Here is a 71,085-nt window from a genome sequence, read left to right as displayed (position 1 = left end):
AAATATCTTCACGGCTGAAGTCCCAACAGGGCAGCCAAAGCGGTCGAGAAATATGTGAAAGATCTCTGCAAATATTACCTGCAATGGGGCATTAAAATTAATGAGACACCTTTCGGGAGAAATCTAGATATTTACGTTCTAGAGGAATCCACAGGAAAGCTAAACGCTTAAAAATGAAGATCGGAAACACTATAGTGACCAATTCCTAGACCATAAAGTACTTAGGAGCTAAGCTTCACGAACTCCTTAAGTTCAAGCCACATCTTGAGCTCGCTATCAGTAAGGCACGCGGTGCACTCAGTAGGATCTACTTTCTTCTTCGAAAGAAGGTAGGACTGACTCTGTACAGGACCCTGATCAGACCCATTATCTGCTATGGAGCGCCCACGTGGATCACTTGCTCCACTCGAACCATGTCCAAATGTGAGGCATTCGAACGCCGAATTTTAAGGCATTGCACTGGTCTTTCCTCTAATTGGAAGACCAAAAAGGTTGGAAGAAACGCCGAAGTGTATCGGCGCGCCAAAAACAACCTCTTCGAGTATTCGTTCTCAACTTGGTGGAACGGTTCTACGAAAGAACGGAGAATCACCCAAATCCACTAATCCGGCAATTCTACCAACAGGGTAGCACCTACCCATTGGCCAACTTGCTAAGGCCCTGCCAAACAGTGAGTCAATCCCTTAGACCTACCATCCTTTGCCTCTATGATTCCCCCTGCCTGGTAGGGGTACACCGAGGCTAAGCACAAATGTGCTATTGTAAATAGTAGGCTTAAGTATTTATTGTTAGATTAAGTTTACATTTAGTTTAGCTCAAAGGTGAGCTGGTGTTGTTGGGGCTCTCTACAGAAGGGAGCAAAGTAGAATTACAAAAGAGACTTCGCCAAGTTTTGGAGTCGCGAGGTGATAACGTTGAGGAACGTGAATTCCAGCATGATCCTGCATCGACTATCGAGAGTCCGGAGGAAGTGGCTGGAACTTGCGTGATAAATGACAACGATATGGAAGTTTTGACATCAAGATAAAGAATTCAAGCAAGGTTGAAAGAACTATTTAATGAAAAGGAGGTTAACGAAGAACAAAAGGAAAGCCCTTAGGAAGTAGTGTGCCGAAAGAATGAAAAGTCGCAGTATGAAGGTACTCCAGAAGTAGCAGAACAGATAGCAGAAATTACAAAGCGATTGGGAGATTCCCCTGAAGAACCTCAGCGAAGAAAGGGGGGAACTGTAGTGCGTCAGGATGAAAAACCGATTTATCAGCAACTGAGTATACAGAAGGAAGTGCCAAGTATTCAGGGTGAGAAGGGCAATGAGATTCCAAAGCCGATGGAAGAGATGGTGAAAGAAGTTGAAAAATGGCAGGAGGAAGTTGACAATTTGCAGTCTAGTCAGGATATTCGAAAACCACAAGAAGTGATCAATCATGAGGTGACTAACGAGGAGGACCGAAACTGCCGAGAAGCAGTAGACCATGGATAGGTCATAAGTGAAGGTGTAAAATGGCAGGAGGAGTCCATGCGAGAAGGTATGAAACAGGAGGAAGAAATCTGTAAGCAAGGTGAGCATACCTGAGAGGACAGTGCAATGCCGGAGGAGATGACTATTCGAGAAGTGATACGTTGGCAGATGGAAAGTGTTAAGTGGCGACAACCGATTGAGAAGAACTTGAGGCCTTTAAGAATAGAGGTAGCAACAGGCATATGCTGGACGGCAAGGAATCTAGCAACAGTTTACAACTCGTTTATTGACTTGAAGACAATGGTTCGCCGAGTTGTAAAATTTATGAGCACAACATTTATGCGCATTTTTAGAAGCGAGTGCCATGATTGGAGTAGAGGAAAATACGTAACACGGAATTATAAGAAGCGTCGCAAGAAGTGGAAGGAATCTGAAGGGATGGACAAATGGACTCGGAAGAGGCAAGAGTTTTGGGATAATTACTCTGAAGACAGCGAAGTGAAAAATAGAAGAAAATTGAAGAGTAAGGAGAAGTTTGTGTGCTACGGCAGAGAAAGAGCTGACTTTCGAGCAAGTATGACAATGCTCTGGAAAAATGGTAAAAGAAAAAAAAAAGAATTAATTTGGAGGTGTAGAACCAAAAAAGCAAGCTGGGATGATTTAACGGTCAAAAATTGCATAGCTAAGATTTATGTGGCACAACGGCAGAATCTTCTCCAAGTGAGAAGATACTTGTTCAATGTTTCGGAAAATGAAGGTCGTAGAGTTGTACAAATGTTGATCGTTGTGTTACGAGTAACGACATGAGGCATCGTTTTGGAGCACCATGAAGAAGTAAGTGGTGAGAATTTGGATGTCACTGAAACTATAACGAATGGAAAACGGCGGTTTTATTGGACTAGATGCTTAGGATCAGATTGCGTGAGATCATGTGAAATGCATGACTTTGCAAAGAGGCCGCAGAGATGAAGAAGGAAGTACATGGACCTATGTGAGATTGGAACTACATTCGGAAAGGGATTTATGGTTAAGGGTCAATTGGTATTGCTCCAGAGTCTACAGCCCAAGAAGGAAGATAAACGAAAGTCGCAATCGATATAAGAAGGACTTTGTGGGGAAATTAAGGAATTTAATGATGTTGCTAGCTGAATTAGACATGGCCACCTAACTTTCCAGACCTTAATCCCCTGGATTACTCCTTCTCAGCCTAGTCCAATTAAATCTAAAAAGGTGAAAGTTCCTGCAATCACAGGGTATAATATCGACCTACCTAAATTTTTGAAAACCCCCCAGCAAAAAGGTCTTAAAGTGTCCTTAAAAAGACACAAGGGTTAATAAGACTCTAATCTCCGTGGAGTCAGTTGATGATCACACCAAAATATTCACGTTCATTAGAGAGCGAGGACTCAACGTCATCACTTGAACTCCTCCAATTCTAAAAACAATGCTAATGATTATCAGAGGTCTTCACAGGGAAACAGACCCTGAAGATATCATGTCTAAACTAAATGCGAAGCACCCGCAATTAAAATTACGTTCGATTGCAACCTTTTTGACCAGATTGGACAAGACTCTTTACAGGGAGACCTCAGCGCTTTCAACCAAATCTCGATCCGAACTTTTCGTAGCCACTTTTCAGCCCTCCCAAGAAATTGAGAAAGTGATATCCATTCTTCATGAAGAAGTAACCTTCGATAAGGTCGGAACATATGAATAAACAGGCACATTGTCCAATAGTGCACAGATGTCTAAAGTGCACAAAGAGTCATTCGCGTGGGGAATGTCCAAGGCTCACGACAAGCTGGACATCCAGCTAATTATTGCGAATGCTCAGCCTATAAAGAAATGGTAGCTAGAAAAGAAGCTGAAAAAAAACCTGGAAAACTAAAGAACTTTCTCTTTTGGCACAGCTATCTCAACAAGAAGAGCTAACTGTTTCGTCCAGGGCAGAGGTAACTCATCAGACGCTGCCTCACCTCCGCCCTGGGGGCAGCACGACCAAAAGTGGCAACAGGTGGAAAACGCTCCTTTATTCAATCGAAAAAAAATAGGAGGAATTATATTCAAGTTTAAATCGCCAACAGTTTGAGCCTAAGACAGGCTAAAGCTGGATTATTGTTTGGAAGATGAAGCTACCACAAAGTTTAGCCGCTAAGAAAGCAGTTCCTACAACCACAACCGAACCTATCCCTATTCCAACCTCTACAGCTTTTAAACAGATAGTTAAAGCCCTTGCTTCAGCCCAAACAAACGTACAGCGGCAATTCGCTGCCATTAAACTCATCGTGAATTTATGGACTTAAATGTCTTAACATTCAACTCTTCATCGCTGGTCTTAAATGCTGAAAGTGCTACAGCCCAAGTGTTGGTCGATTCAAAACAGGCTTCTATTGGGTTCCGGAGACACACCTAAAGAGTAAGCATAATGTGAAATTCACCGGATATAGCATTATCCGAAATGACACCAACACCGCCCCATTGGTCAGAAAAGACTGTGAATTTTGAGAAGTCGACATCGGCAGCTTGTTAACCTCTTCCGCTGCAGTAGCACTAGTTAAAACTACCGATAATAAACAAATATTGATAGTCTCTGTCTACATAAAATGCAACTCTCCAACTGAGCAACTAGGGCCTGACTTAGACCGCATGGCCGATCTACAGTTAAAATCCAAATACCTTATTTTCGCTGGCAACTTCAATTCAAGGTAAATCTACTGGGGCAATACGTCAGATAATGTAACCCTGTTCAAATGGATACATAACCATTATCCATTAAACCAGCTCAAGATAGTCATACCCAATACTACCACAAGATCCACTAGTCATCCCATTCTTGACTATTTCCTGCTGTCTGAGGAAACCAGACATTCTCTCTACCTTAAAGGTACAACCCCATATACGCGCACCGTCGCTCAAATGTGAATTACTACACACAAAATGATATAAAGATAAAAATAGGGACCAACCGTGTCGTCCAGGGCAGAGGCAATCCATCAGACGCTGCCGCACCTCTGCCCTGGGAGCAGCATGACCGTAAGAGGCAACAGATGGAAAACGCTCCTTTATATATTTGCAAAAACACGGCAAGGGTGCGAATTTTATCCAAGTGAGCCGAAGCTAGGCTAAAGCTAAATTATTGTTTAGGATAGTGAGGGATCCTAAGTCCACATTCACTTGATGTTGGACTGATGAGTTGCCTCTGCCCTGGACGGAACCGTTACTCCCTACTTTTAAATGCTTGGGTGCCATACCCCAATATAGTTATGTAGGTTGAATCTTCCGAGCCTAAATGCTTGGCACTTAGTGCTGGTATTAGGTAAAATCCGACATCTGCTGATATTGTGACAATTCGGAGTTAATACATGTTAAAATGATCAAAAAAACTTAGGGGTCCATTCAGAGCTATGTGTGTTGCGCACTCGTGATTAACCAAGTATTCCTACAGTTTAAATGTTGGTTAAAATTAGTTATCTCTATCTTAAATAATATAATTCTGTATCATTTCATGTCGGACCTCCTGTTCTTGTCTAATTCACCAACCACTGTTCCAAACAAGTAACATTATAAAGTCACCCGGAAAGTAAAAACTCGCAAATTTTCCTATCCTTACATTTAGTTCTGTTCGAAATTAAAATGTATCGTAATGACTTCAATTTCATTACTCGAGAGCTTTTCCACAAGTGAAGTCGACAGTCTAGCTTAGTCGCAAATCGGTTAACCGGTCTCGGTCCAGTTAAACCTGGCCTTTAACTCCGATATGTTCATGCTGCCTCAGCGGCAACAACAACACCCTATACCTCGCCCAGAAACAAAAAAGCGGTTAGAGCATGCACCCAACAACAACGCGAAAACAACAACAACGTTCTAACATCATGGGATGGAAATGGGTAAATTGAAAGTAGTAAATTGGGGAAGGCTGAGAAGTGTTAGGATGGGTGGAAACGAAGGAATATTGCATATTCTTAAATGCATGCCACCGTCAGAGTGTCCCCGGACAAGGCAAAGAAAATGTTGTCAATGCCGCAAGTCCGCGGCCGCTACACCTCAATAGGACAGTCAGAATATTATATATAGATAAGCAGGAGTGCTTTTCCAGGTCGCTTCTTATATTTTCATCCTTAGAAAATCGATTTCATTTCGACCGGTAAATTCGCATTTAATTACGGCGATCGACACAAACGTGACATATGGCACCTTACCTGTTTAACACTAAAATTTCCGAAAGACTCGAAATATCGAAAAATCACTTTGCCTAAATATTCTACACTATATCTCGATATAATTAATGACAAGAAATCTAATTCTTGGAACCGACACAAGCGATGCCCCCCTCAAATCGGAAGTGGCTTGTTTCGATAGAAATAATAATAATAATCGTCGGCGCAACAATCCAATTGGACCAGGGCCTTGAGGTTTGTTAGAGCACTTCATTCAAGACCGTAACGGTACACTACAAGATTACAGTACGCTATAGGAGGCAATGTGCGTGTAACGTATTTCGGAAACCTCTTCTTCAGTATGCCTTCTTCTTTCCAAATTCATGTCAGAAAGAGGATTGCAGGTAACCTCAATAGATGCCACTCGACACTAGCTCACCAGCAAGAATAAGAAGTAAATTGTTTTCCCGGCAATGTCAATTGTTACTTGTCAAAGAAAATTCCTAATTAAAGGCCAAGGATTCAAATATGGACTGGATAGCTTTGTTAAAATCGGAACTCGATATAGAACTTAAGTTAGACGAGGAAGTTGTAAACGAGCTCATGGCAGAAGGTCATATTGGGAACACTTCTGTAGGTTCCTTGCACATTGACCAGAAGGCGAAGTGTGGCCGTGTCCTGATATCGACTGCTGGAAGTTGCAGCGTAGAGTGCAGTATCTGCTTTGGCCGTTTCGATTGTACAGAATCATTTAGCCAACATTTAAAGATTGCCCATTCGGACTATGGTGTACGGAACGGTGGCTGGGGTAAAGTAACCATCGCAGAGGAGTCAATTGGCAAAACTGAAGAAATTGGAGCTGAAGGTAAATATCTGTGGCAGATGATTTGAGGTATAAAGTCAAATTATGGTGTTAGCTAGTTAAAACAAAACCTACAGAAATTATTCGAAAGTATTAAAATTCAAATAACAAGAGACCTTAACACCTTGAATCTATCATCAGTGATTGTGCCTGTTTCATGGGAATTGGTCGTCAAAAATTCAGTTTTATTCAGATTCAATCTGAGACCGTGTTACATGAGGCCATCATTCCATTTCTGGACAAGTTGTTCGAGATAATATTTGCTATTGGACGCTAGGAAAACATCTGCAAAAAGCAGTGTATTGGGCGCTGGACGTTAGATGTCCCGTGTACCAGTGTCGATAACAAGCAGAAAAAGGAGTGGTGAGAGGGGGTTTCTTTGACGAACACTAATAGAGACACGAAGCGGTTTTGATACACCCGCCACACTTCAAATTTTACTTTTCGGATCGCGGTAGAGCAATTGAACTCAGCGCACGAGGTCTTGTGGCACTAAGTGTTGCCCTAGAGCATACCAGATGAGTTCGTGTCGCTCACGGTCAAACGTTCTCTCCAGATCTGGAAATGCAATGTAAAGAGGAAGATTCTTTTCACAGTAGTTCTCCATAAGTAACCGCGCAGTGTGTATTGCGTTAGTAGTTCACCGTTCTTGACAAATCCGGCTTGATTCAATCCCTTCAAAAATCTTCATGGTATGGGTTCAAATGGTGTTCTACCTTCCTAAACAACCCGATTGAAGAATTCACTGTGTCGAGACCGAATCCCAGCTCCTTGCTTTCCAGAACTTGGATGCGATGTCGTCAGGTCCTGTGGCTTTCGCCGGCGGCGCGAACAGGCTCCACTGCTCCAAATGTCGGCAGTGCTTGTTAAGGATCTCCCAATTTTTCTTTTTTAAGAACCCAAGTCTCCGAAGAAAACATGTGGACTGGCAAAATCAGAGGTTTCCGTCGTCCCAGCTGCTATCATTTTTTTCGTCCTTAGGAGAAATTACCAAAAGCTTCTAAGTTGTAAGCTCCTATTTTTAGATTCTGTGTGTGTGTCTTTTTTGGCTTTGAGAAATCCAACATAGATTTTGTGTTTAGGACTATCACCGTTCTGGTATTGCTTGTGTTGCTGTTCAGTTCTTAGCTGTTCCCTCCAAATGAGGTGCTATTGGTTTGCCTGTTTTAATTGCAGTAGCTTCTTCTAGAACTGCTGCACTTTTGCTTCTATTAGCTGCTAGTGGCTCCGTTTCAACATTGCAATTACCAGGTTTCATGCTGCATTTGATTGCACCATATACCACACGAGATTTTCCACCGTTGAACGGGTATTTGGCTGTTTCTAGGTTTCTTCTTGAGCCCTCAAACCTTGGGCGTGGTTTCTTGTCTGCTACTACTCCAGAGTACAAAAGCACATTGCCATTAGTGTGACAAGAGGAAGAAGAGTACTTCCTAGAGTTTCGCCATCTTACTTTGTTTAGGCTTAGAATGTGCAGTTTATATCCATTAAATTCCCGCACGAGTTGGAGATAGCCTTTTCGGGTCATACCAGTCCTAAGTCGTTTTCGATAGCCAAATGTCATGTCCATGAAGTCTGTCCCTATCCGAGACACTGTTGCCGTTAATCTATAAATTTGTATCCCATTTAGTCGCTTCATACGACGAGCAGGGAAGACTTCGAGTGGGCACGGGATGAAGATGAAAATGTTAGTACTCCTTGCAAGTAATGTCTATGTAGGCTTGTGTGTGTGCATGTGGTAGAAGAGAGGCATAGCCTCTGAGCACTCAGAGTGGTCCATTGTACTGGGCCGCCCGTCTAACGTAAAACCCCAAATGCGTTTATATATGGCAGGATTTCTGCTGGTGGGTGTGCAGATCAGTACCTCTTCTTTTTCTTTAGTCTTTGTCCCGTTCACAAGCGGGATCGACTCGTTGTGATCGTTTGCGCCACTTTGTTCTATCCTTTGCTTGATCTGGATGCAGTCCCGAGACACCAAAACTTGTGACCCGTCCATGCCTAGGAGGTCCTCATTCCCCAGTAGAAGACCAAACTACTGGTAGAATACTGAACTGGCCAGCCTTCGATCAGCCTGTCAACGAGCCAGAAGAGCGGCTCAGAGAGCGGTAGGCAGAAGCATCCTCTGCAAGTGTGGCCCTGGCAAGGATGATGCCGAACTTGGGGGGCCCACGACATGCTTCCAGGTTGCTTATAGCTATGGTAGTGAGTTTGGTCCTGCTCTATGCAGCTCCAGTTTGGGAAAATGCATTACAGATTACATTTAATGCTAACAAACTAAGTTCAGTATACAGAAGAACAGCCCTAAGGGTATGCTGAGCATTGAGGACTGTCTCAGAGGATGCAGCATTCGTTTTCTCTGGAATGATGCCCATTGACATTTTGGCAGATGAGATGACGAATATATACAATGCAAAGTCTATTTCTCCTTCTCGTAGACGAAGAACGACGAAAGGGAGAGATCTCTAAATAGATGGCAAGAGCGTTGGGAACGCTCGGGAAAGAGTCGGTGTACACAGACATTCTCATTCCTTCCACCAAGGAGTGGTTTTAATCAGTTTCTCACGCGGCGTGGAGGATCTCGCCAGTACCTGTTAAGGTTTAAACTAGATACCTCACCCGATCGTCCAAACTGCAATAGACTCCCAGAGGACCCAGAGTATGTATTCTTTAACTGTCCAAGGTTTGTGGAGGAAAGGAAGAACCTAGAGGAGACTCTAAGAGAGGTACTCGTTACAGAAAATCTCAACTGCGAAAGGCAGAGGAGACTAGAAAAGCGCGGTTACGTATGCCGCGTAGAAACGAAAAGGGACCAAGCTCAAATGAGCTGACTCCGCCCCGTGATGTAATAACGTATGGTGGTTCCACGGGGTTTAGGATAAGTTGGGGGTGCTTTTAGTGAGTAAGAATCCTACACGCTGGCGTGTCCAGGCCAGTGTCTTTTGAAAATTTTCACCTCCTCAAAAAAAGCTAATGAATTATGGCCCACAATACTCCTGCAAGTCGTCCTGTCGACAGGAAATGCTTGGTGCGAAGAGCAATATTAAGGTTCTGTGACAGTTCTCATAAGAAACATGTCCCTAGTTTTTGTTAGCAGCTTCAGCCAAATCTTCTGGCAATCCAATTGCTCGTTCTAGTCCCTGCATGGGGTCACTTAATCATCTTTTGCTAAAGCGCCTGGAATTTCAATTCGCTCTATACAAGAGTAACCAGGTAGCCATAGTAGTTTTACCGCTTTGAATCTAAAAATAGAGTTTAATCGATTTCTAAATTCGTGAATGATTCTATCTATATCTTATAGTCCTTCCTAAAAGTTCCACCAAGGTGGAAAAATTGTTGCCCATGTCCTTGTTTAACCTGTTTACGGGGGGAATTTTCGAGATGTGAAGACTCTCGTAAGAATCTAGTCCCCTAACGTCATCCACCTCCTTCAAGATTGGCGTTGTCCAACGACATATGGTGTCCCTGCTCTATTATATGTCTGGCAACCGCGGACCTTATGTGTGGGTTATCCTTATTTTTAGCGGATTCATCCTCCTTTAATTTTTCTAACACTCTGGTGTGATCTAACCGTTTTGTTTGCCCTATGTAAATCTTGTCCCAGTCTGGGCAGGAGATCTTATAAATGCCACTTTTTTCCGCACACTCTTTTTTGTCCTTGACCGATTGTAACCGGGTCCTAAGTAGGTACCGTCTGCTGGTCGAGATGGCCCGGAATCCACGTTCATGTAGCCGCCTTTTGATGTTCTGCGTCCGACCCGAGGAGGTCAGTGTTATCTATTGCCTAGGTTCTGTGGTCACCTCCTGGAAGAGTATTGAAAGTTGCTCTCTTGAAACCTGGGGTAGTTTCTTTTTGATCAGATTTTCGATGAGGTTCTTGTATCCGTTTTTCTTGGCTGTTTCCAGGAAGTAATTCATTTCTTTATTTCTTCTCTCCTCATTGAACGGTGTTGCATGCCGCCATCTTATAGTGGAAATCGTAGTTTGAGGTGTATGTGATGGTTCGTTGTATCTGGGTCGGTATCCTGTAGATGTCGAATTCAAAATCCCCTCTTTCCAGGATTATTTTTAAGAATAGCAACGGTATCTCCCCTTCCTTTTCGATCTCCACGGTGAAATTGATGTTCTTATGTGCACGGTTGAGTTCCTGCTTCTTCCCTTTTGATAATCTGATCCAGAATCTCGGGAGTGCCCCAGCTTCCTCGAGTTCATCCTCCAGGTTCTCCATAAATACCTCACATAGTAGCAGTGTGAGCCCATTGCTGCCCCGGGAGTTGTTTTATAAAATTTGAATGTGAAATACGATTCACTCATGCCCGTGAAGGCACAATTTAGCTTTCTTCCTCCATTCCAATGAGTTTTCGTGTTTCGTGTTTTGTGATCCATTCCTCGAACAAGTGTACAGCTTCCTTCATCGGCACGCTTGGGAACAGCGCTTTTACGTCGAAGGATACTAATATTTCATCACTTTGTATTCCCCCGGCCTTGTTGAGTCTGGCAATGATTTCTCTGCTCTTTGCCACTGCTTGTTTTCCTATTTTTATGCCTAACCTTTTGACTTCTTCCAAGAGCCACTTCGCAATACTTTGGCGCAGTGAATTCGTTAGTGTGATTATTTCTCGGACCTCGTTGCCTTCTTTATGTATTTTGAGGAGGCAGTCGATTCTGGGCCGGGATGGTTTAGGCATCCCAAATCGGCTGCTTTCTTAATAATGGGCCTGCATTGAGCCAGTGCCTTTTTCACTCTTTTAACGGAGCCTGGCAGGGGGTCTTTTCTGATGACGTGAAACTTACCTTCTTCTAGTTTTTGGCGTACTAAGTCGACGTGTGTTCCTTTGTCTATGATGACCACTGCGTTTCCTTTGTTTGCTGGTAAGTAGAAAACGGGTCTTTTAATCCTTGCTTTTAGGATCGCAAGGTTACCTGTCATCATCAACTCACAGCCATTTCTGCGTTAGCATAGCGTAGATTGACCTATATGTTAAAAATATTATCGTTTTTGGAGATGCTCACGTTCAGAGGTCCCTCCAATGTCAACGAACACCCCATCGCATACATGCCTTTCAGAGTTGTGTCCCCTATTTTTGAAACCAAGGAAGGAAGAGTTCCTTCACAGGACTTATCCCGATCGTAATTATGCTGGGTTAACTAGGAGCGAACTTAGTGCCTTCTCAAGAGTGTGTTGCTCAACGAGTCTTTGCAGTCATTTCAGCGAAAATTATGTTAGCTGATCTGTGGGCTTGAATAGCCACTTTCCTCGTGCTTCGGTCTGAAGATTAACTTAACCTTCTGCCAAGAGGTGGACACAGCCCAAAGTAAGATATATTAGAAAATTATTATGTTAAAGTCGTTCTAAGAGATTTATACCCTCCTTTAGCACCGCTGGACAAATGTCATCCATGCCAGCCGCTTCGAAGTACCTCAAGGGCAGTATAGTAGCTCCCGTTTTTCACTGACAACCACGGGTTTGGCAGTGCTAAAATTTTGCTTGCAATACTTTCATGTTCAAACGTTTGCAGATAATTCCAGCCTCTTCTTGGAGATTCTTATTATTTCTGTCTCTGTATTAAGTAGGGTTTGTATTAACTAAGATCGCCTAATGCTGCCTTTCATCATCATCAACGGCGCAATAACCGGTATCCGGTCTAGGCCTGCCTTAATAAGGAACTCCAGACATCCCGGTTTTGGGCCGAAGTCCACCAATTCGATATTCCTAAAAGCTGTCTGGCGTTCTGGCCTACGCCATCGTTCCATCTCAGGCGGGATCTGCCTCATCTTCGTTTTCTACCATAGATATTGCCCTTAAAGCCTTTTCAGGCTCGATCATACGGATTAGGTGAACCGGCCACCGTAACCTATTGAGCCGGATTTTATCCACAACCGGAGGGTCATGGTATCGCTCATACATTTTATCGTTATGTTGGCTACGGAATCGTCCATCCTCATGTACGGGGCCAAAAATTCTTCGGAGGATTCTTCTCTCGAACGCGGCCAAGCTGCCTTTAGCTAGAGAAATAACCGAACATTTTTTTCTCCCAATATTATTACTTTTTAACAATGAATGCCTAAGTAGAGCAATGGCGTTGTGAACAATGATTTTTCCAATTTTTTCGATAGCCGGGGACGTCAACAAGCAGGGCACATCCGATTTGCATCATGACAGCCAGGAAGGTGTTTCGACCGAAGTTGAATTAAAAGATGAACTTGAAGTTGGGGACTACAGAGTCCAAGATCCAGTTACTAACACATTTAGTGATTCAATTGCAACACTTCCTACAGCATGCGATGCGGCAAATGTGGAGATTGTGGACGACGACGACGACAGTAGCAGCGATTACGATGGTGAACAAGCAAAAACAAATCAAACGGATTCAGCCGATTCAGATAGCTTTTCCGACAATAGTTCGCAGACAAGTGACGACAATCGGAAAAAGAGTTACAGAGGGAAACTTCGAAAGACGAAGAAGAACGACAACAGTCGAAGCCGTGGCAATTTTGTCTATTCGGAAAACCCTAATTTAGATTTCGCGAAAAACTTCTGTGTTACATGTAACCGTCAATTTTCGTCTAAGAGGAACCTGAAGTACCATGAAGATCAACATTATGCGAAGATTGCTGAAAAGATGAGCACCGAAGACGATCCAACAAGCATTAAGTGCCGATTTTGTCATAAGCAATTTGAGGAATCAACAGAACGTTACGAGCACGAGAAGAGCCATGCTGGAGAAAAAAAACCATATAAATGCCGGGTATGTCAGAAGGCTTTCATGATTAGGTTGAGATGCAAAATTCACGAATTGGTTCATCGGGAAGGGGGATGGAAACCGAGGGAACAAGATAGATTAGTGTTTTCTGAAAATCCCCAATTCGATGATGAGAATCTTTTCTGCATAACATGCAATCGCGGATATCCAACTATTGGGAGCCTTAGAAGTCACAAAAGAAGACATAGAAAAAAGGTTCAGGAAAAACTGGGCAAAGTAATATTTGATTGTGAATTTTGCGATAAGCAATTTAGATCTGAATACGATTTACGACGTCACATTATACCGCATCATGGAGATTACATTCCAAGTTATCTGGTCGACGATCCAACGTACCTTCAATGTCGCTATTGTCATATGGAATTTGGAAGACCAACAAAACGTCTTCGACATGAGAAAATTCATAAAAAACAAGGAGATAAAATTGCAAGGCCTCTGCTAGTCAATTCGCTGGGCCCTAAGTTTGCACAATTCCAAAAATCAAAAAATCAATCTTGTGAACAAGCGGATCATGGCCCTAATAATCGCGCTCAGAACTCTTATATGCGCTTAGTCCCCTGTGATTGTACAAAGACGCATTGATTATTACCTGGGGAACTCACGCTTTGACACCTGGAAACGGATGCGGAAAGTGGGAGGAATCATACGGCAGTTGCTTGACGTTATGACCTCATATTTACGGTTTAGGAATTACCAGTTGAGGTTAATGGTTGGTAGCAGAATTTCAATAAAAAGATGTATATAAACTCAATGTGTTTATTTGTATGCAATATTGGTATAGATTCTCATTGCCGTATTCACAGTGTGAGTAGACTCCCCTTCTACGGGATGACTTCTCTATCTAACCCTCTAACAATTAGATAATTAGGGAGTAGATTACTTCGGTAATTAGTTCAAGCAGTCCCTGACTTTTTTACTCCAGGTAAGTGTCTGGAGGTGTTTAACACCGCCATAGGCACTTCCCTCCCAGTGGTTAAGAGCAAGGAACTTAAATGATTCAGCGGACCGTATCTTATCGCCAGCTGTGTGTTTGTGGTGTTGTTATTGTTGAACTGGTAGCAATCAGGAAATCTTGCCACTGCAGGTTGTTGAACGGGAATTTATTCGATTTTCGGAATGTGATCGATGTCGTTGGCCATCGCGTCAGAAGATTCGAGTCTCCATGAGCCAAGTAAACGTGTGAATAGGATATTTGCCTGGGCTTGATTTCTGTACCTTCCCTAGCGCTTGTAGGCAATCTAGCCCATCCAAACACGTGCCAAATCGTCGCAAACGTGTGGATAGAGTATTTGGCTTGGTATGCGTAGGCTCGCTAGCGCTTCCCACCGTTCCAATCAGGTGTCGTTTTTTGCCACAAATTAAAGGAAAATTGTCGTTAGCGCTTACGTCGCATCCGCAGTCTGTCTCTGGCGGCGAACGAAGGTGGATGTTTATAAGTGAAATGTTTCCGGTCTAGTGAGGATGCACTAAACTTCCTAAAAAGTGTGGGCGTGATGAAGGAGCGGTGTTAAATGAAGCTTGTGAGCGAACCTTGTCGACTTGGAATGCTCATTTTACATTGATGTTGCAAGCGAGTTGTAGTTTACATCGTACGTTCATAGAGGTTGCGGCAAGCGGTAAACGGATAGAGCCGGCTTAATAGTCACAGACGTGCAAGCAAGTTATTGTTGATGTAGCGAGGTTGCACGTCTGTTGGCAAGTGGCGGTTGCAGCGAAATTGCAAGTCTGTGGAGAAGTTGCAGTTGATCGATCAGGTTACAGAAACCGCAACTTGCCCGCACACGTGCAATTTCACTGAAACCAAGAACTTGATTGCAGGTCTCTGGCCAGTATAACGCACTTGCAAACGATGATAATATTTGATACGCAAAATCAAGGCAAACGTTTATGAAGGTTTGTAGTTTGCGGCAAGCAGTAAACGGGTGCATCCGGCTTAACAGACGCACTAAACATTGTCTAGCCAACATAAGATAGCAGCTCTTGGTCACGCGATCGGTGCGGAGTTTGTGGTTGCTGATGCTCTTGGCTTTGCCTGGCTGCTTTGGAATATATCTTTCTATATGTTCCTTGGAGCGCGAGTGAATGCTTAGATTGACGCCTCTGCTTTTAGAAAATCACATTTTCGTATTTAGTTGGAACATAGGTAGGCGTCGCGAGGAGGATGAAACGGCGTCATTCGCATTTTCCGAAAACCAATTAAATGGTTTAGGATAAGCCGGATCCTAAGTCCACATATACATGATGGTGGACCGGACCAAATGGGGAGTAACTTACTACCACGTTTTTTACTCCACGGATCCCTAGTTTGGGGCAAGCATTCAAAAATCAAAAAACGGCTGACGATTTCGTCCAGAGCAGAGGCAACTCTTCAGACCCTGCCTCACTTCTGTCCTGAGAGCAGCGTGACCGAAAGTGGCAACAGGTGGAATAACGCTCCCTTATATCAACGCAAAAACACGACAAGGTTGCGAATTATATTGAACTGAACCGCGAGTTTTTTTAGTCTAAGCTTGGTAGCTGGGTAGTTGTTTAGGATAAGTGGGATCCTAAGCCCACATCCACATGATGGTAGACTGCTCCTAAGGCAGAGGTTGCCTCTGCCCTGGACGAAACCATCAGTCATTTTTGGTTTTTTGATTTTTAAATGCTTGGGTGCTATGCCCCAAAATAGGAATCCGTGGACCAAAAAACGTGGGAATAAGTTGCTCCCCATTTGGTCCGGTCCACCATCATGTGGATATGAACTTAGGATCTCGCTTATCCTACCGATCTGGATCGATAAAGCTGACGAAGATGTTGCGTTGGACTAGTGGCGTGACACGTTTTGATCACATCCGAAATGAGGATATCCGCGATCGATATGGAGGTGCACTGATCGTGGAAAAATTGCGAGGCAAGCATCTTCGATGGTATGGTCACGTAATTGGCAAAAGGAAATTTACTATTACGCTGGTCAGGGAAGCGGAAGATACCAGTATATATCGCATCACAAAGGAACCTGCATGTGTTCACAAACCTTTTCAATGGTCTGATGAACGACGTCAACGGTCGAAGTTCCGCGTCTTATGGATGAAATGAAGAGTCACAGCAATATGTACGTACGGACTCTTCCTCTAAACAGAAGAGAAATCAATCCACTCAAACGGAGTAAAGCCATTCTTTATCGTTGCACCTGCAGTTTCTGCTATTTACACTCATAGGGAAACCCTTGGAATGCGAGACCTTTTCCCAGAGGTTGGACAAAGGGGATGTTGGTTAAGATTCCAATTGACATTTGGGGTCGTATCTGAGTGCCCTCTAATGTCGTAAGAATAATAGTTAAAATAATCCTGAAACGTATCGAAAACAGCCTGACTGACAGAAGGCAAGCTGGTATCGAGTTCTCCTGCATTGACCAAATTAACACCCTTCGGATCATTATCGAACAGTGCACGGAGTTCTGGTCTTCGTTGCATCTGATCTTTGTCAATTTTGAGAAAGCTTTCGATAGCGGGAGCAGGGAATATATCTGGAGTGCTCCACGCAGAAGAGGCATTCCGGCGAAACTAACCGCTATTACAAATAAAATGGCGCAAAATGTCACGTGCTTCACCGAGGATTTTGAAGTCCAAAGTGGAGTCTGCTAGAGGTGCATCTTCTCACCGATTTTATTTCTTCTTGTTAATGGTTACGTCCTTCATGCTGGCTTGGCCGGACGACGTGGAGGGATTCAATGGACTACAACATTTTTCTCTAAACACCTGGACTAAGCTGGTAACATAATCTTACTCTCTTATCGGGTCATGGGCCTTGGCCAAACGGCTCTGGATTAGGAACCAAGGCCCTTAAGTCCCCGTCTCAAGTCTGATGGGTCTCGCATTCTCCCTATCTGCATTAATGGGCAAAGCATCAAAGGCGTCGCTCAATTTGTATATCTAGGAAGCGTGGTTTTTGCCGGCGGTGTCACCGAACTAGATATTAATAATAATAATCGTTGGCACAACAATCCATATTTGGATCAGGGCCTTGAAGTGTGGTCAGCATTACGCTCGCCCGAGATTATTACCCTGATTTGACTCAGGTACTCATTCACAGCTGAGTCGACTGGAATCCGACGTCAAATCACGATACAAATCCCACTGCCGCCAGCGACATTCGAATCGCGACCTTCCGTACGACAGCCTTGAACTAGATATTGCCCGACGAATAAACAGCGCTAAATTCACTTTTGCTGGAAACGCAGATATCTTAATACCTTGATCAAGCTGAAGTTGTTCTATGCTAGTGTCCTTTCTGTGTTGCTATATGGAAGTAGCATATGAAAAGTGAGCTCCACTGTTATTCATAAACTCTAAGCCTTTGTCAACTTCTTTTGCGTCGTATCACCTGGGTATGCTGATGTGAATAGTTTTACAAACGAAGAACTTGGTCGGCACACAGGCCTGGCACCCGTCCATATGGTGATCGGAAGGCGGAAGTCTCAGTGGATAAGTCACACACTAAAAAGGTCGCCCCAAGGGCACTTGGGGGAGAATAGTAGAGAAGGAGTGCAGGCATCTCAGGAAATCATGGTGGAGCTGAGGCACATTTCAGGTAACCGCGGACGATGGCGCTATACCCCACTAAGGGGTAAATGACAGCCATAAATATTTGACGATTCGTCTAAGAGTGACTCTGGATTAAGTCTGAATGATCTTCTGCGATCTAGACCAAAAATTCAACCTGATTTACGGCAACTTTCCTCCGCTGGGGGAAATATCGTTTTGTGTTCACAGCGGACATCGAAAACGCGGTGTGCCATCGTGTACAAGAACCACGACTGCATTGCCGGTGTTGAAATCGCCTCCGCCGACGCACTGTACTGTCGCCAACACTGCTGGCGACTTGGCACGAGGCCGACGCGAGAACTTCCAGCCTTCTTGTTCGAACCGCCGTTGCAAGCGGATCAGGCTTTAAAAGAAAGTTACAATTTTCAGAAAATATCTTTCATCTCATTAAAGATATCTAGAGTTAACAGCGATTACGATGGATATTGGATCTGACTATCTGCGGCTTCTTGACTGGTGACATCGACGACGGCACGTTTAAAATTTGATCCTCTAAGTGAAGTGTTTTGTGTCTGCTGTACAAGAGTTAGTCTGGAAGAAAGTCGGCAGAACGCGGAGTGGAAACGTCCATAGCGTGAAAACCGTTTTTTTCGGCGGATAAATTCTCCTCGGCAGTGAGAGGATAGTGACCGTCATTTTTACAGTTGGAAGGCCACAGATCATTCAGTAATCTGTTGTAACTGCGGTAGTTTTGTTGTGCCGACGGGCCGTGAGTTCACTCTTTTCTTTCTTCACTTCGGTCGTCGAGTTCTGCTTCGCTGTTCCGTCTTTATTTCACTCGCTAGCTTCGCATGGCTTAAGAGGACAAAACCGCGAGAGGCGCGATCCCCCTTTGGCAGCAGGTTACAATCGGGATGTCCCACTTTTGGCGGCGTAATCCGGCGCCGTGGTTCCACCTATTGGAGTCATAATTTGAGCTTGCAGGCATCACCACGGACACTACCCCGCGCGTTTTAATCACGCACTCATCGGTCTCGACGAGGAGACCATTGGATTGGTCACGGACGTGTAGGAGGACTGCTCTTACGCCAGGCTAAAGAAGCAGTTCATATGCCGGTTGTCAATGAGTGAGGAAGTAAAGTGGAATCACTTACAGGACGAGCTGACGCTGGGCGAACGTACCTCCAGCTAGCCGCTTCGAGAAATGAGGCAGCTGAATGGGGATAAAGTCGGCACAGAGCTATCGAAGTCCCTATAGTTACAGCGGCTCCCGGAGAGCACCCGCGCCATCTTGGCCTGCGCAGGCTCGGAGTTACTGGAGGTGTTATCCGCCACAGCCGATCCACGAGGTATACGCACGTTGGGAAGTGGAACACCTGAAAATAATGATGACAACAATTGCGGACGTACTCTGTCACGGTCGAGGTCTGCTTCCCGAAAGGGGCGTTCGGGTAGTCGCACGACGGAATTCTCATCGGCCCCGACAATTTGCTGGTACCGCCGTAAATTCGGAGGTCAAGCGACTAAATGTACCACCGCATGCAATTTCAATGCAACTAAAAACTAGGCTGGTTGGGTGCCTCGGGAACGGCTACCCGAAGCGCAGTATTTGACCCTCTGAGCAGGTGTTGCTTTCTGGTCGACATGGGCGCTCAGAATCTGCGACTCCCCGCCGACCCTGTGCTGAATATCAGAACAGGGTTAAGCGACTCCAGCAAACTGCGGTTACTCAGGGACACAGTTTCGAAACTGCGGCCGTCTCCTCTTTCCCGACACACGACGCCGGAGGTCGACACTCTCCGGTACCTCGAGACATGCTAACAGGTCCTCATTAGATTGGACGCAGACATCAATGCAGAAGCGTTAATGCTGCAAGCGCAAATAATAGAGCTGATGGGCAAAGGATGCTTCACAGTCCAGAAGTGAGTATCCAATGATGACGCTTTGTTGATACATTTTCTAAAAGATTTACTGGAATAGAGACCTGTCGACATCTTTGATGACGAGACAATCAACGTACATTGGGATCCAATAACTGACAATTTTCCATTCAGACTTAAATCCAAACAAATTCTGACTTCGAAAAAAAGCGACAATGTTCGATTCGCTGTCCCCAAATCTTCATTTGTTTAATGGCTTCTTCTCACTGCTTTTGAAATCTTTCACCGGTGATTTAGGAACATAAAGAACAAAGAATATGGTTTAAAACACTTGCCTTTTATTTTTCAAACATTTCCGGGCCTATGGAATAGGAAATTTGCAATTTTCAAACAATTGTTGAGATTGAATTTGGCCCCTTTCCAGTTCACCTCACATTGCACTCTGTATTGCTGTTATTGGACGATTGCTTTTCGATTACGCTTCCTGGTCCTTCTCTGATTTCTTTTGTGAGCTACTTCCTGCGCAAAAAGTTTTCTCAATGTTGATAGTTTATTCTAGTGATGGCATTTGGCGTCTTCATTGAACAACAGAAGCAACTCCATCGGTTTCCAATTGCATTTTCTCGCAATTAGTCCTTAGTTCAAGGGGTTGCTTATCCGATTGCAATTCGCAATCTTTATCTTTTGTATTAGTCAATTTGTGGGATGTCAGGTTTGATTTCGAATCATCCGGTTCTCCAAAAGTTCCGTATATAATTGGCTTAATGCCGGAATGGGCATTTCGAACGTGACGACTAAGGCTCGACGCTATCTTATAAGAGCAAGAGCATTGTGAACAGCGAAATGGACGATCTTCTTTATGAATGGCTTCGTGGGTCTTGCGTTCCGTGCCCGTCCCGAAGGACTTCGAACATGTCGAGCATTGATACGGCTTCTGTTCGTTTGCATGAATTTTCTCATGTTGGTGCCTCTCCGTTGGTCTGTCGAATCGGCTATGACAAAACCGGCATTGAAGGTACGATGGATCGTCTTTGAGGGAAGATGGGATCTTATCTCCATGATGCGGTACAATATGCTCTCTTAAACCAATTTCTGATCTAAATTGTCTGGGACAGAATTCGCAACGAACTGTGGAGTTAGGAAGATTGCCTTGTTTCTCACGGATCCTCATTCGATGTTTTTGTTTGTGATTGTTAAGGCTACTTTTGGAGGTAAATCCACTATTGCATGTTATACAAAATCGTTTTTTATCGTCGATTTTTGGATTTTCCGAGAATACAAAATTTCGTCGTTCCTTCGGTTTCCGGATGGCCTCTCTATGTAAGGATTCATGGGTTTTGCGATTGGACAGGGTCGTGAAAGACTGCGGGCATAACGAGCATTTATACGGTCTTTCTTCTCTTGGGTGACTTTTCTCGTGTTGGTAGCGTTCTGTTGGTTTTTCAAATTGTTTAAAACAAAATTTACATTGAAGATAGGTTGGATCGTTTTTGAGGAACGTTGGAATCTTATCGCCGTGATTCGGGACCAAGTGTCGCCGGAGACCGTTTTCTGACTTAAATTCTCTAGAACAAAGCTCGCAATATGTCGTGACTTTCTGCAGCATGCCTTGTTTTTCGCGGATTTTCATTCTGTGTCTTCGTTTGTGAACATTAAAGCTATGTTTAGAGATAAATTCATGATTGCACGTTATGCAGAGGCGCTTCTTGTCGTCGAATTTCGGACTTTCAGAAAACACCATTCTTACTTGTACCTTAGGTTTCCATCTGTTTTCTCGATGGAGTGATTCGTGGATTTTGCGTTTGAAGTGATCTATGAAGGACTTTGGGCAGAATGGGCATTGGTACCGCTTTTCCTCTCTAGCGTGACTTTTCTCATGTTCATAACGTTCTGTTGGTTTTTCAAATTCTTTAAAACAAAATCGGCATTGAAGGTAAGTGGGATCGTCTCTGAGGGATGTCGGAATTTTATCTCCGTGATGTTTTACAACGTGTTTTCTTAAACCATCTTCTGATCTAAATTGACTACAGCAAAACTCACAAGAAATTGTAGTTTTTGGCAGAATGCCATTGGTGATTTTCCACTTCCGAATTTTCGCTTTATGGCCGTCTTTGTGGGTTCTGAAAGCTTTGTTCGAATCGAATTGACGATTGCACGTTATACAAAATTTGTTTTCCTCGTCGAAATGCGGCTCCAATTTAAAAACGATTGAGCCACTGTAATTTGGTTTCAGCGTTTGATCAGGGTCCTCCGGGGAAGTGGGTTCTATTCGAACAAATGATCCATTCGCCACTTCTTCTGCCTTATCGGTATCAGTTGTTATAGTGGATTTTCTTTGTATTTTCTCGTAGCTCGTCTGCGAAGAATTATCAGAAAAATAATGTGAATCGAGCGAATTATTCGCATCTCCTTTCACATCTTCCACATCATCATCATTGCAACGAATTGTATCTTTCGACAGATTCCCTTGTCTTTCGATAATTTGCTTTGTATGTAATCCTTTGTGACGTCCTAAGCTACCTCTGGAGGCAAAGCCACGATGGCATGTAATACAAAAGTGGTTTACATCATCGAATTTAGGATTTTCAGAAAACACAAATTTTACTTCTTCCTTCGGTTTCCATCCGCTTTTTCTATGAATTAATTTATGAATTTTCCGCTGAAGGTGAGTGGTGAAAGTTTCAGGACATAATGGGCACTGATATGGCTTTTTTTCTCCAGCGTGACTTTGCTCGTGTTGATAACATTGCGTTGGTTCTTCAAATTCTCTAAAACAAAATCGACATTCAAGGTACGTTGGATCGTCTTGTAGGAACTTTGGAATCTCGTCTCCGTGATGTGCCACGACATGTTCTCTTAAGCCAAAGTCGGTTCCGAACCTTCTGGGGCACAATTCGCAACAAAATTTAAGGGTTTTTTCGCGAATCAATCTTCTATGTTGGGATTTGTGGCTTCTGAAGCTGGGCTTTGATGCAAATTTACGATTACAGGTCACACAAAAGTTTTTCTTATTGTCAAAAATAGGATTTTTAGAAAACACCGTTCTAGTTCGTCTGTTATCTAATTTCAACCCTTTGCGCAATTTCCAATACCGGATATGCGATCTATGCTTCTTTTTGTGGTATCTGAATGTTTCCTTCGAACTCAGCCGTTGATTGCAAGTGATACAAAAATTATTTTCTTCGTCGTATTCGGGTTCCAATGTAAATACGATCGTTTTCTTTGGTTGGCATGTCCCCTGCAGACTGCTATCTTCGCATGGAGGCGCTGCCCCACTTTGCAGACTGCTATCTTCGCAGGCAGGCGCTTCTTCACTTTTGGAAGTGTCTCCCAAGTGATCAGAAGCGACACTTGTAGCGTCTAGGCACTTAGAAGGCTGCATATCGGGGTCCTCCGATATATCCTTTTTGAGTTGCACCGTCTCGTAGCTGCTCTCTAGTTTATGAGATTTGATATGCAATTGCAAGTCACTGTCTTGAATAAATTTTACATCACAAACCATACAACTATACGTTTCTTCGTCTCCTAATTCCTCAGGGAAAATTGACGACCTCTTTCCAGATTGATCTCCAGAGGCTGAACATTGGACAAGACAATCAATGGAATGCTCGGTCATATGCTTTTCCAAATCAGTCTTTGTGTTGAATACTTTCCCACATTTTTCACACTTATGCATTTCCGAATGGAAACCGTTCTCCTGCCCGACTTTCTCACCACAGGAGGTGTATTTTATGTGAGTCATTAAAAAGAAATACGATTTGAATCGTTTTTCGCAGTTCCTGCACTGAAAATCACACGCTTCAGAATGTTTATCCAAGATATGGCGCCGTAATCCCAACCTTTCAGTGAATAATTCCCCGCATTTTTCACATTTGTGATCAGTTTTAATAACGTGGGTTTTCCTATGCGATGTTAGCTCTGATTTTTTACTAAAGAGTTTGCCGCAATCAGCACAAGCGAATGAGTTTCCCTGGGAAAGAGAAGTCGGAACAGGACGTTTAGAACATTTGTGAGTTCCCTCATTAGAGTTATTTCCCTCATGTGCATGAAGGTCTGTTGGTTTTTGAAATTGCTCCTGACACAATTGGGGTTCATGGGGTGTTTGATCGTCTCGAAAGGACTTTGGCATATCATCTCCGTGGTGCATTACAGCGTGATCTCTGAGCTCAAATTCAGATTTGAACCTTTCCGAGCATAATTTACAAGAAAATCTGAGTTTGTTAATATCCGAACGTTTCACGGGTATCTTTCTGTTCTCCAGAAGCTCATGGGAGGTAACATTTCCCTGCGATGGAAAACCACTTCGTGGAATACCCTCTCCACTAAGTGCCATTTCCTCATCTGGATTAACAACTTCTAACTTAACAGCCGTCGCACCAGTCGACCCCTTCATCATATCGACACTGTAGGCATTCTCTGATAAAACGCCATGATTCCGAAAGTGTGGTTTAAGCGTGTCATTTGAATCCGTTTGCCCCCGTTGAGCATTGTCATCATTATCGCTGGTTTCAATTCTTCCTTCATTGTAAGCTGTTGGCAGGATTGAAATGAAATAGAAGCAAATTAGGTTTGTAGATTCGTCACAGTTACCAATATCTTAGCATCTTAAAGAGATAAATACCTGAATCCTGAATTTCGTAGTCACCAACATCTAATTCATCCTTTACTGGAACTTGGATCGTCATATCTTCGTGATTATCGCAATCAATCGAATGGGTCCCCTGTCTACGAAAACGTTGCTTGTGATAATATTTATGACGTGAAAAGTGTTTTCTCGAAGTTAGCTGACGATCGCAAGTGATGCAAAATAGTCTCCTTTCATCATATTTCGGTTCAGCCGTAATTACCAAAGTTGGTTTTCTACCAGATTTCGAGTAGTGGTCAGGATGTTGAAGGGTCACCTTTCCCGGATTCACCTTAGTGATAAAATTTTGCCGAACATTGGTAATAGATTCCTTGGACTCTGGGGGTTCTGATGTCCTGCGGGCAGAGATATCTCCTGGGATGCATTCTGTGGATTAGGTTGTAAGGAGTCAGTAATGATAATAATAAAGTCATTTAAATAGAATAACATGACAAGAACGGTAATTTGCTTACTGATCGTCGAGCCGCGACGGATAGATGGCGAGAATACTTCGAGCAGATTTCAACTGAAGAATTTGCTTATCCTCCACTTCCACAATCATTGCCGACATTTGGAGCAGTTCCACCAGTCAGCGCAACTGAAGTCGAGGAGGCAATAAAACAAATGAAATCGGGGAAAGCAACAGGACCTGACGACATCGCATCTGAGCTCTGGAAAGCAAAGAGCTGGGACCTAACACTGTGGCTCAGTGAATTTTTTAACCGGGTTATTCAGGAAGGAAGAACACCATCTGACTGGCAAGAAAGTACCACTGTTCCAATATGGAAAAAGAAAGGTAGTCCAGCAGTATGTTCAAATTACCGTCCGATCCGGTTACTTTCCCATACCATGAAGATTTTTGAACGCATTCTTGACAACCGTATTCGCGAAATCGTTGAAATAACCGTGAATCAAGCCGGATTTGTCAAGAACTGCGGAACTACTGACGCAATACACGCTGCGCGGTTACTCATGGAGAAACACCGTGAGAAGCATCGCCCTCTTTACATTGCCTTTCTGGATCTAGAGAAAGCGTTTGACCGTGTACCACACGAACTCATCTGGTATGCTTTACGACAACACTTCGTGCGAGAAGAACTCGTGCGCTGGGTTCAATTGCTCTACCACGATCCGAAAAGTAAAGTTCGAAGTATGGCGGGTGTATCAAAACCGCTTCGTGTCTCTGTTGGAGTTCATCAAGGAAGTGCCCTCTCACCACTCCTCTTTGTCCTTGTTATGAACACCGTCACACGGGATATCCAACGTCCAGCGCCCTACACACTGCTTTATGCAGATGATGTTTTCCTAGCATCTGATAGCAAAAATGATCTCGAGCAACTTGTTCAAAAATGGAATGATCGCCTTATGCAACACGGTCTTAGATTGAATTTAAACAAAACTGAATTTTTGACGACCAATCCCCATGAAACAGGCACAATCACTGTCAGCGGCAGTGATCTGCCCAGATCTGAGCGATTTAAATACCTCGGGTCAACGCTATCAGCCAATGGAGAACTGCGTTATGAAATTGCTTCACGCATTAACGCAACCTGGATGAAGTGGCGTTCCACAACTGGTGTCCTTTGTGATCGACGTATCAACGAACGTCTCAAATCTAAAATTTACCGCAATGCTGTCCGTCCAGTCGCTCTCTATGGTTCTGAGTGTTGGCCGACCATAAAAGACAATGAACGACGTCTCGCGGTAATGGAGACGAAGATGCTACGTTGGACTAGTGGCGTCACACGTTTAGATCACATCCGAAATGAGGATATCCGCGATCGTTATGGGGTTGCACCGATCGTGGAAAAGTTGCGAGAGAGGCGTCTTCGATGGTATGGTCACGCAATTCGTGCAAACGAGAATTCACTTGCAAAGATTGGTCTGAACATCGAAGTCGATGGTAAACGACCAAAAGGCAGACCTAAGCAACGGTGGCTTGATACGCTGGATGGGGATTTGAAAGCCTCGAGATTGCACCCAGATCAGGCATTCGATAGAGCCAAATGGCGAAGCCGATCACGACGAGCCGACCCCGCTTGTGAACGGGACAAAGGCTGGAGAAAAAGAAAGAAGATTCGCAGCCTCATATAACAGAGGCTACAGATCGTCTGATGGATTATGGTCAAGCTTGGGGGCAGAACTATCTCAAAAATTTTAAACAAATGCTCAGAATTGGGCGTGCATATTATGCACGTTCCAAGTTTATTTAAATAGAAGAACAATTTTTAATTTGACTGCGGTCAACGACGTTAGATTGTTAATTTGAATGTTCAAGCTGGTGTTAGACAGTTCGAAGCAACTGACCTGTCGATCATGAAGTTCTACTTGAGAAGATTCCGGTTTATGAGCTTTTGTTAGGCTGGGTCTTTACGGATCTTACCGGCCTCGGTGCGGGCGCGCTCATTAGGCTGTAAAGCGGGTTTCAAGAATCACTCCTCCACAGTTCTCCGTCCTCTGCTGAAATCAAAAAGTCTCGTCAAGAGGATCCGTGGCGAGGTTACTCGGTGACAGCCAACTGGCGGATATCAAAACGGACAAGGTGCTCACACTTTTTTCCAGTTCCTTCTGGAAGAAAGACTATATAAGAAAACCGTCCTGGACTTCCCATCGATATCAATTCTAAACACGTGCTCCCCACGCTTGTCGTGGCCTCGTGTGGTGTATGCAGCGGCTTCCGGGTGGCATAAGTCCTCACCAGAACGAGATGACGCAGGCTGCTTCAATTTTCCGACGACCTTTCGTATCAGGCGCAGAAACCCGATCTCTCCAAGACTGTCTCACTTAACGAGGCCCTGGTCGCCGAGGATTCGTAGGTTCTTACACTAGATCAGCAGAGTTGTCAGCAAACTCTTCGCCGACGGCTATACGAAGGCCAAGCAGAACAAACGACGATCCGGAATCCGGATTCGCCACGCGATAATCGATTCCTTTAGCGTCCAATACCAAATCTGCACTGCGATATGCAGTTGTCCGCTTTCGTTTGAAACCCATGAGCTTTCCGAGGTCTGAGAGCAGATTCGAATTATATTCCCTGGCCTATGTTTATTACAGCGGGAATGCAGTAGCGTTTTTTGGAGCACCGACAGGCTGTTGGTGAGTTTAATTTGGCCCACAAAGAGGAGTTTACTGTAGAATTCGGCGCATATTAAGAGATCGATCTGAACGGTTTGGTAAAATATTATTTACCCGCCATACAAATATTTCCAAGTACCAATCACCTGCTGGGGTCCAAGAGCTGAGACGATATAATCCTTTTCATAACAATACAGTACAGCGGAGACGAGACAGAGGTGAGTAATTTAAAGTCTTCTAAGTAGAATAAATAAGGGCAGATGAGAAAAAGGGCATTAATAAAACATAGCAATAGTGGGAAACTGAGTGTAGAGCCATGGGAGACTTAAGGAGAAGGAGACTGGAGACTAACCATGAGATAATGAAGAAGGGGACATTGAACAGAGAGGGTTTGGAGAGGGGTATAATGAGGTTGATAGACTGCAATGTGTACATTTTGCCATGAAGTTCCCGAAATATCGGTATTTGCAAGATTAATAAATTTCACTAGCGAATAGAAAAAAGCAAGTCTTAATTATTTCAAATAATTTAATCACTAGAATCGCCAGAAGTTTAACACAACGTAGAGGCCAGGGCGGCAGGCGACATATAAACGAAGAACAAATTGCTTCTAATCAAACCAGATAATTCAGGACGAAATTCAATGCAAAAGCCTTTCAAATCTAAAGAGACTCACAGTGTTCGGTGTACCCGGTTGTAATCGTGAGTAGGATCTGCCTGTTTCGCTCAACAATTGCGTCTTTTTAATTGGGGGGACGCACATGTATTTGATTATTGCAATTCTGTTCTTTCCAGTCACTTCAGGTCCCTGGGGTAGGTAGGTAGGTAGGTATCAGTGGCCGCTCCGAGGAGCCCAATTAGCGCATTGGTGCGCCGTTTTGATGCCACAAACTCCTAAGACCGTGACTGTTGTTATAGGAACAGGGAAGCAGAGTCCAGCTGGCTCCACAGCTCCAGCAGCTCTCCGACCCTGCAGCTAGAAATCTCACTGAGGTCCCCAAAGAATGGTTTACCCAGTGTCTGCAGCCTGACTCGAGCCAGAGCTGGACAATCGCAGAGAAAGTGCATGAGGGTTTCCCTTCCTTCTCCGCAGCTTCGGCAATGCGAGTTGTAGGGTAAGCCGAGCCTAGCGGCATGGTCCCTATGGGCCTTGAATGCATTTGCACGCGTCTGGCACAGAAGCTCTCGTGATCGGGCTATGTTATAAGCGGGCCAAATTCTCCTTGATTTGGCACAGCTTGTAAATCTTCGCCATCTCAGGCCCGCGGCTGCTAGGTAGTGCGAGTAGACTCGGCCCCCGACAGCCGCCAGCGGAACACCGACTGTATTCCCCGAGGGACTGCCAAGAGCAGAGCCTTGCCTGGCCAATCCGTCAGCCCGCTCATTCCCCTCTATGTTCCTATGCCCGGGAACCCAGAGGAGAGTGATCTTGAGCGTGCTGCCCAGATGGTTGAGCGTGTCTCTGCACTGCTCCACCAACTGGAAAGATGTCGTCGTTGAGTACAAGGCCTTGATGGCTGCTTGGCTGTCGGTCAGAATGGCTATGTTACGCTTGGGGCTTGAATCACGCTCCAGCCATCGACAGACTTCCGCCTGGAATACACTGGTGAAACCTGGGAGACCATACGACTTGGATACACCGTGTGTCTTCGAGAAAACCCCTGTGTCGACTCCATAGGCCATCTTTGATCCGTCCGTAAAGAATACCGTGTCATAGTCTTGCAGGTCCCTGGACAGATTCAAAATTTTGATTTGCCGCAAATATCTTGATGAACATATCATCTGACCCCCCATAAAGAAGAAAGAAAGACGGGGACCACTCATCGTATGGATGTCCGAATCGGCTCAGAGCTGATCCTTCCCTCGAGCGTTATGTTTTTGTGAGTTAGTCCTCTCCCTTACTAGGTCGTTTGGCATTTTTGCCCCTTTGGGAATGAAATCTTCGATGGTATATTATCTCGCGCAGTCGGTGTTCACGACTGGCAAACCTGTTAGGGGAGTTTGGACAGCCTTGGTGACCGTGTTGGTGCTAAGATGATGAACCTGAGCTCTCATCCAAACAGGGTTGGCGGCCAACGTGGGGCCACAGTTGTTGCGTACGTAATACAAAGCCCTGCTGCTCCTTCGCTATGAGGGGACCAACTATTCGTTGACGTATCTCTCGCGGATTCTATAATAAGGGGAGTGAAATAGGGCTACAGTTCACAATTAGATTAAGGTTTCCATTTTTGAGGATGAGGTAATTAAAGGATTTTTTAGCATTCTTCGCGTCTTTTTTGAAAACTATAGACAAGGGGAGGAAGATGTATTGCTTAGAGTTAACTAAAAAGGCGCTAAGAAGCGCTTCGGGACTAGATTCAACATTGGTGTCAAGTTGACGAACTCAAGCAAGAATAGAGTAAGTAGAGAAAAGGCGAGCGACTCAGAAAAATTTGCACATAGAAGAGGCGTAGGGAAATACGAAACCTGTAGGTCATAGGATTGTTGTAAAGAGTTTGTAGTGGAGCCAGTTTGACTCCATAATACATGAGAACTGTGAGTGTGAGACGGAAATGGTTTTACACTACCGCGAGCAGGATCGGATGTTTATCCGCTTTTTAAGGTTTTGTGTGAAACAATACTTTATTAGAATCGAGTCGATGTCTGTCTGTCTGTCACACCCGATTTATTCGGAAACGGCTGGATCGATTATCACCAAAATTGGTGAGAGCATGTGGTGTGCTGTTCCCTTTACATGGCGCAATATTGTGTTAAGTTTAAGGGGGCTCCACATACATGTGAAAAGAGAGTATAAATTTTTGTTTAACAAAATGTGGCCTTGAAAAGGCTTAATCAGTACTTTTCGAAACTGGTCTAGTATTTGATATCGGGTGAAACGTAGGGGAGTGAGGGCTTAAAATATGACCTTCAAAAGTGTATCAGGTCTCGTTCTCAGAACCTATCCAACCGAAGAATCTAAAAGAAAGCACAGTGGTATATCTAAACGAAATCTAGGCCTTAAAATATGTCCCGTTCCGATATCTGCACAAATAAAGTTAATAATAATATATCACCAAATTTTAGAAATTAGCCGGACACTCCCTTTGAGTTCATGCTAGCACTACAAAATTAGGCAATTGCATGCGGGATAACATAAGGCATAACTTTGGGAAATTTGAAGGAAATCCAACTATTATTAATAAAGTTCAAAAGTTCAAATCCCACTGGTGGTAGTGGAATTTTTATCGTGATTTGCCGTTGGGCTTTTGAAGCGAAATATGTATCGAACCATTTTTTGACTACGTCGTAAGAACCGAAGTGCTGTTCAGCAAGCGTGTATCCCACTGATGCAAACAAGTGGAAATCAGAAGGCGTCGAGTCTGGTGAGTACGGCGGGTTTGGCAAGGCATCCAAGCAAAGTGCAGCAATGGTCTCCCTGACTGGTTTTGAGGTATGCGCTGGAGCGTTTTCGTGCTGAAAAAATAGTCATTGGTGGCTGGGATTCCATTCTTGTCACTTCTCAAGCAATGAATGATTCCGATTGATGATTTGCTGTCAGTAGCGTTGCGCATCAATGGTTTTAGAAGTTCATAATAGATCATACCCTTGTGATCCCACAAAACTAAAAAGCACCGTCTTCTTCCAAAGTGATTTGGCCTTGCAGTCGATGTTGGTGGTTTGCCTGGATCAACTTATGATTTTTTCAATTTTTTTTTTCATCGCTCGTCACTGTTTGATGAAAAAAAACTTTCTTTCGTACCCTTCGAAAAGAGCTTCACAAGTGGTTTTTCGGTTTTCTTGCTGTCTTCCGTTCAATTCAGGTGACACCCATTTTTCGCGCTTTTGAACCTGTCCCATGGCTTTCAAACGTAAGGAGATTCTTGAATACCATCTTCATCGATCAAGGCTTACAGTTCGGCATCTTTTTTCCTTTTTCCGTGGTCTTCCAGATTTCAGATTTTCAGATTTATTTATTGAGCAAAGAAAAGAAAAGTGTCCGGATAGCTCAGTGGTTAGAGCGTAAGGCTGTCGTACGGAAGGTCGCGGTTTAAATCTCACTGGTGGCAGTGGAATTTGTATCGTGATTTGACGTCGGATACCAGTCGACTCAGCTGTGAATGAGTACCTGAGTCAAATCAGGGTAATAATCTCGGGCGAGCGCAATGCTGACCACATTGCCTCCTAGTGTACCGTTACGGTCTTGAATGAAGTGCTCTAACACACTTCAAGGCCCTGATCCAATATGGATTGTTGCGCCAACGATTATTATTATTAAAGAAAAGAAATACATGTGCTGTACAAAGGAATAATAACTTAAAAGCTCAAGCGTGACTAATTAAGTATGTAACGCTAACCTACGGAGATATCCGGCCTAGCCGTTTACATGTTATAAAGTGAGAAGGTGGTGCATATCAGTGCTCATTTGACATAGCATGTGCTTAAACCTAGTAAAATTTATGACTTACGACTAAACAAACTAAACAAACATAACACAAAATAGTACTCCGTACTGGGAAACGGGAGAAAGGGAGTTTTTAGGCAACGGTGGACATGATTGATTAACGGAATTGGAGTAAAGCGCAGTCCTTTCTCAATGGTGTTAACATTCTGAGAAAGGGCTACCTTTTACTCGTTTTGGGCCTGTGCGAGGACAGTGACCCAAGAGGGGAGGGATGAAAAGGCCTGTGGGATTGCGGAGTATGTATTGTGGGGTTAAATTGGTAGAAGGAGGGAATTTAGGGAAGAAATTAATGCTTGGCGACTTACGTTATGTATAGGCTAATTAGTGTCTATTGTCTTAATCTGTACTAAGTAAAGAGAAAAATAATAGGAGGTGATCTACATCTGCGCGGGGGATTGACTGCCAGAACAATGGGCTTACGCGGTTAGCCTCTGTGAAAGTCCGGGGAGGAGTTTTGATAAAAGGAGGGGATGAAGGAGGGAGGGGAGACGTGGTGGTTGAGAGGAGAGTTACTGTCCGAGAGGAGAGTCAGCCCTGACACGTAGTACCTCTGCTCGCGTAATAGTGCATTGCGTTTAGCGAGATTTTTTATCAGCGGGTTAGGGTGGGACAGCCACTTTTTCAGTCTGACGCGCGACAGCTTGATCATGTGCGGAATTATGGGGCAAACCCCGGAAAGGTCGTACAGAAGAGAGTTTTGGTGGATTTTAGGTTTGGCCTTCTGTATTTGGCCGTGCATTTCCTGAGTATCGTCCTTTCAAAGCGTTGGAGGGTTTCTGCTACGCTCGGTGACATGGTAGCCCATGCTGGGAAGCCGTAGGTCAGGATTGGACGAATGAGAGTCTTGTATAATAGGGTTTTGGTGGCAGGGTACAGGGCCCGAGATGAGAGGAGGTTTTTTAAGGCAGCTGAGGCCTTAGAGGCCTTGGCGATAACAGATCTGACGTGAGGGTTGGATTTGAGTTTGTTGTTGAGAGAGATTCCCAGGTATTTAATATTTGATTTCGGCTTGAGAGTGTGGTTAGCAATGCGTAAATGCAGATTTTTGTTTTCTGGGACTGTGCGCCAGTGGCACTTCCCACTGGGGTTTCTGAAGCAAATAACCTCAGACTTAAGGGAATTGACGGTAAGGACCACCGGTTGAAATAAGCGATGACCCTATTGGTTAGGATATTGAGAGAGAGGGAGGCTATTCAGGGCCTGAGACCACTCGCATATAGGATGGTGTCATCGGCGAAGAGGATCCCTCCTGACGCGGGAGGATCATTGTCGTTGGGGGAAGAGGGCGGGAGAAGGGCTGCCTGAGTTGCCGTTGTCGTGAGGGATAAGTTTACGGGAGGAAGGGGAATATCGTGGAGGAAGATGTTAAAAAGTTTGGGGCCTAGAACAGATCCCTGAGGGACTCCTAAGTTTACCGGGAACTCGCACGAGCGTAGTCCATCGAAACGCACGTGGCAAGTTCTGTTGGAGATGAAATCTGTGAGGATTCTGAATAAGGGGAGGGGGCAATTGGACTGGGTTAGTGTGTAGAGCAATCCCTCTTTCCAAACAGAATCAAACGCCTTTTCGAGGTCTAAGGCGCAGGCTACGGTGCAATGCCTGTTTTCCAGTTGATTGAGGATATGGTCTTGCAGGTACATGATTGCCTGCTCGGTGGATCTGAGGTTTTCGAAGCCGAATTGGTTAAGTGGAATGATGGCGGAGTAGTGTCTATTGAGGTGACTTAGTAGGATACGTTCGAAGATTTTTCCGATATTGGAAAGAAGAAAGATGGGCCTCATATCTTTGAGATCGCCCGAGCACCCCTTTTTAGGGATAGGTATGAGGAGGGCGGATTTCCAAGATACCGGCAAGTGGCCGTTGTTCAGGCAGTTGTTGAAGAGAATGGCGAGCCAATCACTGATGTTAGGCGCACATTTCCGCAGAACAAAGTTCGAGATGCCATCGGGGCCCGAAGATTTTTTATTGTTGCACCGGGAGATTGCAAGTTCGACTTCTTCTAGGAAGGTAAAGAAGGGGGCGAACGGGCCTGTTCTGACTACATCAGGCGGGCATCTGGGAGAAAAGGGGCAAAGGTAAGAACCTTCCAAGCTCAGCCTTTTATCGCTGACAGCATTGGAGACCACCGAGTTCAAGATGGGGTCCGCTGGCGATTTTGCTCTGAATAAGTGGCTGAAATAGTCTACACAGGCGGATATTTTTTCCTCTGGGGAGTGACACTGGAGGTTACCTATTTTTATCGGGATTTGGTGGAAGTTAGTATATTTTTTCTTTCTTCCGGTCAATCGATTAATTACTGAGAAAACTTGTGGGCCGGGTTTGAGGGATTTGAGGAGTTTCTTGTAGGCCGCATTCAGTTCGGATCGAATAGCTCCGTTGATTTTGTTGGATAGGTCTTTGATGATCTCGGAGAGGAGACGGTAATCAGCGTTGCATCTGTTCCGTGACTGGTGAACTAAACGTTTCCTGCGCTGCAGTAGACTGTTTCTATCGCGGACTAGGAAGAGGGTTGAGGGGGAAAGGCACCCGTATTTGTAGTACACAGGTTCTTTAACTGGGGCGTGTTTGTCGATTGTTGATTCGAAGGCAGAGTTCATTTTCTGGATGTATGTATCTAACTCAGCATTAGAGTGTATGCGCGATTTGTCCGCGCTTCTGTTTACGTCTTCAGGATTTGACAATTCGAGCACTTTTTAGTTCGTCAGGGTAGCAGGAAACAAAACCACTCCACAACATCACAAAAAGCTTTCGAAGGATCTTCGATGCCTGCACTAGGAAGGCAGTGTTTTCGATGCCCACAGTGAACGGCCAGGACATAATTGCAATTACCTTGATATTTAACGTTATTCCTTTTGACAATGGGTTCCTTCCTGTTAGTAGTTTTAGCCAAACCATCTCTCCGCACTGCATAGTCCCAATGAACAGTCTTCAAATGATTGCTGAATGATTCCACAGTATCGAAACGTCCTTTACAAGCATCACATACTACGGTATATTCCCCACTAATTGATATCAAGATGTGACCACAGTTTGCCATCTGATCGTTGCTCATAGTATCTGTATAATGACTCGAAACATGGTTTCCTTCTATGAGTTCACTTAGAATCTCGTCCTCTGATTTTATGCCTAAATGCAGCCTCGAATTGCACGAAGACATCAAATCCATATTTAAGTCCTAGTCTCGAATAAGAGACACCCCCAAACCACCCCAACAACAAATGTCACTATGAAAGAAAACATTCACTTCTTTTTCTTCATCTTATGCTAGTCTTGCGTCTCTTTCTCCGATAGAGACTGCGGTAAGGTTAGCTACCATTTTCGGTTAGCTAGTTCCATTGTGGCTTATTCTTGTGGTTATCGCCGAAGGCACTTTATGCTTCGAACATAGTCGGTCAGGATAAGTTCCTTCCTCGTGCCCGAGCAACGAGACTTGATTTGGTCACGATGTTTACACGATGCGAGTCTCTCGTACGAGCACTGGAGGCGAGTGTCTCATGATGCATTGGCGTCCACAGACTAACATTTGATGGTTGATTTGGCGGGAAATTACAGGAGTCAAGATTTCCGTGCAAAGATGAGCAATTTATGTACAAAGCTGTTGATCAAAATGCGTTTAAAGATGTGTATTAATATGTTCTGCGAAAAATTGATAGAAATAATCGAATCCGAAGAAAACGTACCAATGGATAAGGAAATGGTTGGCCAGAAGATCCACGCGTGGGGCCTCAGGTATGCTTTTTGAACAGTTGGCTTTTGAGGACATTCCTGAATATCGAAATTGCCTACGAATGTTTCCAGATTCTTTTTATCTACTAATGGAGAAAATATCGCCACGAATACAAAGAACAATGAGGGAAGCTATACCCAGTCGAATCAAGTTGGAAGGAACCATTTCATACCTTCCACCTGAAAATAGCTTCCGAAATCGTCAACAGCAGTTCCATGTTTCAAGACCTGCCTTTCCAAAATATATACCAGAAGTCTGTGATGCAATTTTCGATGTATTGAAAGAATTTATTGAGGTGAGTGTTCGTTTTTTGAATTAGCAACTGAGGAGTGTGTAGAAGAATCAAGCATTATTTCTAATGTTCACAAACATTAAGCGCTCGCTCAGTCTATAAAGAAATTGCGTCCGATGTAATTGGTGTTCGCACTGCTACTCGACAAAGAAGTATCTGTGCCTAAGTTACTTTCCGTCAGACTTGCTAGTCTGTATCTCGTTAATAGCGCCTGTATTTCATTCTGCGCCAATACAGAATCTTCAATAGGGACTTTTTAAGTTGGGTGGTAACGCTAAGGTCAAAAAATTTGAACCTATCATCTTTAATAAGAGACCTGGCCAGGGTCTTCAGATCACAAACACATGCAGCAACCTCTTTCATCATCATCATCAACGGCGCAACAACCGGTATCCGGTCTAGACCTGCCTTAATAAGGAACTCCAGACATCCAGACATTGCGCCGAGGTCCACCAATTCGATATCCCTAAAAGCTGTCTGGCGTCCTGACCTACGCCATCGCTCCATCTTAGGCAGAATCTGCCTCGTCTTCTTTTTCTACCATAGATATTGCCCTTATAGACTTTCCGGGTGGGATCATCCTCATCCATACGGATTAAGTGACCCGCCCACCGTAACCTATTGAGCCGGATTTTATCCACAACCAGACAGTCATGGTATCGCTCATAGATTTCGTCATTGTGTAGGCTACGGAATCATCCATCCTCATGTAGGGGACCAAAAATTCTTCGGAGGATTCTTCTCTCGAACGCGGCCAAGAGTTCGCAATTTTTCTTGCTAAGAACCCAAGTTTCCGTGGAATACATGAGGACGGGCAAGATCATAGTCTTGTACAGTAAGAGCTTTGACCCTATGATGAGACGTTTCGAGCGGAACAGTCTTTGTAAGCTGAAATAGGCTCTGTTGGCTGATAACAACCGTGCGCGGATTTCATCATCGTAGCTGTTATCGGTTGTTGTGATTTTCGACCCTAGATAGGAGAAATTATCAACGGTCTCAAAGTTGTATTCTCCTAACTTTATTCTTCCTATTTGACCAGTGCGGTTTGATGTTGTTGATTGATTCGTCTTCGGTGCTGACGTTGCCGCCATATATTTTGTCTTGCCTTCATTAATGTGCAGCCCAAGATCTCGCGTCGCCTGCTCGATATTTATGAAGGCAGTTTGTACGTCTCGGGTGGTTCTTCCCATGATGTCGATATCGTCAGCATAGGCCAGTAGTTGGGTGGACTTGAAGAGGATCGTACCTCTTGCATTTACTTCAGCATCACGGATCACTTTCTCGAGGGCCAGGTTAAAGAGGACGCATGATAGCGCATCCCCATGTCGTAGACCATTGTTGATGTCGAATGGTCTTGCGAGTGATCCTGTTGCTTTTATCTGGCCTCGCACATTGGTCAGGGTCAGCGTAGTCAGTCTTATTAATTTCGTCGGGATATCGAATTCTCTCATGGCCGTGTACAGTTTTACCCTGGCTATGCTATCATAGGCGGCTTTAAACTCGATGAATAGATGGTGCAACTATTGTCCATATTCCAACAGTTTTTCCATCGCTTGCCGCAGAGAGAAAATCTGATCGGTTGGCCTTATTGCTAGCTGTCCCGAAGTTAATTTACTGGCAATTTTGAGGTCTAATGCCAAAAGGCCCATATAAAAAACATAGAGTCTAATTTTTAAATTTATATTTATTTTGCAAAATATTATTATACTTTTTTTCGTCAATATATTTGCATTTTTCTGAGGATGCTATCCACTATGACCATGTCGTGGTTTAAGATCTACCCATCGATTTCCTTTCTTCTGCATTCTCAGCTTCTCTTTGAGAACTACTCGCTTCGCAAAGGGGTGCCTTCCCTTGGCTAATAGATGATTCCAACTGAACAGAAGTAGTTGTTGTCGTTTTTCTGGGACTAGAAAGTAGCACATCAATACCACCAGATGCATTGGCTTCGGGTTGCATTTCCTTACAACTGGTTTTGCCCTCAAGGGATTGCCCCCCGGTAACAATTCGTTATCATCAACACTTGGATGAGAAAGTCCTGTAGGACTTCTAGACTAGCGACTCCTTGGAAGTTTCGCATCGAATTTGCTGTTCATCAGAATGGACAGCTCGAACGTGTCGATTGAGACTTGAAAGTATTTTATAAGAATGAGAACACTGTTTACAGCGAAACGGACGATCTTCTCTATGAACGGTCTCGTGAGTCTTGCGTTCCGTGCTCCTGCCGAAAAACTTCCAGCATATTGAGCATTTATAAGGCTTTTCATCATTTGCGTGAATTTTTTCATGGCTGAACCTCTCTGTTGGTTTTTCAAATTGCTTGTGACAAAACCGACACTTAAGGTACGTTGGATCGTCTTTGAAGGACGTTGGGATGGTATCGCCGTGATGAGACACAATATGCTGTCTCAGACCAAGATCTGATATAAATTTCTTTGAACAAAATTTACAACGAATTGTGGCTTTAGGTAGAATACCCTGCCTTTCACGAATTCCAGTTCGATGTTTTTCCTTGTGATTTCTAAGACCCCGGCTAGAGGCAAAGCCACGATTGCATGTTATGCAGAAACGTTTTTCGTCATCAAATTTAGGATTTTCCGAAAAAACAATGGTTATTTGTTCCCTTGGTTTTCGTCCGTCTCCTCTATGAGTTAATTCATGAGTTTTGCGGTTGCAGAGGGTCGTGAATGTTTGCGGGCATAGTGGACATTGGTAGGGTCTTTCTTCCTTTGGGTGATTTTTTTCGTGCCGGTAACGTTCTGTTGGTTTTTCAAATTGTTTAAAACAAAATTTGCATTGAAGATAGGTGGGATCGTCTTTGAGAAATGACGGGATCTTACCTCCGTGATGTGCCAGGACGTGCTGTCGCAAACCACTCTCTGATTTAAATTGTTTGGTACAAAATTCGCAATAGGTTGCGACTTTCGCCAGAATTCCTTGTTTCAAACGAATCTTTATCCTATGTGTTCGCTTATGACGATAAAGACTATCCTTGGAAGCAAACTGACGGTTGCATGTTATACAGATGCAATTCCTATCATCGAATTGAGGATTTTCAGAAAATACCATTCTTACGTGTTCATTCGGTCTCCACCCGCTTTTTCGATGAAACTATTCGTGAATTTTCCGTTTGAAGTGGTCTATGAAAGATTTTGGGCATAGTGAGCATTGATACCGCTTTTCTTCTCTAGCGTGACCTTTTTCGTGTTCATAACGTTCGGTTGGTTTTTCAAATTCTTTAAAACAGAATTTACATTGAAGGTAAGTTGGACCGTCTCTGAAAGATGTTGGAATCCTGTCTCCGTGGCGCCGTACAACGTGTTTTCTTGAACCACGTTCTGATCTAAATTGATCAGAGCAAAATTCACAAGAAATTGTGGCTTTCGGAAGCAGTCCGCTGTCGATCTTCCACTTTCGAATTTTTGCTTTATGACCATCTTTATGAGCCCTAAAAGCTTTCGTGGACTCCAGTTGACGATTGCAGGTGATGCAATAGACGTTTGCCTCGTCAAATTCGGGTTTCAAAGCAAAGACGATTGAGGCGGTGCAAACCGATTTCAGCACTTGGTTGTCACCCTCCGTACTATATTGTCTATTGTTGCCAATGGAAGATGGTGCTTTCTTATTTGCACACTATGTCCAGCTAGTGAATTATGGCCTGTCAGAATGCCCACAATACTCCTGCTTTTCGATTGGATAAACTTTTGGTATCCATGTTTGGTTCTGATAGGAAAAGTTTGATGTCCCTAGCAACATTTACGCTCCTATCATTGTAGCAAGCTTGTTTCCAATTTTTAAAGACAGCCTTAGCCAATGCTACTGGTACTCCAATTGCTGATGCCGGTCCTGGTATGGAGGAGATTGAACCCTCTCCGAGATTTCATTTCCCTCTACACCACAGTGACCCGGTACCCAGAGTAGAGTAGTTGCACGATATTCAATCTAGAGATAGAGTTCAAACGGTTTCTGTATTCCTGAACGAATTTCGAGGTGATTAAATCAAATTTTACTGTTTATAGTTAGAGAAAAATATTAACTTGCCTCTATGCGTTTGAAAAGAAATATTTATTATAATGTTTTGAGCTCTAGAGTTCTTTTTGTTCCCTAACCCTACCCCGGGAAGCCACATTCCTCTCATGTTTATTATGTTTATTAGGGTTTCCCCTATTATGTTAAAAGTGGCAGGGGGCAAACGATTAGGTTGGGGTGAGACGCGGCAGGGCCACCATATCATTCGACCAGACTGTTGAAAATTTCTCCTGTCTCGGGTTGAAAATCACAACCGATACTATGACGATGAAATCCGCGCACGGTTGTTGGCTGCCAACAGAGTCCTACAAAAACTGTTTCGCTCGAAACGTCTCAGCATAGAGTCAAAGCCCTTACTGTGCAAGACTATGATCTTATAATAATAATAATAATCGTTGGCGCAACAATCCATATTGGATCAGGGCCTTGAAGTATGTTAGAGCACTTCATTTAAGACCGTAACGCTACAGTACAGTACACTGAAGGAGGCAATGTGGTCAGCATTGCGCTCGCCCGAGACTATTACCCTGATCCTATGATCTTGCCAGTCTTTATGTATTTCTCGGAGACCTGGTTTCTTAGCAAAAAAAATCTGCAAACTCTTCGAGAGAACAATCCTCCGAAGAATTTTCGGCCCTCTACACTGATGGACGATTCAATAACTTACATAACGACGAAATCTATGAGCGATATAACGACCATCTGGTTGTGGATAAATTCCACAACTCAACATGCCCGCTACATCGCACCATGAGAACCAAGAATATCGGCTCAACGAAAACATGGCAACATCCAACTCCGAAATGCAACATCAATAACAACAGCTATAACCACACCCCCACCAACTACCTCGCCACATCCCAGGCGGATTATGAATCTGAGAAAAACATCCTCAAAGAAGGTAACCTTCACATTATTATTATTATTCTGTTAAGGGAAAGTCGCACCGCGTCCTTGAAGAACTATTGTGCCCCTTTTACTGGTTATAGTGTACCTATTGAGCATAGTATCTCAAGCAGGCCTGTAACCGTTAGGAACTTTAGTATGTTCCCCACTTCCAGAAGTTTCAGCTTTGCATCTGGTGTTAAGTGTTCTCCCAGATGTATCGACCTACTTTGCACAGGTGTCGGACACTGTCCTAGGACGTGCATAGAGGTTTCGTCCTCCTCCTCACAGAACCTGCAGGCAGTGTCCGTAGATATCCCCAGCTTCCCTAGGTGGTAGTTCAGCCGACAATGACCAGTGAGAATTCCCACTATGATTCGGAGGTTCTTTTTGGTGAGGTTTAAGCAATCCTTTGTGCGCATGGGTTCGTATCCCCCAATAAGCACCCTGGACTGCTCCATCCCTGGTAGGCCCGCCCAATATAGTTTCCTCAACCGTTTCTTAGATTCATAGCTATGAAACCGTTTCCGATTCCACAGAAGGGTTCTGGCCCGTGTAAAGGCATCCCTGCTCCCTTCTTGGCTAGTTCATCCGCTGCCTCATTGCCTTCCAGCCCAGCATGGCCTGGAACCCAAAGTATCCAGACCTTGTTGGACGAGCCGAGTGTATTCAGTCTCTCAAGGCATTCCCATACCAGTTTAGAGTTCACCTGGTTGGACCTAAGTGCCTTGATCGCTGCTTGGCTATCGGTGAGAATAGCTATGTTCTGCCCCCTGTACTTCCTTTGCAGATTAAAGGAGGCACATTTGTCTATGGCGTAAATTTCCGCCTGGAATATGCTAGTGTACCTGCCCATTGGCTCAAAGTACATTTTCCTTGGACCAATGACACCGGCACCCGCTCCCTCTGCTGTGAGGGATCCGTCAGTGTACCAAGTAATCAGTTGCTGGTTTAAGCCGTATGTCGCAGCCACGCTCTCCCAGTTTGCCTTGTTACTCCAACGTGTTTCAAACTTCTTATCGAAGTGAAACCTCGTTGTCATGTTGTCTCTCGGTATCAGTAATTCGGGATACCGCCTAGAAAGGATATCAATCTTCCTTCGATTTAGGCAGCTCCCCGCCATCCTGAATATTGATCTCCTTGCCTGCATCTGTATGTGCAGATGGAGAGGGGTTAATCCCAGAAGGACCTCCAGGGATGCCGTTGGGCATGTCCTCATTGCCCCACTGATACACACGCAAGCCAGCCTTTGGAGCTTATGTAATTCCCTGGCTTGTGTGCTGAGTTGGGTTCTTTCTGCCCAGATTACCGCTCCATAGGTTATCATTGGTTTTACCATTGCAGTATATATCCAAAGTAGTATCTTCGAGCTGCAACCCCATTTTTTTCCTGCTATGGATCTGCAAGTCATCAGAGCCCTCGTGGCTTTTCGACAAGTGTTTCCGACATGTGTCTTCTAGAGTAATTTTTGGTCTAGCGTAATTCCCAAATATTTGACCTCTGTTTCTCATTTCACCTCCATATCATGTAATGTTATGGCTTTCAGGTGATCCAGCTTACGCCTCCTAGTGAATGGTACTATGGTGGTTTTGGTTGGGTTGATCCGCAGTCCCACCTTCCTGCACCAGGCACTAGTAACCCTTAATCCAGTTTGGATTCTATCACATAGGGTATCTTCATATTTGCCCCTACAGATTAGAACAATTTCGTCCGCGTAGCCCTGGACTTGTATTCCAGTATTAGTTAACACGTCCAGGAGTTCATCCACTACCATACTCCACATCAGCGGCGATAGTACTCCACCCTGTGGACAACCTTGAGGGGTGTTCTTCACATACTCCCCATCCCACTTCAAACCCGTCATCCTAGTCCTACGTGGACTGGTTTCACATACTCCCCTAAGGAAATCCTCAAAGAACTCCATCGCCTCGGCATTCCTGAAACCATCAGCTTCCGTCAATATGAGACCAGCTCGTCCCGACGAACCGCAAAACTCCTCCACCTATTCCTAGTCACATTCTCGCCGAAATTCCAACAATTCACCTTCACGAAAGCCAGAGCGATGTTCCACTGCATCGTTAAATTTGAGACAGTTCAACTCCAGGAGATTACCCAATGCCAGAACTGCCAGTGCATTGGGGATGCAGCGCCCAACTGCATTTTAACTTACCGTTGCGTTAAATGCAACCTCCCACATGGCCCACGATAATCCCCGCAGAAACAGGAAGAAAACCCATCCTGCATTAACTGCGGAGACAACACCTATCCGGCGAGTTATCGCAACTGCCCCACAAAATTTAATCCCATCCCTCCAACCAAACCCGATCCCCAGCCAAAACCCTGTCAAATTCCCCCTTCACATAACTCTACATCCCCATCATTCTCATATGCAGCAATAGCTAGGAAAGCCTCTCGCTCGGTACCCACCTTTGACCTCGACTCCGAGATCCTCTCGCTGTTCAATACCTTCACGTCCCAACTCACCACATTCCTCCCCACATACAACTCCCGTTCCTCACCAATGGAGAAGAGACACGCACTCCTCTCCTTCCTCTGCCAAGTGTCCGCCAGTAATGTCCACTAAAGCGGTATTACTGAACGTGAATTCAGTTATCAATCGACAAAAACGCCATGAACTGACCAACTTTCTTTCCGTACACAAACCTAACCTACTCCTTATCGAATCCAACCTCAACCCAAGACATAAGCTGTACATCCCTAACTATACCAACCGCCGGGCAATAATGCAGAGCCTCAGTAATATCTGCACATGCGAGGGTTTGGGCTCAGATCTATGTTTAGTCTCCAATTTAATTTGATCAATGACTGTCTACTACATACCTCCATCGCCAAGGAAGCAAAAAAAGGTGATTACATTCTCGGGTCACTCAAAATGCTTATAAAGGACGAAGTATTTCGACAATTGAAAACATCATGGGTAACCTTAATGAAGCTGTAGATCATCATCATCAACGGCGCAACAACCGGTATCCGGTCTAGACCTGCCTTAATAAGGAACTCCAGACATCCCGGTTTTGCGCCGAGGTCCACCAATTCGATATCCCTAAAAGCTGTCTGGCGTCCTGGCCCACGCCATCGCTCCATCTTAGGCAGGGTCTGCCTCGTCTTCTTTTCCTACCATAGATATTGTCCTTATAGACTTTCCGGGTGGGATCATCTTCATCCATACGGATTAAGTGACCCGCCCACTGTAACCTATTGAGCCGGATTTTATCCACAACCGGACGGTCATGGTATCGCTCATAGATTTCGTCATTGTGTAGGCTACGGAATCTGCTGTGACTGTTCTGACACTCGTTCTCGACTGACATACCTCAGGGCTGTGCCCCCACCACTGTGCCATTCAATTTGTACATTCAATTGCTGCATAGGAAAGTTGCTGATGCAGCCGAGATTTATCAATATGCGGACAATTTCTTAATAACCGTAACTGTTTGTTTGTATGGTTCGGAAACTGCGGTGCCTTAGTGTGCAGGGTGAAGCAGATGTGAGGGACTCACAGAAAAGTAGGATTAAACCGATCGCTTTCTGGGTAAACAAATATTCATCTTGAGCATGCGCTTTTAACTCAATTTTCCATTAAACAATGAATGTTTTTTATGACCAAAGTAGACTCCTTTGAAAAAATATGGTGTCATTCGGGGAAGCACACAGCTTTCTGAGGTGGTCCAAACGGCGAATTGGAGAAGAAAAAAATTCAAAATCGGTGCATTTTTTATGTTAAATTGTTAAACAAAATATTTATTATTAGAAATGTCTTCGGAAAAGGATGTTTTATCATTAGTGGCTTCTTCTAACTGAACAGAGGCAGCCTTCCTTGTCGTGTTTAATTGACTAGAAAGTTCTCCATTGACCCCAATAGATGTATTAGTTTCGAATTGCTCTTCCTCAGAGTTGGTTCTTAGTTCATGGGATTCGGAGTTTCCGGGAATTTTACATCGAGTTGATTTTTTACCAGAATGAACTCTTAGGATATGTCGATTAAGTCTTGCCCGTATTTTAGCAGAATAAAGACAGTGTGGACAGGGAAATGGACGATCTTGTGAATGAACGGTTTCATGTTCCTTGCGTTCCGTGTTCCTGCTGAAAACCCTCGAACACGTTGAGCATTTAAACGGTTTTTCTTCATTTTCGTGAATTTTTTCATGGCTGTATCTCTCTGTGGGTTTTTCGAATTGCTTGTGACAAAACCGACACATAAGGTACGTTGGGTCGTCTTTGAGGAATGTTGGGATAGCATCCCCGTGATTAGGCAGAATATGCTCTCTCAAGCCGATGTTTGACTTGAATGTTTTAGAACAAAATTCACAACGAAATAAGGCTTTTGGTAGAGTGGCTTTCGGTAGAGTGCCTTGCCTGATACCAATCTCAATTCGATGCTTTCTTTTGTGATTGTTAAAACTGATTTTAGAGGTAAATTCGCGATTGCATGTTATACAAAAGCAGTTTTTACCATCGAATTCAGGATTGTCAGAATAAACGATTTTCTCCGCTGGCTTTCGTCCGCCTCCTTTATGAGTTACTTCGTGAGTTTTGCGGTTGTAGAGCGTCATGAAAAACTGCGGGCAGTGTGGGCATTTATAAGATCTTTCTTTTCTGGGGTGGCTTTCCTCGTGTCGGTGGCGGTCTGTTGGTTTTTCAAACTCTTTAAAACAAAATTTGCATTGAAGGTAGGTTGGATCGTCCCTGAAGGAAGACGGAATGTTGTCTCCGTGATCCGTTACGAGGTGCCGCCGCAAACCATCCTCTGTTTTATAATGTCTACTGCAAAATTCGCAATCAGTTATAACTTTAGGCGGCAGAGTGTCCTGTTTTAGACGAATCTTCATTTTATGTGTTCGCTTGTGACGATGAAGTCTTGCTCTAGAAACAAACTGACGATTGCATGTTATGCAAAAGCATTTCTCGTCATCGAACTTGGGATTCTCTGAAAAAACGAAGCTTGGTTGCTCCCCTGGCTGCTTTTCGTCCGCTTTATGACTTAGTTCATGATGTTTGCGATTGCACAGCTTCCTGAACAATTGTGGGCACAATCGACATTGGTATGGCATCTCTACTTTGGGATGATTTTTCTCATGTAGGTAACGTTCTGTTGGTTTTTCAAATTCTTTAAAACAAAACTTACATTGAAGGTAGGTTGGATCGTTTTTAAGGAACATTGGGATCTTATCGCCGTGATTTGGTACTACGTGTCGGCGTAGGCCGTCTTCTGTTTTGAATTCTCTAGAACAAAGCTCGCAATATGTCGCGATTTTCTGCACAATGCCTTGTTTTTCGCGAATTATTATTCTATGTCTACGTTTGTGAACATTATAGTTCTGTCTAGAGGTAAATTTATGATTGCATGTTATACAGATGCCCTTCTTGTCGTCGAATTTGGGACTTTCAGAAAACACCATTTTTACTTGTACCTTAGGTTTCCATCTGTTTTCTCGATGGAGTGATTCGTGAATTGTGCGTTTGAAGCGATTTACGAAAGATTTCGGACATTGTGAGCATTGGTACCGCTTTTCGTCTCTACCGTGACTTCTCTCATGTTCATAACGTTCTGTTGGTTTTTCAAATTCTTTAAAACAAAATCGACATTGAAGGTAAGTTGGATCGTCTCTGAGGGATGGCGGAATTTCATCTCCATGATGTTTCACAACGTGTTTTCTCAAACCAGCTTCTGATCTAAATAGATTAGAGCAAAGTTCGCAAGAAATTGCGGCTTTCGGGAGAATGCCATTAGCGATTTTCCAAATCCGGATTTTAGCATTATGACCGTGTTTGTGCACTTTGAAAGCTTTCTTCGAATCCAGCTGAAGATTGCAAGTTATACAAAATTTGTTTTCCTCGTTGAATTGAGGCTCCAACGTAAAAACGATCGGTTTACCGGAATTCGGTTTCAGCTTTTGATCAGCGTCTTTCGTCCGATATTGTCCATTGCTTTCATTAGATCGGTCTGGGGAAGTGAGTTCTACTCGAACAGTTCGTCCACCCGTCAGTTCTTCTCCCTTTTGGGTATCAGTTATTGTAGAGGTTTGGCTTTGCGTCTTCTCATAGCTCGACTGCGAAGAGTTATCAGAAAAATAATGTGAATCCAGCGAACTATTCGCATCTCCTTTCACATGTTCCACATCGTCATCGTTGCAACGAATTGTGTCTTTCGACAGATTCCCTTGTCTTTCGATAATTTGCTTTGTATGTAATCCTTTGTGACGTCCTAAGCTACCTCTGGAGGCAAAGCCACGATTGCATGTGATACAAAAGTGGTTTTCATCATCGAATTTAGGATTTTCAGAAAACACGAATTTTACTTCTTTCTCCGGTGAAAATCTTAGTTTGTCAATAGCCGAATAATTCACACGTATCTTCCTGTTGTCCCGTAGTTCATGGGAGTTAAAAATGCCTTTCGGTGGGAATCTATTTGTTGGAATACTGTCTTCACGAAGTTCCATTTCCTCATCTGGATCAACAGCTTCTAACTTAACATTCGTCGTACCAGTCGGTTCCCTCATCACATCGGCGCTGCAAGAATTCTTTGATAAATTTTCATGATTCCGAGAAAGTGGATTGAGGGAATCATTTGAATCCGTTTGCCCCCGTTCAGTATTGTCATCATTATCGCTGGTTTCAACGCTTCCTTCATTGTAAGCTGTTGATAGAGTTGAAATTAAACAGAAGCATTAATTAATTTTTGTAGATTCATCACAATCACCAATATCTTAGCATCTTAAGGAGATAAATACCTGAATCCTGAATTTCGTAGTCACCAAAATCTAATTCATCCTTTATTGCAATTCCGGTCGACACATCTTCTTGAATATCGCAAGTCAAATGGGCCCCATGTTTACGGAAACATTCCTTGTGATAATATTTATGACGCGTAAAGTTTCTTCTCGAGGTCAGCTGGCGATCGCAAGTGATGCAAAACAGTCTCTTTTCGTCATATTTCGGTTCGGCCGTAACTACCACAGTTGGTTTTTTATTAACTTTGCGATTCGCCTTAGTGACAACATTTTGCCGAACATTGGTAAAAGATTCCTTGGACAATGGGTGATCTGATGCCCCGTGGGCAGAGATATCTGCTGGGATGCATTCTGTGGATTAGGTTGTAAGGAGTCAGTAATGATTATAATGAGATCTTTTCAATAGAATGACATATTCACACTGTTGTATGAGGCTGCAGATCGTCAGGGTCAATCACGGGGGCAGAACTATCTCAAAAATTTGAAAGAAATGCTAACAAGTCGGGAAACCGAAAGCTGGGCGCTTCAGGTATATATAAAAGGTTTTGTTTTGTTTCTCCTGTAAGTATATTTGAGTGTAGAGCTATTCCATTTGTGTGTAGCCCGTTATGTATATGCATTTAGCATGTCAGATTTAGTACTTCGGGTTGTAAATTTACACGGTAAAGACGGTGAAGACTTCGAAAAGTACTAATCAAGACCTTTCATTTGATACCCCACATGACTATATTCGGTGAAAAAAATTTTTACATCCCCCTTTTACATGTATGGGGTATGCAGTCGATCTATGAATCAAGTTTTACTTAAGAACATTCAATTTTGCGAGCTTCTGCTAGGCTGCGTACAGCCTCGTTTACGAGCGCGTTCATTGCCCGGCGCAGTGAGGACTGTGAAGCGGGTTTTAAGTATCGCTCCGTCCCCAGTTGAAAACCCTGCTCGGTCGCGGACGTCAAAACTGGGGCGGTATTCAGACTTTCTTCCAGTGTCGTCTATCTAATAAAAGAAGGACTTCAGCCTATCTAACAAGACCATCTTGGGGTTGTGTTTGACATCCTATCTGATTGCATGATCTCCACGCTTATGGGAATTCTTGTATGGTGACTGCAGCGGCTTCCGGGAGGCATCAGCCCTCATCACTACATGGGTGCAGATTTCAAGGTTCCTAGGGATTCTGACTGCATTACGAGATTGCGGAGGCGGCTTCAATTTTAAAACGGTCTCGCGTACCAGGCGCAACAATCCTGTCTCTCCCTGACCGTCTGTCTGGTCAAGGACCAGGTTGTCGGAGAGTCGTAGATTCTCTTCGGATACCAGATTAGCATGGCTGACAGCAATTCTTCGCGGGCCAAGCCAAGGTCAAGCAGAACAAAAGACAATACCTGCTTCCTTCAGCGTGCAAAGCCAAATTCCAGCATTCCTTTGAAATGCGGATTCTATACAGTTGTACGCTGGCGTTTCAAACCTAGGAACTCTCCGAGCTCCGGGAACAGATTCGAATTGTATTCCCGAGTCTGTGATTATTATAGGAGGAACAGCAAAGCCCAGAATTCAGTTTCGATAGAAGGCCGCGGCACATGCCTGTGCTGGAATGTCCTTCAGAGACATTGTCTTAGACCACGGTGTAAACCGATTTATGATCGTAGCCGTGTAAATTTCGTAAAGAGTCCATAGAGTCGAGGTGTATGGTGTGAAAATCCTTTGTTGACCTACGGAAGGCTCCCTCTTCCATCCTAGCATGCCAATGTAAGGTCACTACATTTCTGGCATGCGATGCATTCTCTTACTTAAGAATTAATGTCCTCACTCATCCAGATCCGCTGGGACGCAGCAATTGCCGAAAAATCGGCTGCGATGAGATCCGAGGCAAAGCATCAACGACTAAATTGTCTTTAACGGACACATGTTGAATGTCCGAAGTAAGCCGGCTCCTGATGAGATCCGAGGCAAAGCATCAACGACTAAATTGTCTTTAACGGACACATGTTGAATGTCCGAAGTAAACCGGCTCCTGATGCGCATCCAGGAGAATTCGAAGGAATGCTAAGTATGCTAGTCTCGGATGCAAGAACCCCCAACATCATAACGGGTGATTTCAACGCGTGGGCCGTGGACTGGGGCAGTCGCACTACGAAAACCAGGGGCCGTATCCTGTTTAAAGCTTTCGCGGAACTAGACTTGGTGCTTGCAAATACGGAAAATGTGTCCACTTTCTGTGGGACAGGGTCGGGGTGAATAGTCGATCTGACATATGTGAGTACCACATTGGCGAGCAGAATGGGATGGTTTGCCAGTGATCATTGTGCCCATAGCGACTAACAGACAATTTCTCTCCAGATCGAATATGGGGCATGCGGCGATGTGCGTTCCTGCAGAGCTGGAAACCGGAGCTAGTCTGTGAAAAGGTTTGAAGAGGATGTATTCATACGGATGCTATTGGGAGGCCACAAAGTTGGTGGTGCGACTTTAGAAAAGTTAGAGCAAATGATGCTGCTATGCCGAGGCAGTGAGTCCACGCAAAAAGACGTTGAAATTATTGGTGTAATGAAGAGATGCCCGCATCTTCTGCTCGATATTGAATACAAAAACCACAAGAAAGCATTGGAAATCCACACCATAACTGCGGTAACCGAGGAGGAACTTGCGCCAATTTGCCGGAGAATTGGTGGTAACGAAGCTCCCGGTCTGGATGCTGTTCCCAACAGAGCTGTTAAGACCAGGTTCGACTGGTTTATCAACGTATTTGAAACTTGCATGGTAACAGGAGCTTTTTCCTATCGGTGGAATGGGCAAAAACTAGTTTTGTTCCAGAAGGCGAATAAGCACCAAAGACATCAGCATACCGCCCGATTTGGCTGATCGACACGGTAGGAAAGATGCTCGGAAGGGCCATCGACAATAGACTGCTCCCTATCATTGAATATAAGGATGGACTATCGGAGTGACAATTTGGATTTCGACAAGCCCACTCAACGATCGACGCCGTAGATGTTACTTTGAAGCTGGCTCGAGATGCGATGTCGTCCAATAAATTCCGTGTCATGGTGACGTTGGACGTCAAAAATGCGCTCATTTCCGCTGGGTGCGAGTAAAAAACTCACTGGCTAAAACGAGTGTCCCTAGTTGTTTGACAAAGCTCCTCGAAAGTTACCTTTCGGAGAGGACACTTTGGTGCGGTATTGATGAGGGATCCAAGCAGTATACCGCAGGAGTACCACAGGGCTTAGTGTTGAGTTCTACCCTGTGGAACGTGTTGTAAAATGTCTTTCCCGTGCCAAAAGAGGCCACAATAATCGGTTTCGCAGATGATCTAGCTGAGGTTGTCGTCGTGAAACAACCAGAAGACGTTGAAGTGTAACTCAACGAAACTATTAGCGCCATAAAAATGTGGCTGGAGGTGGATCAGCTTGAAAAAAAAAATTGGAGGCGGTCTTGATGATCAACCAGTTACGGTTATTAAATACCTCGGGGTGATGATTGAGGCTAAAATCAATTTCAAAGGACACCTGAACTACGCCTGTGAGAAAGCCGCAAATATCAGCGTATCATTGACGCGGATGATGCCTAACATTGAAGGTCCAAGATACAGTCGCAGATTACTTGTGGCCGGAGTCATTCCACACTATTATACGCGGCAGAGAGGATTAGTCTGAAAAACTCTCTGAAAATCAAGATAAGTCCACAGAACATCGTCCGGGTGGGCTTTGTTAATGCAAGCACTGTTCGTTCGTCAGGGTATTTGGAAGCAAAACAATTCCACATCATAAGCTGTAGAAGGGTTCGATGTCTGCACTAGGAAAGAAACGAATTCTACGCCCAGAGTGAACGGTCAGGATTTAATTACAATTACCTTGATATTTAACGTTGAACCTCTTGCCAATTGGCTCCTTCCTGTTAGTAGTTTTAATCCAGCCATCTCTCCGCACATAGTAGTCCCAATGAACAGTCTTCAAATGATCGCTCAAAGATTCCACAGTATCGAAACGACCATTGCAAGCATTACATGCAACGGTATATTCCCCATTAGCTAATATCAAGACGCGACCATATTTTGTCTTTTGATCGATGCTGTCGAGACTGTCTGTACAACCACTCGGAACACGGTTTTGTTCTAGTAATCCCCTTAGAATTCCGCCTCCTGATTGGAGGTCTAAATGAGGCTTCGAATTCAGCAAGGACATCAAATCCATGTTCGAAGCACCTGCCTCGAATAAGAGACGTCAACAAGAGCTAACAAATGTCACCTGAAAGACAACATTCGCTTCGTTTTCTTCTCCTTATTCTAGTTTTGCGTCTCTCTCTCCGATAGAGACTACAGTAAGGTTAGTTATCATTTTCAGTTAGCTAGCGCCACATGACGGCGAATAGCCGAAATGGAATCTGAAGGAATAATAAGGAGAAGTTGTTCTAAATATCCAAGTTCACTGGTAATAGTCCCAAAGAAAGCTGGTCTTCTTTTTCTTCAGCCTTTGACCGGATACCGGTTGTTGTGCCGTTTATGATGATGATTTTGTCCCGTTTACAAGCGGGGCTGAATCGCCGTGATCGGTTTTGCCATTTGGCTCTATCGAATGCCTGATTTGGGTGCAATCGCGAGGCTTTTAAATCCCCATCTAGTGTATCAAGCCACCGTTGTTTCGGCTTGTCTTTTACCATCGACTTCGATGTTCAGACTAATTTTGGCAAGTGAATTTTCGTTAGCACGCATTGCGTGACCATACCATCGTAGACGCCTCTCTCGCAATTTTTCCACGATCGATGCAAGCCCATAACGATCGCGAATATCCTCATTTCGGATGTGAGCAAAACGTGTCATGCCACTAGTCCAACATAACATCTTCGTCTCCATTACTGCATGACACCGTTCATTGTCTTTTATAGTCGGCCAATACACAGAACCATAGATAACAATAGAACGGACGACACTGCTGTAAATTTTAGATTTGGGACGTTCGTTGATATGTCGATCACAAAGAACACCAATTGTGCAACGCCACTTCCCTCCAGGTTGGGTTAATGCGTCAAGCAACCGGGTTGCGTGAGGCCATCATTCCAGTTTTGGGCATGGTTAATATCATTTTTGCTTTTAAATGCTAGGAAAAAATCATCTCCATAAAGCCGTGTATAGGACGCTGGACGTTGCATGTTCCGTGTGACAGTGTCCATAGCCAGAACAAAGAGGAGTGGTGATAGGGCGCTTCCTTGATGAACACCAACAGAAACACGAAGTAGTTTTGATACACCCATCACATTTCGAACTTTACTTTTCGGATCGTGGCAGAACAGTTTGACCCAGCGCACGAGTTCTTCTAGTTCTAATTGTTGTCGTAAAGCATACCAGATTTCGTTTGGCACACGGTCAAACGCTTTCTTTAGATCCAGAAATGCAATGTAAAGAGGGCGTTGCTTCTGACGGTGTTTCTTCGTGAGTAGCCATGAAGTATATATTTTGTCAGTAGTTCTACAGCTGTTGATTTTGCGAATACGCTTGCTACATTCAAAAATCTTCATGGGACTAGACAGCAATTGAATCGGACATTCTGCTGGAGTACCTTTTTTTTTCCATTTTGGAATTATGGTAGTTTTTTGCCAGTCAGATGGTGTTCTACCTTCCGCAATAACCCGATTGAAGAATTTACTGAACCACAGTTTTGGGTTCCAGATCTGAGATGCGATGTCATCAGGTCTTGTTGCTTTCCCCCATTTCATTCGTTTTATTGCTTCTTCGACTTCAGACGTGATGACAGTTACGTTACCGGGTTTTACTTGGGTACCTGTCTCGTAACTTAATTCCACGGTCTTGTTAAAACACGGATTGATTTTGTGACCACAATCAGAGCCCCGCCGCAGGAAGCTACGATGGTACCAGTCTATACGAAGTGCATGGCTCAGCATTCATACTGGTGGATACAAGACCTGCCTAAATCTCTAGCGAACTAAGGAGTACGGCACCCGTGTTGAAACGCAACACCACGCTGAGACCCGATAGTATCCATTCGCTTGAACACAACCACAACACCCATGAACCTCCCACTAGAGGGCCAGCCGCAAACAACCGAGCTGAACGCACATAAAGCAGGAATTCTCCTGAAGTATGTGAATCCAGGGGCTATCCCGTTTCCCATGGTACCAGTATACCCCTGGTAAGGTTTCGTGACAATTGCTACTTCAGGTGAGTCCCCATGCAAACTCGGGTCTGATCGCCCTAATTAGGCCTTTGGAGCATTCGCCTACTGCATCATGGCCGGCAAGCCAACGCGATACAGCGTGTTCCGGTGCCACCACTATGGAGGTTCTCGCCCCGTCTTCTTCCCCGCCACCTCTGAACACCAGATGAGCTGACATTGCTCCAAATGTCGGCAGTGCCTATGGAATTGGAGGATGAACAAATTCTTCTGTTGAAATCAGTTCGAAATATTTTCCCCATCTATCCGTCACACCTCGTTGTTCAGAAACAAAATACTGTACTTATGATTAACGTAACAGAAGCGTTAGATATCCTGTGTGCGTTCGGCTTTTCACAAGTCGATACAGATTTCTCTCGCTATCCTGAGTGTCAAGTTTATCGTAAAGATCTTCATCATGGGCCGCTCGCTACTATTTTATACGCGGCGGGCCAGTGCGTTCCTCACGTTTTATCGGTGACTTGATTCGTAAGACGTATTGCGGCGCGGCAGGATTCGTGTCGAATGTCACGAATACCAGCGGACAGATGACGTCACCGGCGCTCTACTCAGTTCAGAACTCGCTACAAGAGTGAAGAACAGAGTAGATGACGAAAAACGTCAGATAGGAGAAATAATAATTAGAAGAAAAGAAAAACGGTTGGCTGTCACGGTGAAAGAAAAGATTTTCGTGCAGAAAGAAAACAGTTACATACGGAAATCAGTATTATTTCTAATATCTCGAAGTTATAATAAGAGTAATTTCTTGAAATTGTGTATTGAACTTTGCAACATACGAAAAACATGTCAAAAACCTATTTCGAATAATAGAAGAATAAAAGGTTAAATACAAGCTCCTAAATTTGACTGAGAACTCTTATATTGTTGACCCCGGAGCGAACATCGCTGCATTAAAATACGTTTAGAACCAGACTGTCCCAGATTCCACCGAGGAATAAAGCGCAGAATAAATTCTCAAATGGAAAGTCTATCGAAGATGGAGGAAGAAGTGCAGCTTTAAGAGGAAACGGTGCTAGCAAGATCCTGTGAACATGCACCAAAGTGCGTGAGAAACCACCGCAGCCCCCGCCCTCAAGACCAGCGTCATCGCCGCAGGATTCGAAGTCGCCGCCCTCAAGACCAGCGTCATCGCCGCAGGATTCGAATGCCGCGAATCCTGCACTCCGCCCCCAAATGAAACGGAGGGGTTTCAGCGACCGAATCCGGAACTGTGTTCCCCCCATCAGTCCTTGAAGCGAACGTGCCGTTGTTTAGGGTTATACACGGGCTTCAGCCTGGACAGGGAGACCGCCTTTTTGTGTAGACCGATCTCGAGCTGGAAGAAATGTTCTCCTCGCTCGAGAACGCGGTACGGGCCTTCGTAAGGAGGCTGCAGCGGCTTCCGGATAGCATCCGTCCTGACCAGGACGTGCGTACACGTGTCCATTTCTTTAGGCGCACAGACAGGTGCGGACGAGTGTGCGAGGGGCGGGAGGAGTGGCCTTGATGCGTCGGAGATTGTCTCTCAGTAGACGCACCAACCTCGACTCTGTGAGACCCGATCTCTTGTCGAAGACCGGATCACTTGGAAGTCTCGGGTTCTCCCCGTATACCAGCTCCGCGGGGCTGGCAGCGAATTCCTCTCGGCGGGTTGTACGTACGCCGAGTAGGACGAGAGGCAAGACTTGGGTCCAGGACGGATCGCCGCGTGCCATAATGGCGGCTTTCAGCGTCCGGTGCCAACGTTCTAGCATCCCATTGGATTGCGGGTGGTATGCAGTAGTCCGCTTACGTTTAAACCCTAGGAGTTTGCCTAACTCCGAGAAAAGGGTGGACTCAAATTGCATTCCCTGCTCAGTGATGACCACTGCAGGGACGCCAAAGCGAGGTATCTACTCTCGACAGAGGGCTTCGGCACATGATTGCGCCATAATGTCTTTCAGAGGTATTGCCTCAGGCCACCGCGTGAACCTGTCGATGATTGTGAGACAATACCTATAACCGTGCGAGTCTCGCAAAGGCCCTACTATGTCGAGGTGTATTGTGTGGAACCGCTTGGTAGTGCGGGGAAATGAGCCCACTTCTTTCCTTACATGCCTGGAGACTTTACACTTCTGGCATGCGATGCACTCTTTGGCCCAGGAATTGATATCCCTGTTCATGGAGGGCCAGAAGTATTTATCGGTGACTAACCGATTTGTTGTCCTGATGCGCTAAGTCGTGAACTGCGTAGAACACTTCCTTACGAAAAGTGGCCGGAATGTATGACCGAGACCACTTTTCCGAGTCTACGCAGCAAAGAGAGAGGTTTGAGCCGAAGATGGGCAACTCCCAAAATTTGTATTTGGGGTTGGATTTGAGGCTCTGAAGTGCTGCGTCATCCTACTGCGCCTCGGTCTTGGATGAAATAGAAATAGCAGAAAAGATACATTCCAATATAATAATACATTTCTTTTAGGTTATACTTAGATGAATCTCGAAATATCAGTGTCAAATCGATTTTATTTTTGCTTCACATTTATTTCACTTGTCTTAGTTCTCTACAATTCTATGGTATAATTTCATTTTGAACAGCCACATCAATTATTGTGTAGTTAAAGCAGGGCCATGGTACTGTCAACTGACCCTAGAGCTCTGGAAGGTGGTTAAATGATTTTTTTTGTTGAGTATGATTTATTTACTATAATTTTAATGTATTTTGTTTTTGTTTTGTGTTTTTTTTTCTAATTTTTTAATTTTTATTTTATTCTTGCTTAATATTATTGGATTAAATTGACATAAAGTCAATTTTAATCCGTGATTTGAGGACTCGCTCTTCCCCTTCTCCCCAATAAATACCGCGAACTCATACTAATAAAATGGCCCTCCTCCAGCTTTATAGACTGAGGTTGCCAAGGACGAGTGGAAATCCCGAGGGTCACGAACATTTGACGCAAGAGAAGGATTAATCAAGGAGATGGTCCGCCGTGGATCTTCCCTCTCGATCGCAACATTTGAGGTCTGAATTTTACGGCGTTGTATTTTTTTCTTTAGAAGTTTTAGCTTCAAGCGCTTTACTCTGGTAGGTCCGCGCCATATTCCTTTGTTTGTTTTTCAGTTTTCGGTGCGGATCCACGCAGCGGTTAAAGGACACGCGAGGAACTGATGAGTTTGTAGAATGAAATGTAGATCGGTTAAAGAATACGAGTGGGATTGAAATGTGATGCTTTTTTAAAGGATTTTTGGAATTTCACTCCAGCACTTTTTCATAGTTCAATGCATGCACTCTATCTTACCGAACATAGTCTGCTATCTACTATGACCGTTTCATGGTTTAAGGTGTACACTTCGATTCCCTTTTTTTCGCAATTCTTCATTTTCTTTTCTCAGCTCTTCGGATAAGGATATTGTCTCATTAGTGGCTCATTCTAACTGAACAGAGGCAGCTCCTCTGGCTAGAAAGTTGTTCATTGACACCAACAGATGCGTTAAATTCGAATTCCCCTTCCTCAGAGTTTGTCCTTAGTTCATGGGATTGCAACAATTTTATGACAAAGTCTACAGGACCTTAGTTCCCGGAAGTTTTACATCGAATTGGTTTTTAATCAGAATGGACAGTTTGAATATGTCGATTAAGACTAGACAGTATTTTATAAGAATTAGGACATTGAGTACATCGAAATGGACGAGCTTTGGAATGAACTGTTTCATGAGTCTTGCGTTCCGTGCTCCTTCCGAAAACCTTTGAACACGTTGAGCATTTATACGGTTTCTCTTCGTTTGCGTGAATTTTTTCATGGCTGTATCTGTCTGTTGGTTTTTCAAATTGCTTGTGACAAAACCGACACTTAAGGTATGTTGGATCGTCTTTGAAGGACGCTGGGATCGTGTCGCCATGATGCTGGACAATATGCTGTCTCAAACCAAGATCTGACATAAATTTTTTAGAACACAATTCACAACGAAATGAGGCTTTCGGTAGAATGCCTTGTTTTTTACGAATCCCAATTCGATGCTTTTGTTTGTGATTGTAAAAACTGACTTTAGAGGCAAATCCGCGATTGCATGTTATACAAAAGATTTTTTCATCATCGAATTCAGGATTTTCAGAATAAACAATGCTTATTGGCTGCGCTGGCTTTCGCCCGTCTCCTTTATGAGTTACTTCATGAGATTTGCGGTTGGAGAGGGTCGTGAAAAACTGCGGGCATTGTGGGCATTTATAGGGTCTCTCTTTTCTAGGGTGGCTTTCCTCGTGTCGGTGACGGTCTGTTGGTTTATCAAACTGTTTAAAACAAAATTTGCATTGAAGATAAGTTGGATCGTCCTTGAAGGACGACGGAATCTTGTCTCCGTGATGCGTTACGAGATGCCGCCGCAAACCGTCTTCTGATTTAAAATATCTGCTGCAAAATTCACAATAAGTTGTAACTTTCGGCGGCTCAGTGTCCTGTTTTAAACGAATCTTCATTTTATGTGCGCGCTTGTGTCGATAAAGACTTTCTTTAGAGACAAACTTACGATTGCATGTTATGCAAAAGCATTTCTTGTCATCGAACTTGGGATTCTCTGAAAAAACGAAGCTTGTTTGCTCCTTTGGTTGCTCTCCGTCCCCTTTATGAGTTAATTCATGATATTTGCGATTGCACAGGGTCGTGAACAATTGTGGGCATAGTGGACATTGATATGGCATTTCCACTTTAGGATGGTTTTTCTCGTGTCGATAACGTTCTGTTGGTTTGTCGAATTGCTTAAAACAAAACTTACATTGAAGGTACGTTGGATCGTCCTTGAGGGATGACGGGATCTTATCTCCGTGATGCGCTAGGAGATGCTGTCGCAAACCACTTTCTGATTTAAATTGTCGCGTGCAAAATTCGCAATAGGTTGCGACTTTTGCCCGAATGCCTTGTTTCAAATGAATCTTTATTAGATGTGTTCGCTTGTGACGACGAAGACTATCCTTGGAGCCAAATTGACGGTTGCATGTTATACAAAAGCATTTCTCATCATCAAATTGGGGATTTTCAGAAAACACCATTCTTACGTGTTCATTCGGTTTCCAACCGTTCTTTCTATGAAGTGATTCGTGGATTCTGCGTTGGAATTGGTCCTTGAAAGATTTGGGACACAAGGGACACTTATACTGCTTCTCTTCCCCAGCGTGGCTTTTCTCGTGCGCGTAACGCTCTGTTGGTTTCTCAAATTGCTTGTGGCAGAACCGGCACTTAAGATACGTTGGATCGTCCTTGAAATGTGTAGGAATCATATCTCCGTGGTGCCTTGCAGCGTGTTTTCTTAAACCAAGTTCTGATCCGAATTGATCTGGGCAAAATTCACACGAAATTGTAGCTTTCGGAAGCATTCCTTGGTTGACTTTCCACTTTCGAATTTTTGCTTTATGTCCTTCTTTATGAGCCCTAAAAGCTTCCTTGGAATCCAGTTGACAATTGCAGGTGATACAAAACATTTTTTCTTCGTTAAATTCCGGCTCCAATGTGAAGACGATTGAGGCCATGTAAGCATATTGTTCATCGCTCTCGTCGGAAGATGAGGTGTACTCATCTGGAGAAGCCATTTCATCTTTAATATGAGTATCAGCTATTGCAGCGATTTTGCTTTGCATCTCCCCGCAGCTTGTCTGTGAAGAATCCTCAGAAAAACAATAGGAATCCATTGAATTATTCGAATGTAATTTCATTTCTTCCGCATCTTCACTGGCGCAAAGAGCTCTGGCTTTCGGAACAATGCCTTGTCCTTTACGAATCCTCATTCTATGCTCTTGTTTGTGCCTATCTAGACTGCTTTTCGTAGCAAATCCACAATTGCATGTTATGCAAAAGCGTTTCTTATCATTGAATTTCGGATTCTCAGAAAACATGAATCTTACTTGCTTTTTTGGGTTCCAGCCATCTTTTCTATGAATTAATTTGTGAATTTTACGCTTCAAGTGATTCGAGAACGAATTCACGCATAACGAGCATCGATATGGCCTCTTTTCTCCACCGTGACTTTGTTCGTGTTGGTAACGTTGCGTTAGTTCTTCAAATTGTTTAAAACAAAAACGACATTCAAGGTTTGTTGGATTGTCTTGTAGGAACTTTGGAATCTCATCTCCGTGATTGGCCACAATGTGCTCTCTTAAGCCAAAATCTAATTTAAATCTTTTGGGGCAAAATTCGCAGCAAAATCGGATTTGTTTTACACGAATTAGTCTTCTATGCAAATATTTATGCGAATTGAAACTGCGCCTTGAGGCAAATTTACGGTTGCAGGTGATGCAAAAGTTTTTCTTATCATCGAAAGTAGGTGTTTTGGAAAAGACCGTTTTAATTCGTCTCATTTTCTCATTTTTCGTAGCACCTCCCAACTGAACTGATGCCCTTGAAGGATTCATGTCAGATTTAATAAGTTCAATCTTTCGGTTAAAATTGTCTCCGCTTCTAGAAAAAGTTGCGTTTAATGTCCTTTCTTTTGCACTAGTCTGCCCCTGTGTCAAATTGGTTCTGTATGTTGAGTTAGTCTTGTTTTGAATTTTACCGAAAATATTCTCTGACAAACTGCCTTGACTCTGAAAATGTAGATCTGGCGAATCATTTGAATCTGCATGTCCTGGCTCCGTATTGTCATCGGTGTCGCTGATTTCAATGCTTCCTTCATTGTACACTGTTGGCAGAGCTAAAATTAAATAGAAATAAATTATCTCTGTAGATTCTCCACATTTATCAATTATTTAACATTTCAAGGGGACCATTACCTGGATTCTGAATTTCGTAGTCACCAAAATCTAATTCAGTCTTTACTATGGCTTCAGCCGAAACATCTTCCTGACTGTCGCGATCTGAAATTGCCATTCCTTGTTCGCAGATCCGCTCCTTATGATAGTATTTATGCCGCAAGAAACTCTTCTTCGAATTTAACTGACGGTCGCATGTGATACAAAATAACCTTTTTCCGTCATATATTGGTTCGTCGGTAATTATTCCAGTTGGTTTTCTTGGAATTTTCGAGCTTCCGCTGGAACCCTGTTGTGCCACCTTTCCCGGATCCTTCCTAGTGACAGTATTTTTCGGAACATCGTCTGCAGATTTCTTAGACATTGAGTATTCTGGAATTCTGCAGACAGAGATGCTAGCTGCGAGGCATTCTGTGGATTAGGTGAAAGGTATATTGTAAAAATCAAAATGACCCTGAAACACCCTGTAAGAGGTGACTACTATTAACAAAACGCTACGGATCTAGACTGGGGAGTCGAAAAACACCTCCCCCAATCCGGGGTGTCATTCGAACCGTGCCCATTGGATAGTTTGCAGTTGGGAGTAACTAGTCGCCTTAGTGGGTAAGTTAGACCTTATCATTCTACGGGGAGCTATGGCACGGCGGACCTCCTAACCCCCACACTCGTGGGAATCAAATGAGTAATATTACAAAAATAAAGATAACTACATCCAAACAAGTGGGACCTTGTATCCCACACAAACTGGTTAACCAGGCGGAGGCGCTTCTCCGATATACTGACAGCTAGGTGATTACACCGAAGAAGGGAGAAGATGGGAGATCAAGCAGTGGATAAGGTATACATTGATATACTGCGAGGACAACAACCAACAAACACCACTACTCAAAAGCAGGGACATGTAAAAGCACGTCTCAGATAAATATATCAGACGTCAGGAAGGAGACAGGTCTCAGTGGCGCAGTTGCTAAATGGTACCTGCGTTACCTGAAGGAAACCCTGAAATCAGAACAGGCCCGTAACAAGGGTCAGGATAGAATTAAGCCATCTTTATCGGAGCCAAGAAAGCGGCCCACATGAAGGGAATACTCCCAAAAAATCCAAACCCAAGAGTAGTGAAAACCCGATAAGATCAGGGATGAAGGCAGGAATCAGGAAGCTCGCCATCAGCTATGTTAGCCAAGGTCATTCGACTGGCCCTACTACCAAAAATGTTTCCCGAGCAAATACGCACTCGTGAGGAGCAGATATTTATTGAAGATCTTGTCGTTACGAAACTTGTATTCACCTGGATACGTTTTCGGCCAAGTCATATACTGGTGGACTGCGCGATGGAAGACACTGCAGAGTGACTTAATACCATAGTTCCTAAATTGCCAGGCTGGGGAGGAGTTGAACTGTCAACATTTGCTGGGGATGATATACCAGGAACACACATGGTGACAATTTTTCTCCCGAAAGCCGCAACAATAGCCGCAATAATCGCTTAGAATGAGAATCTCCATACGTGATTATGGAGATTCAGAAGCAAAGTAGAGGTAGGTAGGAAAGCAAGGGTAGATTCCTCATGATCGGGGTAGATGAGATCCCTGGAGGCAATCAATCGTCGTGGTTGCCATATCAACTATCGATTTGGAAACATACCTGTGCATGTGCACAGGGAAACAATACCTCGGAGGAGACACCGCCAAGTACAACGAAAGGCAAGACCTGCGAGCAGGAGGGCCCGTAGCACCACATAATGCTGCCATCAGGAACCGATGCTAACTTTCTAGCATTCCATTTGACTGTGGGTGATATGATATTGTCCGCTGACAATCCCAACAACTTTCCTGGAATATATGGCCTAGGTTCCTTTTCAGAGATCTCGCTGTAGATAGAGATATAAGAGCCGAATATAGAGAACTCCTTGGACTTGTATTTGGAGTCCGACTGCAGTCTCAGCAACCGCTGTGGCCCAGAAGGATGGCACAGTACAATATCCTTCTGGGCCACAGCGGTTGCTGAAAATTCAACTGCGGCTGGAATGTTGATCTCAGAGAGCCTGGACAAAACGTCAGCGATTAAGTTCACGAGGGGACTCTTTATCACGTTTTTGCCGTAAAGTAAAAATTAGAGGCTTATGGTCTGTGAACAATGTGAGCGGCCTGCCTTTTATGGAATATCGAGAGTTCGATAGGGAACCCGGCGAGTGGCTACCCAAACGCCCATTCTCGAGGTGGCCGTCGAATGAATTTGCCACCGCTTTCCTGACCGCAAAGCATTCATCGTCGCTGTCAGTGCGGCGAATTGTCTCGTTAGTTCCGACACGTCGCGAAACACCTCCGCGAACACGACGCGCGGGTGCAGGTGCATCTTATCCGAAGTCGCGGCCAACACCTCCAGAGAATCGCCGCCGGCACACGCTAGGATGGCCTACGTGCCTGCGGTAGTCGTTGAAGCTACAAGGTCTTTTGGGGCTCCGAGCCAACCTTGTCTTCATCTAGCTGCTTTGTTTCCCAGTCACCCAGCTGACTGGGTGTGCTTTAGATCCGTCATCAAGTGATTTAGCTTGGCTGTCTCATTTAACCACAAGCGCCTGATGAGCGAGTCCTTCAGCCGGGCGTAAGAGCACTCGCTCAGCAAGTCGGTGACGAGTGTGATGGATTCCTCGTTTAGATCGACCAATGTGTGGTTGAATTTAGTGCCGTCTGTCATGACACCCGCCAGCGCAAATTGCGTCTCCCACTGGAGGAATTTACGCCTTCGGTTTTCGCCGCCAAAACGATAGCACCTTAAACGAAACGGTGGTTTTGGCGGTAGAAGGCTCCGCGACATCCTCCCTCTCACGTGGCATTATCAATCAATCTTTTAGCGGGGGACTACAGCGGAACAGCACCTATCAATTCATATCAGGAGAAATACAAAAGAGAGCGGACACAAAACCAATCTAGACTACGAAGCCAGTCAAAAGAACGAGGCAGCACCGAAACTTGCGGCCTGACTTAGCTTAAACTAAGAACACTGAGCGCAGCGGAGCACTTGCCGTCGTTGTCAATTTTCCAGCTTAACTTCCGGGATTCGATTCCGATATCCAATTTAACGGACGGATACTTAAAAAGTTTGGAATTTGCGCATGCGAGGAGCGCAGGTAGGTCGTTATAAAGCAACCGAATAAAGCGAGTGAATAATCGCGTTTTCCTCACAATGGATATTGAAATTTCTACGCCAAGTTCACTCACATTTCAGTGGTTTGCTTACTCTAGAATTTTACAGGGTTAAAAGATTCGGGAGCACTCCAAACAACGTGAAAACGTTTTTCTTTGAACTTGGAAAACTTTCGGTGCTACTACTCCGTAGTAGTGTTTCGTACTTTACAGAATGGACACGTGTCATCTTCCAGAATCCCCGTTCTGAACATACATATGTCCAGCTAGTTAATTTGGGCCAGTCAGAATGCCCACATTACTTCTGCAAGTTTTCCTCTTGTTCAACAGGATCAATATTACAGTATACGTCTTTGGTTCTGACAGGAACAATTTGGTGTGTCTAACAGTATTTGGGCTCTGCCACTTGTCCTTATTGGGAGCATGTTCCCTGTTTTTCATAGCAGCATTAGCCAATGCTACGGACACCCCAATTGTTGGTTCCGGTCCGAGCATGGGGTAAAGTGAACCCTCTTGTGATAAAGCATCCAAGATTTCATTTCACTCTACACCACAATGACCCAGAGTCGTTCCACTGTATTGAATCTAGAAGTATCGGTATCTACTTTCCTGAACAATTTTTGAATTTGTCAAAGAACTGCCCAACGCAATGCAGCTTGACTATCGCTGCAGGCTGCGATGCGCTTGCTCTTCAACCGCTCCTCAATCACAAAGGTTGTCACTGTTATGACCTATACACTTCAACCTGAAAGACCATTGTTTGTATATTGTCCCAAGGAAAAAGCCCACTTCTTGTTTTTAATCGGAAGCTATACTTCTCCTCCAGAACTCTGTTCCGTTTTTGAGCCATCGGTGTAGAATGCTTCAGTATAACCCCACAGACTCGAAGCATTTTTCACTTTCCGGGATGCTACCTTTGCTCTTTCTTACCAATGGATGCTCAACCACACTCAAAAGAACTTTCAGCAAGAATGATGTTAAGCTGATTTGTCCGCAGCTCTTTGGATTTAAATGATCATCTTTCCCAGGCTTAGTTATAAAGGTCACCTTAATCTTTTGCCAAGAGGTAGGCACGTCGCCCAGAAAAAGGTCCATCGAAAAATATTTCTTAGAAGTCGCAATGAATGCGTATGACGTTCCTTTGGCATCGCTGGATAGATGCCGTCCTTGCCAGGTGTTTTCAAGGGTTCAAAAGATATTATATCAGCACTAGCTTTTCCATTGATAACTACCGCTCCCGAAAGTGTCCCAATTCTTTTTGAACACTTCGTATTGAAAGGTTTTGCCACCTATTCTCCCGGATAACCTACATACTTCCAAGAGACTCGTTGCAGACTCAACTGTGGAGTTCGTGAAAGTTCTAGTCGGTTTGCTAACAGAGTCCAACAACGTCTTAGCTCGCTTACTACAATTGGGTTGAATTCTAAGTATCGGTGATCTGGCAATGAGACTCCACCTAACACACCATTCCTTAATCAACTCTAACATCTTTGAAGTAAACATGTGAACATAGGGGAGCATAGCTCGAGTGATAAAATCAAATATCTATTTTTCTCTAGGATTGCATTTGCTACTTCCCACAGACTTCGTTTAAACGCACCCACAATGTAATGCCAGTCCTTCAACTTTGCTTGCTAGTAGGAAAAGCCCTTGGCATGACTTGTGTTAACTTGACTTAAGTGCAGTCTAATGTGAAAGCCGCCGCTAAGCGAACAGTCTACTACATCAAGTGTGGGTCTCATCTGGATTATCAGCTTGTTCCTTCCTTGCGCCAGGAGTTCCGCCTTATATGCGTCCTATTTCTCTAGAAATTGCCACACTTGGTGGTGCCACAAGGACCATGCCCACATTCCGAAGAAGTTTCGCTTTCTTTCGTAGTACGTTCCGCTGTCGACTTCTCAAAACCAGCTTGCTGGTATCAAATACGGTCACTATTTGCAGTTCTGGAAAGGCACCTAAACCGACTTTGATCAGGATACAGAGATCGTGGGTACTATCAGAGGGTTCCTTGGAAGTTGAGTTCCAATTACAACATTCGTGGCAGTTTCCGCTTTAAGTGAACCACCCAATAACTTTTTTTTCACAGCCAACATTCAGCCTTACCTTGATCATCGATTTCCTCAGTTTTAAAAGTTGGCTCCTCGGTAATAGCAACCTTAATCCAGCCATCTTTTCGTATGCCATAGTCCGAATGGAAAGTCTTCAAATGATTGCTAAATGAATCCATTCCATCGAAGTAGTCATTGCAAGCATCGCACACTATGCTATATATTCCACCAGTTGATATCAGGACACGGCCACACTTCGCCTTTTGCTGAAGGCTCGAGGAACCTGGATGATTATCGTCAATGTGGTGATCTTCTCGGAGCTCATTGAGAATCTCTTCCTCTGATTTAAGCTCTATATGTTGTCCTGAATTTAGCAAGGATATTAAATCCATATTCGCTTTCTGGAGCAAGAAACCTTCAACAGAAAACAACAAATACTTTGGGAAGACAACTGACTTCTTATTCTTCCTTTCGAGCTAGTTAAAGCTGTCATTTATTCACAGATATTTAGGTAAGATTAGAGTAAGAAAACAACGGTCACCGTTAACCAGAGGCTTTAGTCTGTCAGGAGTGGCAAGCTTGGCTACTATGGCATCTAATGTTACAAGAGATAAATGAAGTAGAAATTAGATACATAGCAGATCTTTTTAGTAAGAAGGTACTCAGCACCTGGGACAACGATGGCCGGGATTCGTCACGAGACTTGGAATAAAGAACGGATATTACCGCAACGAAACCGTTTTTGGACTAAAGCCCGAGCGTAAAATGGAGCATCTTCCTCTCAACCAGAACAACATTTTTTTCACTTAGAGGATGTATGAATGAACTTTGTGATTGGTCATCAAGAAGCGGGCTTTTGACAAGGGGCATTAAACTGAATTAAATTAGAGCACTGGGGGAGGAAAAACCCAAGCATTAAATGGCAAAGTCACGCGAGGAATATAGGTAACGCCTCCTTTCGAAAAAGCAAGCAAACGAAGTTAAAATGTCACTGAGTCCTGTGTATCCCAGCAAGCTGCCAAAAAGAAACTATGTTGTAACCAAACAAAGCTGAGTCGATGAAAATATCCCCGAAGATAAGTAGTTTCCTGACTGCCGCCTTAGAGTCTACAATAGTGAAATAGTCTGACACTCGGCACCCCTAAGGACGAAAAAGGGAAAAAAGACGGCATCAGAAAGATTTTAGCGGGTAGATAGCAATCCGCTCGCTTCGCCAATTGATGTATTTTTCTTAGCGATCCAGTCCTTCTATTGTTCTTTTTCTTCAGCCTTTGTTCCGTTCACAAGCGGGGTCGGCTGATTGTGATGCGTTCCGCCATTTGATTCTAACAAAAACCTGACCTGAATGCAATCGCGAAACTTTTAAATCTCCATCCAGCGTATCAAACCGGCCTTTTGTTCGCTTCCATACTGTCGAAGACGTCTCTTTCGCAGTTTTTCCGCGATCGGTGCAACCTCATATCGATCGTGGATATCATTTCGGAGGTGATCAAAACGTGTCACACCACTAGTTCGACACAACATCTTCGTCTCCACTATCGCAAGATGTCGTTTATTGTCGGCCAACATTCAGACCCATAGAGAACGACAGACGACATTGCGGTAAATTTTAAATTTGCGACGTTCATTGATACGTCGATCACAAAGAACACCAGTTGAGGAACGTCACTTCATCCAGGTTGCGTTAATGCATGAAGAAATTTCATAACGCAGTTCTCCATTTGCTAATAGCATTGACCCGGGATATTTAAATCGTTCAGTTCTGGAGGTCACTACCACTAGCAGTGATTTTGCAATTTGAGACCATGTAACACAAGGCGATCACACCATTTTTGATGAGTTGCTCGAGTTGAGTTCGTAGACTACCTTTGTTTTTCCATATTGGAACTGTGGTACTTTCTTACCAGTCAAATGTTGGTCTACCTCCCTAAATAACCCGATTAAAAATTCACTGAGCTACAGTGTTGGGCCCCAGTTTTTCGTTTTCCAGAGCTCGGATGCGATATCGTCAGTTCCTGTTCCTTTCCCTGATTTCATTCGTTTTATTATCTCCTCCACTTCAGTTGCGCTGACAGTGAAGCCCATAGTGTTTTACGTAGGTACCTGTCGTGAGACTTAATCCTACGGTCCTCTTAAGGCACGGATTGATTTTGTGACCACAATCAGAGCCCCGCTGAGACAAGCAACAACGGTACCAGTCTATACCAAGTGCAAGGCTTAGCATTCATACTGGTGGATGCAAGAATTACCTAAATATCTACCGAACTATGGAGTATGGCACCCGTGTTGACACGCAACACCACGTCGAGGCCTGAAGGTCTCTTCTCGCTTGAGCATAACCACAACCACCATGAAACTCCCACTAGGAGGGCCAACCGCAAATAACCGAGCTGTCCTCACATACAACAGGAGTTCACCGGAATTATGTGAGTTCAGGGGCTTTCCCGGTTCCCATGGTACCAGTACACCCTTGGTAAGGTTTCGTGACCAATTTGCCACTTCAGATGAGTCCCCGTGCAGATTCGGGTCTGATCGCCCTGATTACTGAATCACGGCCGGCAAATCAAGTGATTACAGCGTCTCCCGGTGCCACCACTATGGAGGTTCTCCTCGACCACTTGGTTTTGGTTTGGCCGATAGGGTTGCCGCCCCATCTTCCTCGCCGCCACCTCTGAGCACCAAGGAACTGAGCACAAGGAACTGCGCTGACAGGTGGAACTGCTCCAAATGCTGGCAATGATTGTGGAATTGAAGGATGAACAAACCCTTTCGTTGAAATCTGCTCGAAACATTCTCGTCATCTGTCTATCGTGGCTCGACGATCGGTAAGCAAAGTACTTTCTTGTCATTAACGCAACAGAAGTATTCGATATCCTATGTGCGTTCGTTACAGCTTTTGACAAGTCGATACAGATCTCTCTCGCCATCCCGAGTGTCCAGTTTATCGTAAAGATTTTTGTAATAGTCCGCTCTGGGGACAACGATCGCTTTCTTTGTTTCTCGGTTGGCATTCTTATAAATTTGCTAGTTGACCGGTGTTTTATCATCGTGTGGTAGAGGCGTTTCTTTTCACGGACCTTCATTTCAACATCGTCATTCCAAAGCCAAGTATCTTGATTGATGTATCGCTTACCTGGCTTGGTGACCCCGCGGGTTGCAGAGACCGCTTTGTGGATCGTGTCTTTCATTTGGTTCCACGATTCTTTCGCATTCGTAATGGTCCGGTAGTCGTGTGAGTGAGATCATTTCCTCTGTCTTCTCATGAAATCGCCTCCATTTAATGCGCCACGGGCCAGTGGGCGCCTCACGCTGTTTAATCGGTGGCTTAATTCGCAGGACGGCAGTAAACGGCCGATGTTGAAGTGCGATGGTCTCATAGGGAACGGCTTTGCAATCAGTAACGGTGGTAAAATGTCGTCGTCTAATGACCAAAATAGAGAAATTTATAGCCATTTTTACCGCGTTTGCGTTCAGTGTCGCAGCATTTGGCACCAGACCATCGGGTTTCTTGCAGAGCGCAAATATCAATACCCCTTTTCCGAAGGGTTTTTTTTCGAGTTTCTCCGTCTTTCCAGTTAGGATGACAACATTTAGCGTGCAGACACGTATTTGTTTTGTTCGTTGTGTTCGGACTAACTTGCTTACGTCCTGGCGCCGTCCATGAACCCTTGCCCATTTCTTGACAGGACCAGGGCCCGTTCTACCGCGTCGACTGAGATGGACGCCCTAATATTTTTTCGAGGCTTCTGACTCAATCAGATCAACTTGTTTCCAAACGACATTGTATGCATTTTCTTGGGTAGCCTGTCGCGGGAAGTGTCACCAAGAGAGGTCAGGTAGGATTTAGCATAGTGGAACAACTCCAACTATATTTATCTCTTTCTCTGATCTCAGTATTTTATTTTTGTTTTACTGACTCTCTGGACTATCTCCAGTCGAATCCCGGAGCCCCCACTGTCAAATTCGGGGGGTATTCTATCCTTTTGTCCGTGGCCCGTCTATGTATATGATACATAACCGGATCACCAGCGGAATCAAGAATTAGACCATTCCTGTCAAAATACACGAACGCTTCGGGAGGAATGAAGCCTGTCGTGAGAGTTTTCTCGAAATACCCATCATTTGAGTAGAACGGCTGCGAAACCCAAGGGTTCTCACCATGCGAAGCAGATCGCACTATATAATTCCGAATCAATCTGACGATAACTGTGTCGATTCTTGGCACAGCAGCAGCTGCATACATCACTTCATTAGTTACATAGTGCTCATAGTTTGACGAAGCAGTCCTATTAAGCCCCGTGCAAGCACGGGTAGACATTTCCTTTCAAAGATCCTTATTTTCTCTATTTGGCTAGCACTCAAATTAAACCAGATAGCACACCCGTAGGTGAGCACCGGTCTAACCAAAGTAAGATAACTAATAATCTTAACCTTCCGGCTAAGATGTGGAGCTTAAAGGAGTCTTCGAAGAGACATGAATGCCTTGCGAGCGCTTTCTAGCGCAACTTTAACGCGCTCGATAAATTGGAGACGCTCGTCAAGACGCACACCCAGGTATCTAACGCACTTCTTATGAATGCGCTCAGAACTATCCTCGTTCGCGACAATGTGGAAATCTCTCCAATTCCTTTTCAAGTGCCTACTGGCATACGCCAAGGAATTTCGAAACAGAATCGTTTCACAATTTTGCGCATTGATTTTCATCCGCCAACTGTTCGTGAAGAACTTAATATCATTGAACATCTTCTGAAGTTCAACTTGCACCTCAGTTACCTTGTTGTGCGCCGTGTAGGCTATCAGATCGTCAGCAAAGGCAACCAACGACCTTTTAGGAGATTTATTAAAATCGAAAGAATTGAGTAATTCGCCGGCAAATACCGCAAAAAGTGTAGGCGCAGTCACTGTCCCTTGCTGTAATCCATTCAGAACATGAAATTCTCTGCTAGTAGTGAGATTTTCGTCCGTAATGACAAAGCTCTTGCCATATGGCATACTACACATCATCGCTACGAGGTGGCTGGGAAACTCATTCTTCAGGAGCCTGAAAATCAGTCCATCCAACCAGACGGTATCAAAGGCTTTCTCCATGTCTATAAGGCAAGCGCCTACGCACTCACCATTGTTAATCCGCCAGCAAATATCAGACGTTACCTTCGTTATTGCATGTATTGTCGAATGTCCAGATCGAAATCCGAATTGCGCGTTCGGCAATAATTTCTTCTTCCTTATATGCCCGTTCAAGGCTTTCAATACCAAAACCTCAAACACCCTGCTGATGTTAGGCAGCAAACTGATTGGGCGGTAGCTTTGAGGGCTGGATGAATCCTTCCCTCTCTTTAAAATCGGGAATACTCGGGCTTTCTTCCATTGTCCTGGAAAGAAGGAATTGTTCAATAAATTATTGAACAAAATGCAATAATTACGAATGGCAATGTCTGGTAAATGCCTGAGGACGACGTTGGGAATGCCATCCATACCGGATGATCTCTTATTGTTTACTCTTCTGAATATGGAAGTTAACTCTACACATGAAACAAAGTAATCA

At 44.2% G+C, this 71,085-nt stretch overlaps 4 protein-coding genes across 4 annotated transcripts; 1 reads left to right on the top strand and 3 right to left on the bottom strand.

The window, feature by feature from the left end:
* Window positions 1–6,063: 6,063 nt before the first annotated feature.
* Window positions 6,064–13,985, top strand: LOC119650012 (zinc finger and BTB domain-containing protein 17-like). Its single transcript, XM_038052482.1, has 2 exons — window positions 6,064–6,481; window positions 12,593–13,985. The coding sequence occupies exons 1-2, from the start codon at window positions 6,145–6,147 to the stop codon at window positions 13,819–13,821; spliced, it is 1,566 nt and encodes a 521-aa protein (XP_037908410.1). The 5' UTR covers window positions 6,064–6,144; the 3' UTR covers window positions 13,822–13,985.
* Window positions 13,986–19,963: 5,978 nt separating this feature from the next.
* Window positions 19,964–34,995, bottom strand: LOC119649516 (zinc finger protein 729-like). The gene is made up of 3 exons (XM_038051698.1): window positions 34,615–34,995; window positions 24,267–24,656; window positions 19,964–24,175 (listed from the first exon to the last, which is right to left on the bottom strand). Exons 1-3 carry the CDS (start codon window positions 34,949–34,951, stop codon window positions 20,223–20,225), a joined length of 4,680 nt encoding a protein of 1,559 aa, XP_037907626.1. The 5' UTR covers window positions 34,952–34,995; the 3' UTR covers window positions 19,964–20,222.
* A 9,462-nt stretch (window positions 34,996–44,457) lies between these two features.
* LOC119649733 (zinc finger protein Xfin-like) lies at window positions 44,458–51,700 on the bottom strand. The gene is made up of 3 exons (XM_038052015.1): window positions 51,318–51,700; window positions 47,471–47,821; window positions 44,458–47,376 (listed from the first exon to the last, which is right to left on the bottom strand). Exons 1-3 carry the CDS (start codon window positions 51,655–51,657, stop codon window positions 44,468–44,470), a joined length of 3,600 nt encoding a protein of 1,199 aa, XP_037907943.1. The 5' UTR covers window positions 51,658–51,700; the 3' UTR covers window positions 44,458–44,467.
* A 4,612-nt stretch (window positions 51,701–56,312) lies between these two features.
* Window positions 56,313–65,976, bottom strand: LOC119650037 (zinc finger protein 729-like). Its single transcript, XM_038052518.1, has 3 exons — window positions 65,596–65,976; window positions 60,368–60,757; window positions 56,313–60,288 (listed from the first exon to the last, which is right to left on the bottom strand). The coding sequence occupies exons 1-3, from the start codon at window positions 65,930–65,932 to the stop codon at window positions 57,212–57,214; spliced, it is 3,804 nt and encodes a 1,267-aa protein (XP_037908446.1). The 5' UTR covers window positions 65,933–65,976; the 3' UTR covers window positions 56,313–57,211.
* Window positions 65,977–71,085: the final 5,109 nt, after the last annotated feature.

Source organism: Hermetia illucens, chromosome 2 (assembly GCF_905115235.1).
Source record: "Hermetia illucens chromosome 2, iHerIll2.2.curated.20191125, whole genome shotgun sequence".
Lineage (NCBI taxonomy): Eukaryota > Metazoa > Arthropoda > Insecta > Diptera > Stratiomyidae > Hermetia > Hermetia illucens.
The sequence above is the reverse complement of the archived record's forward strand: the minus strand, read 5'-3'. Positions and strand labels throughout refer to the sequence as shown.

What these genes read in the sequence shown, in the direction of transcription:
- LOC119650012 (XM_038052482.1), top strand. Translation starts at nt 6,145, where the DNA reads ATGGACTGGATAGCTTTGTTAAAATCGGAACTCGATATAGAACTTAAG. An exon ending in TGAAGAAATTGGAGCTGAAG is followed by an intron (nt 6,482 to 12,592) that starts GTAAATATCTGT and finishes TTTTTTCGATAG; the next exon opens with CCGGGGACGTCAACAAGCAG.
- LOC119649516 (XM_038051698.1), bottom strand. Translation starts at nt 34,951, where the DNA reads ATGGATTTGATGTCTTCGTGCAATTCGAGGCTGCATTTAGGCATAAAA. An exon ending in GAATAACGTTAAATATCAAG is followed by an intron (nt 24,657 to 34,614) that starts GTAATTGCAATT and finishes CCTAATCCACAG; the next exon opens with AATGCATCCCAGGAGATATC. An exon ending in CTACGAAATTCAGGATTCAG is followed by an intron (nt 24,176 to 24,266) that starts GTATTTATCTCT and finishes TCCTGCCAACAG; the next exon opens with CTTACAATGAAGGAAGAATT.
- LOC119649733 (XM_038052015.1), bottom strand. Translation starts at nt 51,657, where the DNA reads ATGGATTTGATGTCCTTGCTGAATTCGAAGCCTCATTTAGACCTCCAA. An exon ending in GTTCAACGTTAAATATCAAG is followed by an intron (nt 47,822 to 51,317) that starts GTAATTGTAATT and finishes CCTAATCCACAG; the next exon opens with AATGCATCCCAGCAGATATC. An exon ending in CTACGAAATTCAGGATTCAG is followed by an intron (nt 47,377 to 47,470) that starts GTATTTATCTCC and finishes CTCTATCAACAG; the next exon opens with CTTACAATGAAGGAAGCGTT.
- LOC119650037 (XM_038052518.1), bottom strand. Translation starts at nt 65,932, where the DNA reads ATGGATTTAATATCCTTGCTAAATTCAGGACAACATATAGAGCTTAAA. An exon ending in TGAGGAAATCGATGATCAAG is followed by an intron (nt 60,758 to 65,595) that starts GTAAGGCTGAAT and finishes CCTAATCCACAG; the next exon opens with AATGCCTCGCAGCTAGCATC. An exon ending in CTACGAAATTCAGAATCCAG is followed by an intron (nt 60,289 to 60,367) that starts GTAATGGTCCCC and finishes ATTTAATTTTAG; the next exon opens with CTCTGCCAACAGTGTACAAT.